The 72,089-nt window shown below is 31.7% G+C and overlaps 4 protein-coding genes and 1 non-coding gene across 5 annotated transcripts; 3 read left to right on the top strand and 2 right to left on the bottom strand.

Annotated features, from left to right (window-relative positions):
• Positions 1–23,284: 23,284 nt before the first annotated feature.
• TRNAC-GCA (transfer RNA cysteine (anticodon GCA)) lies at positions 23,285–23,355 on the bottom strand. Its single transcript has one exon. It is a non-coding gene; the product is annotated as a tRNA-Cys (tRNA).
• A 499-nt stretch (positions 23,356–23,854) lies between these two features.
• LOC130968657 (unknown seed protein USP-like) lies at positions 23,855–26,179 on the top strand. Its single transcript, XM_057894048.1, has 3 exons — positions 23,855–24,040; positions 24,770–24,893; positions 25,324–26,179. Exons 1-3 carry the CDS (start codon positions 24,005–24,007, stop codon positions 25,983–25,985), a joined length of 822 nt encoding a protein of 273 aa, XP_057750031.1. The 5' UTR covers positions 23,855–24,004; the 3' UTR covers positions 25,986–26,179.
• Positions 26,180–28,141: 1,962 nt separating this feature from the next.
• LOC130967467 (probable NAD(P)H dehydrogenase (quinone) FQR1-like 1) lies at positions 28,142–29,654 on the bottom strand. The gene is made up of 4 exons (XM_057892332.1): positions 29,543–29,654; positions 29,215–29,308; positions 28,833–29,095; positions 28,142–28,566 (listed from the first exon to the last, which is right to left on the bottom strand). The coding sequence occupies exons 1-4, from the start codon at positions 29,563–29,565 to the stop codon at positions 28,335–28,337; spliced, it is 612 nt and encodes a 203-aa protein (XP_057748315.1). The 5' UTR covers positions 29,566–29,654; the 3' UTR covers positions 28,142–28,334.
• Positions 29,655–64,502: 34,848 nt separating this feature from the next.
• Positions 64,503–66,197, top strand: LOC130965825 (NAD(P)H dehydrogenase (quinone) FQR1-like). Its single transcript, XM_057890582.1, has 4 exons — positions 64,503–64,525; positions 64,738–64,831; positions 65,593–65,858; positions 65,948–66,197. Exons 1-4 carry the CDS (start codon positions 64,503–64,505, stop codon positions 66,195–66,197), a joined length of 633 nt encoding a protein of 210 aa, XP_057746565.1.
• Positions 66,198–67,286: 1,089 nt separating this feature from the next.
• Positions 67,287–69,160, top strand: LOC130970012 (NAD(P)H dehydrogenase (quinone) FQR1-like). The gene is made up of 4 exons (XM_057895950.1): positions 67,287–67,385; positions 68,068–68,161; positions 68,295–68,557; positions 68,634–69,160. The coding sequence occupies exons 1-4, from the start codon at positions 67,363–67,365 to the stop codon at positions 68,863–68,865; spliced, it is 612 nt and encodes a 203-aa protein (XP_057751933.1). The 5' UTR covers positions 67,287–67,362; the 3' UTR covers positions 68,866–69,160.
• Positions 69,161–72,089: the final 2,929 nt, after the last annotated feature.

The raw sequence follows: 72,089 nt of genomic DNA, 5'->3' as shown, positions 1-72,089 counted from the left end.
CTTGGTCTACTAGGGTTCTATGGAGATGGGCATTTGCTAGGATCATAGTTATTACCACTGGATCATCATGTCCAGGGATTATTCCTTGCCCATCTTCTTTTGTGAATGAAATGGTAGGGAAGTCGGGTGATTCTCCTCCGACCTGGTAGACTCTCTTGAGATGCCTTTTACGAGAGGATTTGGTGAGTCCCCCTCCCACGAACCCTCCTGAGATCATATGGATATGTCTCTCTGGAGTCTGCGGTGGTGGGTCTCTTCTATCCATATCGTCTCACTTTCTCTTTCCATGACTGTCCGACCTTTCTAAGAGATATCTGTCAAGCCGACCTTCTCTAGCCAGTTTTTCTATCACATTTTTGAGGTCGTAACAGTCGTTTGTGGAGTGACCATGTATTTTATGGTACTCATAGTAGTCGCTACGGCTCCCCCCTTTTTATTTTTAATGGGTCTGGGAGGTGGCAGCCTTTCAGTATTGCAAATTTCTCTGTATACATCCACTATAGAAACCTTTAGAGGAGTATAAGAGTGATATTTCCTTGGTCTATCGAGATCGAGTTCTTCCTTTTTCTTGGTTTCCCTCTCCCTTTCTTTTGTTGAGGGGAGGTGCCCAGGTCGCCAACTCAGATCTCTCAGCTTAGCATTTTCCTCCATGTTGATGTACTTTTCAGCTCTTTCCTGCACATCACTTAAGGATATGGGGTGTCTTTTGGATATGGACTGTGAGAAGGGACCTTCTCTAAGCCCATTGACTAACCCCATTATGACTGCCTCGGTGGGCAGGTCTTGGATCTCTAAACATGCTTTGTTGAACCTTTCCATATAGGCTCGTAAGGATTCTCCGACCTCCTGCTTTATTCCCAAAAGGCTCGGCGCATGTTTCACTTTGTCTTTCTGGATAGAGAACCTCATCAAAAACTTTCTTGAGAGGTCTTCAAAACTGGTAACCGACCTCGGAGGGAGGCTGTCGAACCACTTTATCACCGCTTTCGATAGGGTCGTCGGGAAAGCTTTGCATCGCGTAGCGTCGGAAGCATCAGCCAGGTACATCCGACTTTTGAAATTGCTTAAGTGATGCTTCGGATCCGTGGTTCTGTCATAGAGGTCCATATCGGGGCTTTTGAAGTTCTTCGGAACTTTTGCCCTCATTATGTCCTCGCTGAAAGGATCCTCCCCTCCTAAGGGCGGTTCTTCTCGTTCGTCATGGGAGTTCCGACCTTTGAGGAAGGATTCTAACTTCAAGAGTTTCCTTTCTAACTCTTCTCGTCGTTCCATCTCCTCTTTTAGGTTCTTCTCAGTCTCCCTTTGTCGCTCCCGTTCTTGTTCTAACTGTTCCAGGCGACTTTGGTGGACGTGGACTAATCCCATGAGTTCAGTTGCATGGGATGGTCCATCTTTCTCCGATTCGCGCCCTTCTAAAGAATTCACCTTCGGATTTTTAACTCTGGAGGTACCTTCTCTGTGCTGATCGTTGGTTCCCTGGTGAAGGGTCAAGTCTGCGTCATTATTTCCGGTGTCCAGATTCTCTTGTTCAGAATCTGATTCTACATGACCCTCTTCGGGGGATCTGTCCGCCATCACTGGTTGATCTCTCGGGTCCCCGGCAACGGCGCCAATGTTACGGTGGGTAACCGGAGATTAATGGATTGGATGACGTTGGTTGGCCCAATCGTTGGAAAGAGGAGGCCTTCGTGTGGATCGGCACCTGGAGGGCCTCCGTCCGACTTGTGCGCGTGAAAGAATAGGGGGTGGTACCTGCAAAGACACTCCAATGCCTAAGTCAGCAAGGGTATAAGCAAGTCTAAAGAGTATTGGGACTTGGAGATACCTGAGGGGTGTTAGGGTATTTATAGTGGTGAACCAATAACCACCGCTGAAGTAGTTCCACCTTTTAAGGTAGATAACCATTCCTTTATCTTAGGGAGGTTGAGATATGGATACTAGAAGTGGTTAGAGAGATTTTAGGGGCAGTTACTCATCTGAATGAGTGCTTATCTGCCAGCTAACCCCTGTTCCCGACTTCTTTAGAACAAGCCGTGGTGAGCACCGACTTCGTAAGACGAAAGTCGGTGCCGAGTGAGGCTCAATCCATGGGATTAGGCCTTTTGTTTGGACCTGGGTCTTTACTGTTGGGCCAGGGTATGAACAAATAGTAATCTTAAGAATATATGTTAGATAATCTCTAACATATATTAAAAAGAGTAAAAATATTTTATTTTAACTCTATTAACAAATGGCCTTAGTATATTCTTTAACTAAATTCAATTTATTAAATATAAAAATTATGACAAGATAATATTTACATAGATATTTGTTAAAAACAGATTTATTGTTATGGAACGGTAGACAAATAATCCTAATACCAAAGATTTATATTTTTAAGGGCATGTGCTAACAAGCTCAAATCCCAATAAAAATCAATCGTGAATAATGAGCATGTAATTCTTTTTATCTTGGTGCTTACTTAGTACTAACCTACAAATGGCCTTAGTTGTTTATGTTGATCATGTTCATTAAATTATTAATAAAATAATATTTTATTCATTGAAATTCTTTTGTGTATGTAGAATGAAATTAGGGAAGATCACAAAAAAATAGATACTTACCTTAGGCCAAAAAATAAAAGAAAAAAGTCCAAAAAAAAATTCTTTGAGGTTACACAAATGAAGTTAAATGCTGAATTGCTACAACAATATAAAATTATGAGAGAAAAGATTGTGGCTGAAAATAAGAAGGTTAGCTTGCAAACTAAGACCGAAAAACTCCAACAAGAAAACAACCTACTGTAACACTCTAATTACTAAAGCTCACGCTTCTGGCTGCGCGACTCTGATAGCTCGGACATCACGACGACACTTATACTATTTAATACTAAAATATGAGTCTGTTTAAAACTTTTTACTGCAAAACCGCTCCCATGATTCTTCATTCGATAACGTATATCCATAGATACCATACAACTTACAAAAACTCATAAAGAGTACATCCATATATATACATATATATAAGTAATATTACAAGCATTCATCAATATAATTCCTATCCCTCTTACAGAATATATCAAGATAACAGCGAGGGTACAATAAATAATAATCTAAAGCAATACAGAGCATCTCAACAATAATTAAATAAACTCTTTGTGACATCTGCGTCCATATCCTGAAAAGGGAAAAAATGTAGGGGTGAGAACATCATCCTCGAAAGGGTTCTCAGTAGAGGATTTTTTGGGAATTACTGTAATAGAATACGTGAAGATAAACCGTACCAGTGATTAATAACCGTCTTATGCCGCTTTTAAAAAACAACGGTTTATAATAAAAGAAAAATCTGAAATCCTTTTCTGAAAGAGGAAAGTGTTCTTTTAAAGCAATATTCCAAAGCCTTTCAAAAGGTTTACCTATGCTGAACCAAATCAACCTTTCATACTTTTCCAAACTAGGAATACAAAATCGAAATCAACCATCGATCCATCTCATTTCAACCACGGCCGTAGGCCCAAACAATCCATCCAACAACCAATCGCCACAATCCAACAGAGTTCCAATTGCAAACATAGATAGGAAGTTCAAGCACAAACAAACATTTACAGCAAGTAGAACAAGTAGCAGTTAATCTCAAATAGTCACAAAGGCAAACCAAGTACAATATGCACACCCAAACAATGTCACATAGATGCATATGATGCATGCCTGTCCTAGTGGCTGATGATATCATCTATCGGTTATATAGCCAATCCGACACGTCCTGGTAGCTAACCATGGACAGAAACACCCATCGAGGACCAAGTAGGTTTGAGCTACAACCCCCTTGCTACTACCCGCTCAACCCAGAGCCAGTGGAATAACCACTACTGCGGTTACTACCCAGGCGGGTGTTTAAAAGCTCAACCTGGAGCGAGTGGAATCACCACTACTGCCGCTACTACCCAGGCATCATAGTCTCTGACCTGGAGCAAGTGGGACGAACCACAACCCTTGCTACTACCCAGGTATCTCAAGGATATATTCATTCAGTCCCAGCCATGGATCAACATCCATCTCAGCCATTCGACTTAAATTCATAATTCATAGTCAGCCATACGGCCCATAACTCATTCGGCAATCAGCCGTAAATCAATATCATACACAGTCATTCTGGCTCATAACAAAATAGCACCTCCACCATTCAACATCATCAAATTCTTGAATCGGCATTTAAGCCATAAATCACTTTTCTCAATTCATCCACTTTGAAATCAAGTTTCAACTTTTCAGCCTCGAATTTTATAGAAATTCCGATAGCATCTCCCCTAAAACTTGGACTTTGCCACCCGATTCGAGTCCCAACTAAACCGTTCCTCAATCCCTTTCAACAGTCTAGAATCCAAAATCAATTCAAAATCAAACTAAATCCAACAGTCGCCTCATTGGCATATCTCAAAGAAACCGTTTCAAAATCAAATCAATATCAACTGATTTAACTCATTTCCAAAGCTTTAAAGAAACGGCTCAGTAACAAATCATTTGTCAAAACCAAGTTAATTAAAGTAAACCAGGCTGAATTCAAAAGTGTGTTCGACTTTTTACATCATCAAAATAATTAACTCAATTCAAATCAATCCTCAACAGATTAAACTCAGATTTTAAATCTTTAAAGAATCAACTTCGAAACATTCCATTTCACAAAGCCGCACAACAATTCAGCCAAACAAACATTCATAATCATTCGAGACAATCAAATATTACATAAGGCCGATACAATCACCAAATACACATTTTCTCACATCAGTATTCATATGTAATAATTCCAATATATAAGAATATAGTTTTCGGAAAGCGCCCCTACCTCAAAATGCAAATTCCATAATCTAAACGCCTCATAAGTTCTTTTCGCCACAACTTGAAATCACCGGCAACTAAAACCTCGGCTCCAAGCCACTTTCGCAATAGTCTCAACAACTCTAATCGCAACATACAACAACCGAAACTCAATCTTATAGCAATTAACGCCACAAACCTCAGCGTGAGATAACAGAATAGTAACAAAAGGGCTTTCAAATCGAAACGCTTACCGAACCGAAGAAGGAACGGCTGAACCGAAACAGCGGCGGTCTCCGAACCGGTTCGGCAAGAGCCCGACAGCCACCTCAAGCAGCAGCGATGACCTGAACCATATGCAATGACAATGAGGTTCCCAGAAACTCAACAGAAAGGAGAACTAACATAAAACCCTTACCGATAGAATTTTTCGACGACGGCAAAAGAAGCCAGAAGCTCCGGCGGTGCTCCCGGAAGTCACAGAACCACTCCCGGCGGTCAGAATCACAGAGACGCAGCTCCTTTTTCCTGCAGCGACTCATGCGGCGGTCGAAACCCCTTTCTCACAGCGACAGCTCCGGCGGAGGCAGTGCCGACGACGCAAGCACGGCTGGGTATGGTGGCTGAACCCCAGCTCAGCCTCAGGCCTCTCTGTCTCTCCTCGGGTCTTCTCTAATTTCTCTCTCCCTCTATGCTTGCCGGCAGTGGTAAGGTGGCGGCGGCAAGCCCTAGCAGTGGCGATCAGTGGCGCGACGGCGGTGTTACGGCTCAACCTCGGTGGCACGAACGGTAACTCGAACAGCCCACCTCCTTCATTGCGCCACACCACCTCTACCTCTCTCTTAATCCCAACATCGTCCTTCCTTCTCATTCGAGCTCGACGATAATTGGCGGTGGCGCGAGCTAGTGACTCCATGGACGGCGCCGCAAAGCAGCTCGATGGCGAACTCTAGCGTGGTGGATTGACAGTGGCAAGGCCTCCCCTACCTTCCTTCTTCTGTTTCTTTCTTCCGTGATGAAGGAAGCTGGGATGCGTTGCGGCTGCGCATGATTGAGAAAGTGGGAAGAGTGGGTTCGTGCTGCTGGGTTCAGAGAGGGGAAACATTGTGGGTATGCTGAGGGAAACATTGCTGCTGCTGTGCATCGAATTGGAGAAAGCGGGGAAAGTGTGTTGCTGATGGGGAAACCGGGTAACCGGGTTAGGGTTTTAGGTTTTATTTTGAAAATTAGGGTTAAGGGTATTATGGTAATTTTACATAAAATTGGGAATAATATAGTAATTGAAATCCAATGTAAATCCAATACTAATTGTATATAGAAAAGATTACTTGCTCCCCAATTTTACAAATTATTTTTAATAAGGTGCCCAAAACCAAAAATTATAAATAACATAATTAATTTCTCTATTTTCCAAAACAGCAGTATTAATATATTAAAATATTAACTATTTAATCCAAATCATATAGAAATCTCTATTATTTCACAACTACCAACTTTGTAATTTAAATATAGAAAATAATCCAATAACTATAAAATTAGATAATAATCATAACTTATTTCAAATTCAATAAATCAAAACTTGCTTTAATTGTCTTTAATAAAATAATTTCTGAAATTAAGGCTATAAATAACTATATGATTTGAGACTTGATCATAAAAAGACTTTTCAAAGATTCTGGATCTTACACCTACCACAATAGTGGAAGATACATTTGAAGAGCAAGCTAGGACTCTGAAAAAGAAAAAGAAGGTCCAACCAACATCACCTTTTCAAGAATGCGAGCATATTGGGAAGAATGCGAGCATAATGGGGATGGGACAATGTTTCAAGCTGAAAAGGCAAACTCCAAAACTGAGAATCAAAGGATTGTTGAAGCTGATACAATGAAAAAATTGATATAAGTCCTGATGATAAGGGAAAAAATACAAGCGAGTTGAGTGCAAGTTCAAAGAAAAAGGAATGAGTCTTGATATGTATTTTAAGGTACATGGGATAAATTTAAAAGATGAAGGAAATGAGGAAGATGGAGAATATGAGCTTGATGATACTGCAAATGATGAGAGTAGTAGAGGACAAACTAGTAATTAAGGTACTTTTTTATTTATTTTATTGTCTAATTATAGCTTCTATTACTTCTCAAATGGTTTGACTTAAAATTTTGTTATTTTAATCGGACTTATATTAGGCACAATAAAGAAAAAAACTCGTGGAAAGACTATGTGAAAAAAGTTTCATGTCACTAATTTTAACGATCTTCAGGAGATGAAATTTTTTCAACGGCAGCCTATAGGTCCAACCAAAGAGGTCCTATCTGACTTCAACCAACTTTTGGACACAATAGTTAAAAATCCTCGTTTTATGACTTTGCTATATACGAGTTAGCATAATGTGCCTAAAAAACTCAAAGAGGACATGTGAGAGTATGCCAATGTATGTAAATATGGTATATATTATAGATAATTTTTTTAATTTATTTGTTACTTTATTTATGTAAACCTTTGACATTCTAATGTGTTGTGTTGCATAACAAAAATTTGTTCTTTCAATAAGTTCAAAGTCATGGATAATCCGAGGATTGTGTCATGCATGGAAAAAATATAAGGACGAAATCAAAAGGAACATTTCTTGAAGTATAATACAAAGAAAAAAATGATAAAGAACCGATCATTAGAGATTTCTGAGGTTCAATTTCGCAAAATGATTTGGTATTAAAGTATTCCAGCTATCAAGATAATATTGTCTTTTATTTCTTCTTATGTACCATCATGCATACTGTCATTGGTTCTTTATGTGATTAAACTTGGTATTTCGAAAAAAGGTAATTTGATTTTGAAAGAGTAAAAAAATATGTCTGTTAAGAATAATAATATCTCTTTTTCATGTTTATATTTAGGTTATGTCTGCTAAGAATATTGAAAATAGGTCAAAGTAAATATGTCCTCACTGAATAGGATCCACAAATTTTGGAATAGTTCGCGCAAGCAGTTGGTATTATAACTTTTTTCTTGTGATTTCTCCTTTACATACGTGTTGTAGTTGTCTAGTTAGTATCCTTCATGTAAATTTTTCTCTATGTACTCTAGCACGACTTTAAAGAAAACAGTGAAGAACCATCAAGAGCTAAAATTTTCATAGCAACTCGCACAAGTAAACAAGGAAAAAAATTGATGCTAAAACACAAATCACAATTGTGAGTTATTTGTATTTGTATTTGGATTTGTACAATATAAATTCTAAAGTGATTTTTATTTATATTGAGTTAATGCAACTTTATATTTTATTGGTTGTCACTTTTGATAAACTAAACTTCAGAACCGCATAGAGGCAGAAAAAAATGATGAGGATACATTTGTAGGAGTGTTAGAAAAGGACCAATCAGGTCAAGTTTGTTGTTATGGGGATTCGATTACAAAAAGATCTCTTAAAAAGGATGAGGAGATTCGCAAGTCAAAGTTGAATACAACGACAATGTCTCATCATTAGAGAAGAAGATGGACAATGTATGTGGTTTATTAAAGGTATTGATGCACCAAATCAACCTTGGAATGAGTGACAAAGAGGTAACAGCTTTAGTACAAGTTGTCCAAAATTCTCCTTTGGATGCCTCAAATAGCAAACTAAGAAATACTCATCTCTCTTCCGAATCAACTTACATTCCATCCAAAGATGATGTAAGTAACTATTTTTCTATATTATTGTCATGGAGAGATACTGATAAAAAGAAAAGCAGAAGTGGTCACTTTCTTGTTGCTCTAGACTATAGAATTTTATTTTTCATGTTGAATTTTTTGTTTGTAGTTTATGTTACTGTTGTTGGATGACTATACATTGTTGGTTGTTGAATTTTCTGATTGTGTACTATTGATTGTTCTTTATTTTGAAAAGATATTCTTACTTTTTAAAAGAAGGTTAAGAGTGAATAAGACTTATGCATAAATTTGAACGTAAAACATTCAATACTTGATGGTAGTAGCATTTGGCTTTCATTATATTTGAAAACATGTAAGAATACTACTTTGGAATAATATTTTTATTGCCAGTTTAACAAAGTATAGTATTGACTATTGTTCTTTGTCATAGAGAGATATTGAAAAGAGTAATTGTGTAGTATTTATTCATGAAAAAATGATAAATATTGTGAAGACATCATGGTTTTTAATATATGTCCTCTCATTTTTTGTTAAGATATAAAAGGCACTAACACAACAATATTTAAAATTATGCAGGGCGGTGGTAAAAACAATTTCACTCACAATGGATAATCAGTAATCACGAAGTTTTATATTTTGTAGTGAAGTATGTAAAGGAAGTATAATTCATGTATTAAAAATTCATGGGTAATTGTTATGACTTTGATTTTTGGTATTTTGTTAGAACATGTCATGTGATCAAACACACTTTTTTTTGTGATAAGTTTATGAAGGTTGGATTAATTGATTTAAAAATTACTAGTCACTTTTTAAATTTTAAAATTATATATGAATTTTGTAAGGTTTTATTATGAAGATTAAAAAAAAACACTAGGTTCGTTACTGATCAAACTTATACCCACACATTAAAAGAGTCTTTAAAAGTGTAGACATATCTTTCGTTATTGGCACACTTTAAAAGTGTAGTCATATCTGGCACATATGACCACGCTTTTCAGTGTGACAATCTATAAAAGCGTGAAAAAAATAAAGCGTGGCAATAGATCACTAAAAACATGGTGATAGAGCTACCGGCACGCTTGCAGATGTGACATTTTCAAAAGCGTGCCGATAACTCAAAAAGTGTGGCAAAAAATTATCGCTACGATTTTTCCAACTTTTTGCGACACTTTAAAAGCATAGCGAAATCGATGTTTTCTTGTAGTGAAGTAATTTAGTAAATTTATTAGTAATAGATAATTAACTTTGAATGGTTCTCCCTTGGTACAACCTAGCATCTTAAGCATGATTAAGAATTTATGAATTTTAACAATACTTGAGACTCATGCTATTACATGATAAATTGAAAATATTTACTTGTTTATAATTAAAACTTGAATTGTTTTGATTATTAAGTTATTTGTTATTGTTCTTGTTTTGATTCATGATGAAATTTATACCTGTTAGCTTTTGAGCCGAAAGTGGTACATTCATACACCACTTATATATTCTCTTCAAGTCTGATTTTAGTATCTTCTTGCTTTTGTAACCCTAACTTGTCTCATCATTTAATTTTATTTCTTATTGCATGGATATATTTAATATGATTGAGACTTTTTTTATTTTGGAGTCACTAGTCATATAGCCTACCCATTACATCACTTCCTACTTAGCCATTTTAAGCTTCCTATATTTTTTTGTTGAAAAATAGCATATTACAAACCTAAGACAAAAAACTAATAAATTATACTGAGCCTAACTCTCTAGGTAACTTAGAATATTATCTGTAATTAAACTGTCAGGCATGAGGTAGGAGTGTTGTATCAAGACATGCAATAGTCAAAGGGTTGGGAAGGATTGTATTTTAAGAAAGAAGAAAAATTAATAAAAAATTAGTATTTTGAAAAAAAAAAAGAGAAAATAAAAAGAAAAAAAGAGAGCATGTATATATTCATATAAGGTATAAATAATTTGAAAAACAGAAAGAATAAAAAAATTTAGGTAATTATAAAGTTATATGGTTGTGAATAGAATAATTCAAGATTGGTTTAGGCTTAGACACGCATGACGCATACCTAATTTTTTTTTTAACATTGATAAAGATCTCTTTATTGTATATAAATATAATTACTTTCTTTGTGAAAAATCTTAGGAAGGACAAGCTTAAGGAGAACAAATTATTGAGGACGAGTAGGATGAGTGTGTGCTTAACCCTACACACTTGAAAGAATGAGTGATATACACTACTATCTCTATGAGATTTCATGTCGATCAATGCATGAAAAACTAAATAGCAATTCAATAGATTCTAATTTTGTGAAAACATTGAATATTTCTCAATTGTATATACTAAAGTCTTAGGGAGTTTTAAAATCCTAAAAGCCTAAGTCCTTAGATTGCATGAGGCTTAGGAATTTAGTTAAGATATCAAGGAGTTACTTTTTCTCCTTTTATCTTTCATCTTTTTTATATTATTGCATGACAACATATATACAATGGTTTAAGTATGGTAGAATTGATAGAACTCAATTTATTTACTAGAAAATGCATATATTTACTTGGATTTAAATCAAATTTTTTATTTTTCATATTCATGATCATTCAAAATTGTATGGATTTTGTATTCTGTTTGAATATGATTAGTTTCATATCCAATTAATGCACAAGAAGACAAGGTTTATTTGAGTTTTTTGTGTTGAAATATAGGATATTTTTTAAGAAAAAAGTATCACAAGAAACTATAGTAATCAGATTGGAGCAAATTTAGAGTAGTTGAAAAGAAGAACTCTAGCTTAACAATTTTTATGTTGAACATTTTTTTCAATTCTCAATGATTCTACGTATAATTCATAATTCAAGATTAGTGCCAAAGATATTTTGAATGTTGTCAATTCTATCCTTTTTGCACTAATTTGCTTATAACATGGGTCAGAGATCCAAATGAGGTACTAGTAGTATTATAAAGCTAATATTCAAGACTTCAAAATGATGCATATGTCTATATTGAAAAGAGAGATAATGTTACGCGTGGAAAAAGCCTCACATGTTATGTTTAATGAAGTACGTGGCTCACGTTTTGGATCCCAAAAAAGTCTCAATGCACTAGAATTTCAAGGATAAACTAAGAAAAATCAAAGAGGCTTAAGAGAAAATATTAGTATTAAGCTATTTATGTTTTTAGGTTAGTTTTTTAGAGAGAAGAAGGTCTCTCGGCAGTTTATGTTAATTTTATTTTAATTTTATTAAGCACTTTGAAGATTGAATTCCAATGTCATCTTTTTCAAGCTCTTTTGATTTAGATTCTCTTTTCATACTCTTTTTAGTTTATGTAATGAATACTTTTTCTCTTGGATTTTGAATTTGATGTTTAATGAATGAGTTTTTTATGTGTATTGTTTATTTATTTTTTATGTTGATTTTATGTTTCTTGTAAATTTGGTGATCTTATATTATTTTTATTACTTGCAAATTTATGTTTTATGATCATACTAATTGTTTGATAAAATGCCTAACTTAAAATAAGAGTAGTTTAGTTTATTGGCTTGGACTTATAACCTAGGTTAGTCTTCAGATATATATATATCTATTATATATTTTTAATTTTACAACCAAAATATGCTACATGTCACTCTCTCATTGTAACTGGAATTAAATCTTTTCCTCCAAAATTAAGGAATTCTTTCCTTCTCTATACTAATTTTATAACCAAAATGTGTCACATGTCACTTCCTCATTGCAATTGAAATTAAATCTTTCCCTCCAAAATTAAAGAGTTCTCCCCTTCTCTATACTAATTTTACAACCAAAATGTGCCACATATCACTCCCTCATTGTAATTGAAATAAAATCTTTCACTCCAAAATTAAAAAGTTCTCTCCCCTTTCCTCTTCCTTTCTCTATCTCTCTTATTCCTTCAACTGCTCTATCTATTTTATATATCATTATTAATATTAATATCAATGACTAATTACTAATTTGACAATCAAAATATGCAACATGACATTCTTTAATTGCATTAAAATTAAAATTAAAATATTAAAATAGAAATTGAAATATACCTATATTATGTATCATATATTAATATATAATTTAATAATCAAATGTGTCACATGATACTCTCTTATTAAAATTGAGCGAAAATATTTTTTGCCAAAATCAATAAACTCCCTTTCTAAATTCTCTCATCTACCTCTCTCCATTTTTCTATTTCTCTCTACCATTTTTACTCTATATAACTTATATTTTATATTAGTAATTTTGACAAATTAAAATATGTAATCCGATATTTTTTTATTATAATTAAAATAAAATTTTTCTTCCAAAATTAACAAACTCTCACTTTCACTCTCATTCTTCATCTTTATCTTTGTCTCTCTTTTATTTCATTCTCTATTTTTTCTACCTTTCTATTCTATAGAAAACAAAATTAACAAAATAATATAATTCAAATAAAAATTATTATTATTATTATTATTATATACATATTTTTTTAGTTTTAAATATTCACTACTTATCTTTCTAATCTATATTTTCATTTCGCTTCTTTCAAATATTTATTACATATAATTTGGAAAGAATACTAATGTTATAATTAAAAGTTAGAATCAAAATTCAATTGTTTTTAAAAAATTAATTTTGAATTAATTTTATAATAACTATCAATATAATTTTTTTATACTAATATCTAATTATATTTTTATATACAAAGAGAGAAAAAATATTATTTTTAAATAACAAATATAAATATTAATTATTTCTATTTGTACAATAGACTTAACACCTAATTAAATATAAAAGTATACACGTTAAATTGTTTCAAATTTTAGATAACGAATATTAAAATTAATTGTTAATAAAAAATTAGACATTTTCATATAAAAATAATAACTAAAAATCTTATTATTTAATTTTTTATCTTGGTCTTTTTAGTCAGAGACTTTTGTCAACCTACGATTTTTTTTTTGTAAAAGTAGTTTAATTTTATAAATCTTTTGTATTATACGTAATCTATACTATCAGAACAAAGTAAACTGTAATTTTAAAAAATGTATATTTTCGTAATGTTATTACGGGTAAAAATACTAGTATATATATATATATATGGATTTAATTAATTGCAATTAAAATGGTTGAATTGCCGTAATTGACATAGCTCTAACTCACTTTCCATAAAATTCATGGATGATGAACGGTTAAGACTTTGTGAATTAGGTTAAAAAACTTAGTAAACTTTGTTAGTTAGTACAGGTTAACCTACTTGAACATTTTTACTTTGATTTTATGTATGTTTGATTGGATTGGGTGAATTGAATTAGTTAGATTTACTTGACTCCAATTGATTCATTGTTGTTAACTAATTGGAACTTCGTTGATTAATCAAGAACCCCAACCATTGCTATTACCTCTTTGTGATTGACTTGTTGGAAAAATTCACTTTAATTCATCAGCATAGGTAAAGTAGTAATGAAAAATGACTTTAGGCAATATCCCTAAGCCAAGTCTAGTTAATTGCATTTACTTTGTTACTTTAATTGCCTTAAATTGTCTCTTTTATTTCCATTGCTATGTTGCTTTTTAAAGAACCTTCGTCGAAACTAAATTTAGTTGTGAGAGTTTGGCGTTGGGAGGTTCTACAATGAACACAAACCGAATTTGATAATTAAACTTCGAACGTCAATTTTTCACACTAGATTGACTGAGTCCAAATGTGGGATATTACACATAAGAAGGATGGAAGTTATATTAACGAAAAGATTAAAAAAATACCAGTAAGAAACATTTAGATTTTTTATTATTTAATACTATGTTTGATTCATCTTATTTTGTTTTGTATATACGAAGGAAAAAATGGAAGCGCATAGCATTCAACGTCAGTGAATTCAACTATTGATTCTCCTCTTGATGCTTTTGGAGTAGCTCTTAAGAAAGCGCACTCTAATTTTGTTCATGATTCAGGTATGGGGTTATTCCAACTATTACTTTCAAGAATATAGTACTACTCATATGAACTTGTGGTTTTCTAATGCTGGCATATTATTGTCTACTTCTGGTTTAAATTTGCAAAAAGAATTGGCTATTGTCAAGACAGAATTTCAAGTATCGGAATCCATTATAGCTTCTATGAAAAGAGGCAGGCTCACTGGTAAAATACTATTTATGTTCTTATTTTAAATTTATTTGGATTTTATAATGAAAAATAAGATATTTATTAATTATCAAGAAGATTTGAACTATAAAATATTCAACTTATAGTCAAAGGGCATAAGATATTTTGAGATTCAAAAGATAATTTGTTGTGACTATTAAAAATAAAAAAAAATTATAGATAAAGACACTTTTGACTAAGATGCCAACCAACAAGAAATGTCTGAATATGAATGATATTTTTTAACATTTTGTATTTTGCTAAGTACTTATTTTATTCTTGTATTAATGTGTCGTTGATATGCTAGTCTGGTTGTGGCCACTAGCTCTTTCTGGTTGTTTCTTCATCGTCATGAACAAAACCACTCCTATGAGAAAAACTAAAATTATTCATTTTTTAATTCTCTAAATGTTGAAAATTCCTCTAAAAATTATAATGAAATATGACATTAACCAATGAATTTGAAACGAATTGAAATAAAAGATCATATGACATTACCAATTGAATTTGAAATGAATGAAAGCTGAGAAACGTTCTTAAATTTATATTTTTTTATTGTGTTAACAAATTATATTTTTGTTATAGGAATTGAATTAAGAAAATCAAATTTCATTGTCAAACGAGCTAAGAAGTAGGCCCTTTAAAGCGAAAAAAATAAGGTAGTAGATCTAGAAAATTTATGTTTGAGGACAAAAATAATATATATTATTATTAAAAGATATATTAATCAAAGTTTAAAAAAATAAAAGTGCACATTAATTATTCAAATAAAAAAAACAAAAAATTATATATAATCAAACAGAACGAAAAATATTTTTTGAAATATTTTTTTATTATTATTTCCAAAAATAATATATATATATTATAAATTAGTAAATTAATCAATTAATTTTAAATATTTATATGCAACATATTCACCTCTATATTTGCTTTCGTTGCAATCTCCGTATGATTTTAATCTCTAAAATAAAAACGATTTTAAAATCAAGTTAAACTTTAAAAATAATTTTATATACAAAAAAAAGTTCAAAACGAAAAAATTTTCGACCTATACCTTAAAAATCAAAATCGTACTTAACCTTTTTAAAAACTATCTCATAGTATACTAATAAAACGGTATCATAAGATAATAGCGTTTTTTAGAACTGTCGTAATAAAAAAAATGCCATGTTAACCAAAACACTTTGTCTGCCACTAACATACCTACCCCAACATAGTGTCACTACAATAATTCGTAATAAGGCTTAACGTAGTATTGTACTCTAAAAATAGCTAATTTTTACATATTAAATCATCCTAAGACACAATAAAGCATGATCAAAAGAGGTAAAAGAGAGAAAAGAAAAGAAATATCATCTTCAAAAGGATTGAAGGCGTCGTCTTGTTACAATGGGGACAAGAAGGCCATGAAGTTTGCTTTTTTTTTTTTTTGCTTTACTTTAAATATGTATAGCTAGATTGAGGATGTAGATTGACTACCACGATGCTACTTTGATATTCTTTCTTGAAAAAGTTTATGAGCTACCACTTTTCTTAAAATCTTGCCAGCAGCACTTAATTAACAAAAGATAAATGAATAATCTCACTCATGAAATCTTACGTCATTAAAAATATTAATAATAACTAATTAATAACTACAAATTACAAAATTTACTAATTTCTAGCACTTCTATTTTTTCTTAATACAAGTTTCTATTTCTATTAATTGAGTTTTACCATAATTTTTCCTTAATTGAAGATGCAGATTGTCTACAATTTAAGATTTATGAAAATTCACATGTAAGTTTTTTTAAGTGATAAACACCATAGTTTAATTAGCATTTATCTAGAGATATATAGATGATTTGATTGTGTAGTTGTATAATTTTTTTAGTCTTACTAAAAATTTTTTCTAGATGGAATTTGTCCAAGAAATTAGAAAATATTTCATTTGCTTAAAGAGAATTAACATATCAAGGAACTAAGTGCTAGGTATATTTTTTATTCTTAATATTTTTAAAAAATATTAAAAATATCTCTAACTAAAAATATCTCTAATATTTATTTTTTTTCCTAACGTTTTTCGTAAGTTTCAAATTTACTCCTAATTTAAAACTTTTTATGATCAACTTATGGTTAATATTTTTTCTCTCTAATTTTACTCATTTCTCTCTATGATCATCATCTCTCTCTCCCTCTCTGATCTACTCTCAATCCCAACTCATTCTCATCCCCACAATTCTAACAGTAGCCACCCCTCACCTTTCCTCTTCATCCCCACTCTCATTTCTTCCACTGCCAATGCAACCTCCAATTCCAATCATCTCTCACCGCACCATAGCCTTTGTCACGGTCACCAATTGAAGGAGATAGTGATGCTAATATATCTGAAATTTTTATTATCTACTTATATACCAAGATGAATATTTATTATTTTTTAGAAGATAGAAAAAATTATTAATATATAATTTCTTCTAACTTTAAAAGTTTTATGATTATCATTTATAATCTGAGGGATAACTCTTGCAAGTTGAAAAAAAATAATCAACCTTCCATTTTTTTATTTTTTTTAAAATAAATACAAATAAAAAAAAGAGAAAATGATGATGGCGATCATGGTAGATTTGAAAAGGAGTGTGTTTAGAAGAGAGAAAAAAAAAAGATTTTGGAGATTTATGGTAATGATTAAGAAAAAAATTGTTTTTAGAGAATAAAATCGAAAAAAAAATATTGACCATAAAAATTTGATATTAACAGTAAAATTAAAATTTATCGTAAATATTAAGGATAAATTAAGACGAATTAAACATTAAAAATAATTTTAAAATTTTTTAAAAATATTAAGAATATAAAATATATTTTACTCTTAAAAAAATTAACTATCAATTAAGGAATAGAAATTGGTTAGGCAGGGATTCATAAGTTTATCCGAAGGTTAGTAGTGTAATTGGAATCCTACTAACCCTGTTAAAGATTTTTTTAATCTAGTTCACAGCTTTTCATGCATACAAGAATAATGGTATTATTTGAAGTTTTCATATTTAAATAGTACTATTTGATAATTGACATCCAAAATTCTAGCGAGAATAATACTCTATTTATACTTAATAATTACTCCTGTGACGAGTATATTGACTAGAGAAAATCTCAAGTTTGCGCTACAGTTGGTATTGTCTTGTTCCACTCTCTATGTAAGCGATTTTTCGTATTAATTAAATATAAGAGGGGTTTTATTTTTTCTGTTACTTAATTTTGATATTTTCTAATGGAATCAATTTAAAATATATAAATGTTGCGTAGCGTGGGTCTCGTGGAACGGGATCACGAACCATTACCAACACGGACGGACCCACTCGCATAAAAATATTGATGTTTGCTACCGATAATAAATTTATGGAAAAGTATTTTTACCAATATATTATTTGTTAATTTATTATCAATAATAATTAATTATTATATTTTAAACACATATATAAAGAGATATATCCAAAAATATATTAATAAAGACACTTTTATTAAACACAATTATAAAAAAGGCATTTTTATTAGACACATCCACAAAAACACTTCTATTAGATATAATTATAAATAAGAGTTGGCAGATGTTGGCAGAAATGTTATTGGTAACGTAGCGGGATTGTAAATTTATATTTATCGATACATTTAAAATATGGATAAATAATAACAATCTATGTGAAATTTATTTTTCACATTAACATTTAATTTTTGTTTTTTTAAATATATATTATATCACCATTTTTATTAATACACCTCTTTAATTAAATAAAAATAAAAAAATATTTTTTATTTAATTTTATTAAAAATCTTAAACATCTTTCTTTTATTTGATTAGACAAAAATATCTTTTTAAATTAACGAAATTTTAGAATTCAATTAATCTTAATTTTATAGTTTCAAATAATTTAAACAACTTAAAAAACAAAAAATTAAAATTTCTTATTTAAACAATAAAATAAAAACATATTAAAAAAACAAAAAATTAAAATTTCTTCATCTTCTCCAATTTCTCTAATAATTCGTGTCCCCCTCTAAATAAAACATATCAAAGAAATAAAAAATCAATCCTTTTTCATCTTCTCCAATTACCCCTCTAAATCAAAACAGTAAAAATCCCAAATCAAAACTCTAGGTTCTTCGCCAGTGCCTGCATCACAAGTTTTATCATCGCCTAAAGTGTTTGATCTAACATAGCCCCTCACATCTTGCATCTTTGATTTAAGAGCTGGTGTGGAGCTCAAATGCGACATGTGCCCAGCCTCTTTAGAGGTAGAACCTTTGCTTGTATAGCCAATGTTAAGGCTTAATCGACAAAAAGGTGAAGAGCTTCTTGATTTTTCAGGCATTATTTTCGGGTCTGATCCCCGGTGAGGCTCATTTGCAGATGAAGTGGAGTCTATGGGACGGCAGCGGTAAAGAATTTAGGATTTTGGTTTGGAACTTTCGCTGCTTTATTTTAGAGGGGTAATTGGAGAAGACAAGAATGATCTATTTTTTATTTTTTTTATATGTTTTGTTTAGAGGGGCACAAATAATTAGAGAAATTGGAGAAGATGAAGAAATTTTGATTTTTTGTTTTTTTAATATATTTTTGTTTTATTGTTTAAATTATTTGAAACTATAAAATTAGGATTAATTGATTTTTAAAATTTTATTAATTTAAAAAGATATTTTTGTCTAATTAAATAAAAGAAAGATGTTTAAAATTTTTTATAAAATTAAATAAAAAATATTTTTTTATTTTTATTTAATTAAATTGGTATATTAGTAAAAATGGTGATATAATATATATTTAAAAAAACAAAAATTAAATGTTGATGTAGAAAATAAATTCAACGTGGCTTGTTATTATTTATCTATATTTTAAATGTATCGGTACGTATGAATTTATCATCGTACCATAACAAACACAAAAAATATTTGCTCCAGTGATATTTCAAAAAATATTTATTATTATGTATGAAGTTGGTTTGTGTAAATGTTTTACATCATTTTAAGAGTAATGATTGCTTCCCCTAGTAATATAACGCATACATTATTATATGAACTTTTAAAAGATTAGTTAAAAGTACAATTTATTAAAAGTTAATCATTTCTATGTTCCTTCCAAAAATTATAATACTTTTATCATAAAGTTAAAAAAAATCAGTATTTTAAATATGGAATTATTTCTAAATGTGAAATTTGGATTACCTCTTGTAATAGTAGTAGTAGAACATGAATTTATAAAATCGGAACAAGAAGTTGTATGAGATCTTCTTGCTTGGACTTACATCTATATAGAAATAAAAGTGTACTTATAAGAGATTTTAATGTTCAAGTCAGAAACAATTTAAGAGATATAAAGATTAAGGATAGTCAAATAAATATAACAAACTTTGAGCATATGTTAAGTTATTTATAGTGTTTATGAAAGTGAATCTGCTAAAATCCTTATAAATTTGTGTGGGATATATGATAAGGATTTTTTTTCTTAACTAAAATAAAAAAAATTACTTTCTAAAACAAAACAAAAAAAGACATTATTTACTAGAATATAATTTTTTTTAGACTTGTTATATATACAAGTTTTTTTGGCATACAAGTCTATACAAGTCAACTACCCAAGTCTAACAAAAACAGCTCTCAATTTAATTAAAGAGTGTGTAAACACGCGCTTCCTCAATTTTGAATAACGCGAAATGAGAAACGGTTTTTCTTCAACGTTTATATTTCATGTTCTTCCTCCTGCTCCTTCTCCTTCTTCTTTGCATTCCTCCTCATTTTTCTTCGCATTGGTTCCTCTTCTTTGCGTTTTCAACTTCATCATAGTTTTTTTTATTATTGTTATTATTGCTGCATTTTTTTCCTTCTCCTCTTTCTATTGATATGTATTTTTTCTTTTTTTATTTGATTTTTTCTCTCAAAAAGAATTATAAGAAAACGAAATAAGAAGATAAGGAAGAAGAAGCAGTAGAAAATGAGAATGAGAAAGAGAAAGAGTTTTGAATTATGCAGAATTTATCAGAATAAAAATACACCTAAATATCTTTGTGTTACACCTAAATATCTTTGTGTTACATCAAAATTAGCTACAAATACAGAAAAATGTTTCCTCTAATGCTGCATTTTTTTTCTTTTTTTCCCCTTATTTCTTTCTTTCTTTTAGTTAAATGAATGTAAATTCATCCTCTTCCAAGTAATTTTGCAGCATTATGTGTTTCTTCTTCTTCTTTGTTTGATTTTTTTTGTTTTTATTCTTGTTAAGAGAGTAAAACAAGAAAAAAAATTGAGAAGGTAAAACAAAAAGAAAAAGAAGATGGTGATGATGATGATGATAAAAAAAAGCAGTAAAAAATGAGGAACAAGAAGAGGAAGAGTTTTGAATTATGCAGAGCTTATCAGAATAAAAATACACCCAAATATATTCGTGTTACACGCAAAAATCTGTGTTACACGCAAAAATCTGTGTTACACCCAAATATCTTTGTGTTACACCCAAATTTGCTATAAATACAGAAAATATTTCCTCTAATACTGCATTTTTTTCTTCTTTTTTTCCTTATTTCTTTCTTTCTTTTAGTTAAATGAATATAAATTCATCCTCTTCCAAGTAATTTTGCAGCTTTATGTATTTCTTCTTCTTCTTTATTTGATTTTTTTGTTTTTATTCTTATTAAGAGAGTAAAACAAGAAAAAACTTGAGAAGGTAAAACAAAAAGGAAAAGATGAATAAGAAAAAAAAGAAGAAGATAGTGATGATGACAAAAAAAGAAGCAGTAGAAGATGGGGAGGAGGAAGAGAAAGAGTTTTGAATTATGCAAAACTTATCAGAATAAAAATACACCCAAAATTATTAAAATACACCCAAATTTGCTACAAATACAGAAAAATATTTCTTTTAATGCTAGATTTTTTCTTCTGAATTGAACCACACCTCAGCCACTTGATTAGATTAAAAGCAATAAAAGGAGGAGAAGAAATTTCAATGAAAAAAGAAGGAAGAAGAGGAGGAGGAGGAAGAGGTGATGTTGATGACGACGACAACGAAAAAAACAACGCGCAAGACGTGCAGCAACAACAAAAAGAAAAACATGCAGTAATGGTACCTCTCCCTAACATGACGCATTTTGACGAGTGAGTATAGGGGGTTTCGGCTATCATCCCTATTGTCAAAGGCAAAACCGTGAGGCCTTGTGTGCCAAAGCAGACAATATCGTGCTAGCGGGTGGTCTGGGCTGTTATAGGATAGTATTAGAGCCGGAACCCAGATCGATGTACCAGCAAGGGCGCTGGGCTCCCTTAGTGGGGTGGATTGTAAGGCCCACATCGGTTGGGGAGGGGAATGAAGCATGCCTTATAAGGGTGTGGATATCTCTCCCTAGTATGACGCGTTTTGACGAGTGAGTGTGGGGGGTTTCGGCTATCATCCCTATCGTCAAAGGCAAAATCGTGAGGCCTTGTGTGACAAAGCAGACAATATCGTGCTAGCGGGTGATCTGGGCTATTACACGCGTGAATATAAATGACTTGTAAAGACTTGTATGAAAAAAACGCTTGTATGTGGAGAATAATTCTTTTTTTTTCTAGGGTTTGCATGTAGATTATCTAGGGGGAGGCAATCTGGTCCAACTCGCTTAGGGCTTAAACAGTTTAGGTGGTTGATCATGTTATTCGCCTATGGTCTAAAAGTTGATATCTATATTTGAACTTGAATTTGTCTATAAATTCTAATTCGATACTTCTTTGATCTATTTTTTAATTTAATAAGTGTGATTAAAAATAAAACAATAAGATTATAATTAATATAACATACTATTAAAATTAATTTAAATATATATATCATTTTTAGTTCCTTAAAGTGCACATGAGTCGGGTGAAAACCATGTTCATTTTGACTCGGACCCGACCTGAAATAATGATCGAGTCTATTTTTGAGATCCTTACCCGACCTTAGACCTAATGAAATCACACCAAATTAATCCAAAAAATGTTCGAGATTGGGACGGACCATGTGCACCCTTAAATACTACACAAATCATCAATTTTTAAATATTATATAATTAATAAATACTACTTATCCTTTAAAATTTTGGTTTTTAGTCAATTTTTTCATTTAAATAATATTATTTAATTAATTTAAATATCTATTTTTATAAAAAAATATTTATTTTTTATGAGAAATTAAATAATAAACAATTTTTAAAAATACCTAATTTCACTGTATATAATTATTGCAAGGACATCAATAATTCTCTTGTAAGGAGGGACAACAAATCCCTAGCTTTATTAAAATATTTTCCAATATAACCACACTAGTGCCGGGATAGAGAATAATACAAAAGATACAAATAAAAAATATATGTCTAAAATTAAAATTACTCATTAAAATCATATAAAGTTATACATCTAAAATGCCAAAAAAATAATTTTAGATGTGTGATTTTTAAATTTTGAATGTAAAAAATATGTAACTTTAAGATTTTAAATGTGTTGTTTTTGGATTTTGAATTTATAATTTTACATAATTTTTACACGATCTAATTAACTTAGTTCTATGAAGTATAGATACTTTACTGAGTTGTCATATTCGTGTATCGAATACATTTTAAATACGATACTCATTGATATTCGTCTGACATGTGTATTTTTGGTGACCAACTATATCTTAATAAAAATAATTTTTTTTCGAACATTTTGGATACATTTAAATACTCAAAATTCAATTCTCTTATCGATCAGGCGACACCCGGATTTGAACTGGGGAAAAAGGATTTGCAGTCTTCCGCCTTACCGCTCGGCCATGCCGCCAAAACGATATATATATGAGAATACCCTTTTTTTATTGAAAAAGAGATATGCACTTTGATCGACAAACGTAATAATGGAAGGACAAAACGGAACCGTTAACTATACAATTCCTGAACAATTCTTGAAATCGAAATGAGAAGATGGTTTTGTCGTTATGAGATAAAAAAATGCAATTTGATACAAAATTTATCAATATTGCTTTTTTTATTCAAAAAACCTTCTCCATTTTAATTATAACAGTAACTGTCAGTATATTACGTATTCACGTGTCAGTGTCCAATTTTATTCTTAATCTATATTTTTAAAATAAATTTAAAAATAGTATATATTATTATTTATTAAAATAAATATTTTATATAATTAAAAATATTAAAAATAAATAAAATTAATTTATATTTTAATATTAATAAAATATTAAAATATTATTATAATTTATTTAAAAAATATTTTATATTGTATATATATACTAGCTAGCTCTTATAAAAATTTAAAATTCATATATCACTCCACGTCTTGTGTTACATAACCGTGTCCAAATATGTACCGTACACCTCTAATAATGAACTGGTATCACTATAAATAAGTGAGTTCATTGCAAGCATCGATCACTCCCACATCTATTCTCTTGCTTATTATATTATATATAAAAATGGAGTTCCGATGTGCTGTTGCTATGCTTTTCTGTGTAAGTTTTCGTATTCTTTTGCTTTTTAATTTGGCTTATATATTCGTCAAAAAGAGTATATATAATAGTCCTTCATTCACTCATATTTTACCCTCACTGCGGGAAAATATCTATATATTTCACTTTCTATATCTCTTACCACAACTTTAGACCAACTTTCTTCATCCAAAACATTTATTTAATTTGGCTTTCACTGTTAACAATATTATAGTCAAGATTAAATAAAATCAAGTAAAATATTAAGGCAGTGATGAGGTAACAAGAACTGTAGCAGGCTGATTCCTTAAACAAGGAGTATATATGTATGCGTATATAAGTAATTGGCTTTTCCAAAAATACAGTTTAAGAGAGTTACGTTTACATGCACATGCTATCTTGCATGTAATGATGGTGATTATAATATGTTAATGTTGTAAGTGTGAAGAGTGTTGAAATTAGTCTCATATAAAAGAAAGTAAGAAAGAGTGAGTAATTTATAAGACGAGAAACTCATTAACTGATTACATGGTAGCTATATAGTTTTAGCAACATTTAAAGTGTTATTAAAATAAATAATATTTTAATTTAAAAGATAAAAATCAGAAAGTTATCAAAATGTAAAAAATTATAACTTTAATTTTAAAATAATTTTTAAATATTACTTATGTTGTTTAACCATCATAGCCATTATAATTATAGCCACCATAATAATTATGATATCTTATGTTTGGAAGAAATGATACGGTGCAGCTTGCTTTTGCAATAGGAAGCCGTGGGCGAGAATTGATACCTGACGAAGATTACTGGCAAGCAGTTTGGCCAAACACTCCAATTCCTAACACTCTCAAGGAGCTTTTAAAGCCTGGAGCCCAAGGTCCATATAACTCCTCAATTATACAGTCACATATTAGAGTTAGTTATGGATTATGGTTATGAGAACCAATCTTAGTCGACTGATCCAATTTGATTAATTAAAAATTGTTTGTCAAATTAGTCGGATTCAAAATAAAAGAATAAACTAATTGATGAAACAGGTATGATTTTTTAATTGTTAACCAACTAAAAATAATAAATTTATTATTTTATTATATTTAATTTAAATATAGGTAAATTTTAATTAAATCTTAAACCTTTAATTATATGGATTCGGTGATACCACAGATGTGGTTTTTAGAACTTGGTATAGATCTAACAAATTTCCACCTAATCTGCTCCACATGCACACCCCTGTCAATTCTTTTATGAATGATTAATAGGGTAGAATTATCCTAAAATAAGAGTTTTTTGTATGATAATGCGTGCAGATTCTGAAATAAATGATGTTCCGATGAAAGTGGACGACACACAGTACCCAAAAACGTTCTTCTTCGAATATGAGCTATTTCCTGGGAAAAAGATGAACATGAAGTTCAGCAAAATCCCGTTTGCTCAACCATACGGAGTATATACATGGGGCAAAGTAATTAAAGACCTCGAAAAAGAGTCCTTCACCTTTGAGGATGCTTGCGTAAGAGAAGCCGGCAAGGGCGAGGACAAGTACTGTGCAAAATCCTTATCAACTTTGATCGGTTTCGCCGTTTCCAAGTTGGGAAAGAACATTCAACCGTTTTCAAGTTCTTTCTTGGACAAGCAGAGTGACTACACCATAGAGGGAGTGCACAATCTTGGAGACAAGGCTGTTATGTGTCACAGGCTCAATTTTCAAAGCACCGTCTTTTATTGTCACGAAATCCATGGAACCACCGCATACATGGTTCCAATGGTGGCAGCCGACGGCAGGAGAACTCAGGCGTTAGCGGTTTGCCACCACGACACTTCCGGCATGAATGCGGAGGTTCTTTATGAAATGCTGAAAATCAAGCCTGGAACAGAGACTGCTTGCCACTTCCTTGGAAACAAGGCAGTTATGTGGGTTCCCAACATGGCTGTCAATAGTGTCTACAATAATGCCAATATGGCAAGTTAATTAACTATGCCTTTCTTGAAGCCTTTTGGGTTTTACTATAATTAAATAATAAACCCAAGTAATGTTGAACTCTCTACTTGTACTGTTGAAGCTCTAAACTACATGTGCGCCCATAATTAGATGTAATGGAATTGTGCAGTATATATGATTATATGCTGCTCAATTTTAATGTCTATCTTCTTGTTTGATATGAACTTTCAATATCATATCTACATGGTAAGTAGTCGACATCCAGAAACAACTCTTTTAAATGTTCATAATGGATAAAAACCTGGTTTAATAGTTTGATCAACAAAAAAAAAAAAATATTCTATAAAAGTTATAAAAGTTAGAAGCAAAAATAGTGGACCAAGTTTAACAAGACCCTGGTTGTTAAAAATTCCTTTGTTAAGAATATTGCGTCATATAAGCCTAACGAAATACCCTCCACGTACTATTCTTATGTAGCCGCTTCCCTAACGTGAATGCCATCTCCTCGCGTCACCGTTTCCTGAAGTTCCACGTCGAGGTACCACATAAGAGTTGCGGCGGAGGGTATAGCGGCAGCGTGATAAACAATTGATGACGAAGTACCGACGATATAATAAGAGGGGATAAAATGGGGCTTCACGTTAATGAAGTGGTTATAAATTAAAAATTCTGTTTTTAAAATTTTAAAATTTTATTTTTAATGATTTTGAAAAGTTTTTCAAATAAATTAGCTAGTATTCTAGTTGCCCATCCAGCGAAATTATTTATAAAAAATAAGTTTTGATTAATTATTAATTGTGAAAAAATTAAAAAACAATACTAGGGACAGTAACATTTGTGATTGGTAGCCATCAATTAGCCATCAATGATAATTTGATGGTGTGAGATTGGTGTGAAATTTTATCCAATAGCTCACCTTTCTCTATTGGTTACATGCTAGCCAAAATACAATAAAATTACTGGTTCCTAAACTTTTCCAAAATGAAGAACAAAAATAGAATTGAATCTTATTTCAAATATTAAGTGTAAATTTAAATTAAAATAAATATTAAAAATAATTTTTAAAAATTTCAAAAATATCAAAAACGAAAAAACATACTTAACTCATTAAAATAAAAAGGACTAGTATTAAAACAAGTTAACCACAAATCATATAAAGTACTGTTGTTTAAAATGTATTACTACTCTACCTATGATAGCCTGAACGAAAATTCTTCAAAATTTGACGTAGATCATCATAAATGAAATTTATATTGATATTCTCGATATATTGCAGCAGCAGGATATTAGTCTTACCGCTGAAAATTACGGGCAAGAGCTATGGAAGATGTTCAACAAACTATGGATATTGCCTTGTATTTTTGAGACAGAAAAACGTGTCAGAAAGGAAGAGAAAATGACTAAACGAGAACTGGAGAGAAAGAAAAGAGTGCTAGGTTACTATTACAAATGTTGCTCAGTTCCAATCACACTAACCCAATTTCATGTTCAACCGCTCGTTTTTGTGGTTAGCCCAACTTTTAAAAACAACAGTTTCTGAGCCCAATTTCAATGCTTATGTTTTTTTTATATTCATGGGCTCTTGAAAAATTATGTACCCTTTTAATATTTCACATTATCTATCGCTTCTTGTTTCGATATACAAAGTCAGAGGGTTAATACCCAAAAAAAAAAGGCAGAGGTTAATGTATAGGACTGGAAACTGTTCAATTCAGTACATGAAACTGTTTAATTCATCTAAAAAACGCCGAAAATTTTATTGTTCATTCAATCTGAGATTTTCTTATTTTATTTCACAATACACGTATAAATACTAGATTTGATTAACGTCTGAACAAAATTATACAAACATAATGGATTAAGGGCTACAAATCAAAGCCCGAACATGTTTTATGTGAGTCTATTTTCCATTTGTTCCAATACATAAAGGCTTTTAGATATTCACCGTTCCTTCAACAAGGGACTTAAAAATTGAATTGTATTTAATAAATAAATTTTATTAATTTATATGTATAAATTTTAAAAAATGTGGTACAAATTATATTGATTTATGTGTATCAATTTTAATAAATATAGGTATAAAATATTTTTTTTGTATAAATTTTCTGTAAATATAAGTATAAATTATTGTTAATTAAGTGCAAGTAAAAAATAATAATATTTGTTGGTCATTTAATATTGTTCCATTTACTTATTCAGCTAATCAAATCAATAAACAAAATATTGATTGTACAAATAGAAAAACACGAGTGAGTACAAAGCGCTTCCTTTATAATAAGAAGCAATTATTTTCATGCAATAATATAAACTCAATACATTACATGACAAGTAACTACTAGTGAACTCATCAGGATTTAATATCCTAATTTATGAATAACTTCATTCTTTCTTGAGCTTCTTAGTGATGGTGGCAATATACTTGCCTTGGTAGAATGCTTGCTCTAACTCAAGTTTAGTTGGTTGTCTTGATCCATCACCACCAGCATAAGTTCCGGCACCGTACGGACTGCCACCCTTCACTTCATTCATCTCGAACATGCCGCTACCGAATGTATATCCGATCGGGATAAACAGCATTCCATGATGAACTAACTGAGTGATAGCAGTGAGCCTGCCATAGATTCCACAATTTTCATATCATTATTAGTACTTCATTCATGAGTCCTATTAATTACGAAATAATCGATAATAATTTCAAAAATACTATGTGCACATCAAAATTATTTATCAAATTAGTCATTATGTATTTATAAATGAATATATATGTTTAATATGTATTTTATATTTAGACAAATATTTTTTATATATAGTTGATTTAGTAGCTGATTTTTTATACACATGTAACATGATTGTAATAGTTGAGAGTGAAATTCTTACGCTGTAGTCTCCTGTCCGCCACCTTGAGAACCGGTGCTATAGAAGATTCCAGCTGGCCTGCCAGCGAGCTGTTGTGTCTGCCATAAACTTCCAGTTGCATCTAGAAAAGATTTGAACTGAGCAGCCATCATTCCGAATCTTGTTGGGAAGCCAAACACGAAACCATCACCCTCCGGCAGCTCTTTCGGGTTAATGAGCGGTACATCGCTCTTTGGTGGTGCTCTCATTTTACCAAGTACCTCTTCCGACAAAATTTCCGGTACCTATTCGTTCATTAAAACAAATGAATATCAAACACTCTTCCATTACTAATAATGAGGTAATACTCCTGAGAATGAATTAACTTGAATATATAATATAAAATACTTAATCAAGAACATACCTGCCATAGAGTGGCCTCAACATCATCTACAGAATCAGCACCTTTTTTTATTTCTTCTGCTAATCTCTCTACATGTCCGTATAGCGAGTAATACCTGCCAATGAAATCATATAAAAAATTATTTAATTTATAACATAACAAAATGAATATTGTATTTCATCAAAGAAGATAATAATAACAATAATACAAAACTGATCCAGTAGAGAAACAAATCTAGAAAGAGGGACATAGCCCAAACATGATTAGAATTTTACAAAGCAAGTGAATTATTATAAGATATGGTAGATAAACTTTGGCAATGACATTATATGTATTGAAGAGTGCTTACACAATATAAACTTTTACAGCCATCAGGTCGTTGATCTTCAAAGGAAGTATTTATATTTATGTGTCTCTCTCTGTTTTTCTATTTATGTTATAGAAGAATGAGTTGTTGATGAATGAATGAAAGATGGGGAAGCGAAAGCCATATATATAGTTGCGTATGGGAGAGGATTATTTGATATTGATATGGTAGTTGACTAATGTATATAATTTTAAATTGCTCTAACTTCCTGATTGACGACCCTTTTTGTTTCCTTCCTTTATTTTATATTTCATGACTCCCAAAAACCACTGCTGCAAAATAAAATTGATGATGATAACATGGTGCCACGCTTACGTCGCACTAGCCTTGAACTATTTCAAAATGCAGTAGAAGTTGACAATTTTATTAGAGAAAAAATTGAATGTTTTTAAATCTATTTATTTATTGTGTGAGTTTAAAAGTAATGTGTAATTTTGATGCACTATCAAATAATTTTTTAGATAATAAATAAAATAATAATGAGGTTTTTTTATTTTGTCTTTGAACTAATCAATTTTTTTTGTAAAAAAATACCAATTATATTCTTCAGAATAATAGACATTATTGAATTCGTTACATCCTTCTGTCGATTTTCTTTTAATACATAAATTTTTGTGTGTTTCATATGTTTGAGATAGATTATATAAGGATAAAGTATATTTTTCGTCCTTGAAGTTTCACAAAAGTTTCAAAAATACCCCTAAGTTTTAATTTGTTTCGATTTTGTCCCAAAAGTTTTCGACTTGCATCAAATATATCCCTAACGGCTAATTTTTAAAAAAATTTAAGGCTAATTCAACAACAATTTCATAAGAACAACCCTCAACACAAGTAAATTAAGTATCATTTTCATGCATTATTGTTAGATTGGTCTTAAAATTTTTGAAAATTTAGCCTTAGGGGTATATTTGATGCAAATCGAAAACTTTTGGGACAAAATTGAAACAAAATAAAATTTAGGGGTATTTTTGAAATTTTCGTCAAACTTCAGAGATAAAAAATATACTTTACCCATTATATAATTTTTCTTTTAATACATAAACTTTGATTTTGAGCATATAACTTTATTTAGGTCAATAAATACATACATTTCAATTTTGAGTATATATATATATATATATATATATATATATATATATATATATATATATATATATATATATATTACAGCAAAATGTGATAATGTAAGAAAAATATTTTAGAATAGGAAAGAATAAGAGAGATTTTGAGAAGAATTAAAGGAGAGAGATAATTTTATTGACAAAATTTTTAAAAAGAAAAGATACAATTATTAATTTTTTGTTTGTCAATTACATTTTTATTAATTAAAATTAGTAGTATCAAAAAATATTTCAAATTTAATATTATCAAGAAAAATAAAAAAATTATATAATGACTAATTTGATTAATTTTTAAAATTTTAGGAATGAAAATGACTTACGTCTGAATTTTCAAAGACTATTTTGATTAAAAATAATTGTTTTACATGTCAAATGACACGTGGCACACGTGGTGTGTCACGTGTCACTGACCTGACACGTCAACTAATCATTTTGTGATACGTGACATCAATCCACTACGTCATCATCTAACTGACATAAGGACTAACGTAACTAAATTTTGTATCTTTCGAAAATAATTTTGATTAATTTTATTTTTTGATGACCAAAATAAAAATTAAAATATATTTCAAAAACGATTTTAACTATTAACTCGTATTTTGTAAGAAGACTCGGAGAAGAATATTGCAGTTAGTTTGTGAAGATTACAAACTTTTATAATTGGTTCTCATTGTCTTGTATTATTTCGGCAAACGTGGAAAAACGTAACGAAGAGAGGTGACAAACATGACTCTTGAATTGTTGACCAAGAAACTCTGGCTAACAGCAACGTAAAATAAAGATTATGGGTTTATTAATTGGTTGCAATTATTTTATATAGTAAAAAACTATCTCACACTGATACGGATACTATATGACACGAAATATGAAAATACATTAATTTTAAATTTTTATAAGATATCTAAACATATTATATATATAATAATATTTTAATATTTTATTAATATTAAAATATAAATTATTTTTTTAAATTTTATCAATATTTTTTTAAATATTTTTTATTTTAATAAATAATAATATATATTATTTTTAAAATTATTTTAAAAATATATATTAAAAATAAAATTAAATACATTGAGATAGTATTTAACTGTGTCTAAATATATTTTAAAAAATTTATTTTTTGTTAAGATACAGTTAAATATAAAAAATAAATATATTAGACTAATATCAATAAATATCGTATACAAAATGTATTTGACAATTCACCTAAAGCTTCATAAGTAAAAAAAATTGAAAATTAATCTTCATCAAAATTTAGTGTGTGCAGTATATTGTGAAATTTTGGTTTAATCCCTAAGAATTATCTAAACCAGTATTGTTAAAAAATTTATATTTTATATAGGTATTAAAACAAAAAATCACAATATGCATATTTCTTTATATCGCTATGTTAACCTTTCATATTTTGACAATATTTCTTTCTATCTTTACGTTAATAATTTTAACTTCTTTTAAATACTATGCATAATCATTTTTTTTACAAAAAAAAATAATTACTACTAAATCACTCAATATTTTATATTTATTTTTTTTTAAAGTGGCGATAATAAAAGTTCAATTTAAAAAGGTAAGTATACTACTTGTTAGAATATAATGAGGATCAATTAGGATCAATTAGTATATCTTAATATTTATTATAGGAGATTACGTTTTTATTATTACGATTCTCTTAGTACATATAAACACCCTTTTATATTGTATCATTTTAGACAACATTTTTTATAAATATTTTTTATTATAAACACTCTTTATTATACTCAATAATACACACATTATTCTTTCAGTTTAATCTCTTGTTTCTAACACTATTCAAATATTTCATACAAAAATACTATATACATAATAAAAATCAGTTATTAATATATATATATATATATATATATATATATATATATATATATTGTTTAACTTATTTTTAGTTTATATTTTAAAATTTTTATTTTCATCTAATATTATCATATCTCATGCATGATGTATACTAGTTTTTTTTTTAATTGTTTTTTGTTTTCATATGTAACAATAGTTATAGATTAAGATGCATTTGATATAACCAATAATCTCGTCCATATTATTATTATTATTTTCAATTATTATTATTCGGATCCATTCAGCAATCAGCAATCAGTACCAACATGATGGCCGTTCATCTGTCTGACTTTTGAATTTGTACTCTATAGAATATAATATTGGGAACAAGACGGCTACACGTGGAAAAAGTCCAACATGCCCAAAGGAGCGAGGGGCTGCTTAGATTTTTGGTTTGCCTCCTAACCAATACACCAGTGAACATAAGATATTAGTTAACAAACACCCAAAGGAAAGAGGCAATAATTTTCCCAAAAAGTGTATGTTTCTTCCTCCACCCTACTTTTTAACCATAAAGAACTTGATGGGGGGATATATTATGATACGAAATCCGAAAATAATGATGAAAATGAATATAGGGCCGTGGATTTTTATTTCTGCGTTCATGGTCGGATTCGTATTTGCATATTCGCAGTAAATATTTGCATTCGATCAAAAAATTGCGGATTCGATTTGATCCGCACTCTTTACGGATCGGATTGCGGATATTTGCTCTATATCCGTAGATCTGCACAATAATAATTATATATATATATGGTATTATATTTACTTGTTTGTATATTTTAGTTAATAATTATTATTCATATATTGTATTATTTTATTTTTGTTATTTAAGAAAAATTTGGTTAAAAATATTTTAGGAATAAATAAGTTTAAAAGTGTGAAAAAAATATTTTTATTGAATTTTTTACATAGAAATATGATTAAAAAGAGAAAGTTCAACTATGCGAATATATCCGATATCCGATATCCGATATCCGATCCGATCTGCATATTTGTGAATCAGATTGGATCCGACACAAAAAACGCAGATATTATATCCGATCTAGTTCGATGAAAATTATACAAATCGAATCGAATTTTCAACCATATCCAATCGAATCCGATCCACGTACATCCCTATTTCTACTTAAATGTGAGAATGTGAGATCACTACTATTTAATATTTGTTTTGGTATAACAGTAAATTAATATGTATTGGTACGGAAAAAAATGGACACACAAAAATGAACACGTGAATATTATTTTGATTAATTGTATAAAATGACTGTAGTATCATTTTTAATTTTCTCACAAAATATTCTTTTAGTTCATTTAAAAAAAAAATTGTCGTTTTAGTTCATTTTTAAAGGACAAAATAAAATTTGAGTTAATTTTGTTTAATAATATTATTCCAAATAATAAAATTTGATTTTAAAGTAACAAAAATACACTTTTAGTTAATTCTTATTCTAAAATACACCATTAAGAATTAATTTAAAAAGCCACTACATACCCTTTTGAGGATTAAATTTAAAAACGCTAAATTCAGAATTAATTTTGTTTACTTGTATATAAAACTTGAAAATTTGATTTAAAAAAAACTAATACAACTTTTTTGTTAATTTTAAAAGGTCTAAAATACCCTTTTCAGCATTAAGGTTCTTTGATTATGTTAGAAACTAAATATACATTAGATTTTGATTATAAAAGGACTAAAATGACCATTTTGTTAATAAAAAAAAACAAAACAAAAATCCCTTTTATAGTTATTTTATAAACACTAAAATACTCCTTTAGAATTAAGGTGGTTTGATTTGTACTACAAATTACAGATTGAATTTAGTTTTGAAAAGACTAAAATACCCTTTCTTGTTTAATTGTATTGAAATTTTAAATTTTATTTTAAAATGACTATTAACAATTTGGTCAATTTTCAAAGACACAAATATTCTTTTCGTCAAAAATCATTTTAGAAAACTAAAATATTGTTGCAAACTTTGTTTAAATGAATTAGAAATTAGAAATTTGAATTTTGATTTTAAAATACTAAAATATCCTTCCATCAAATTTTACAATACTGAAATATCCCGTTTAGGATTATTTTTAAAGACTAAAAATTCCTTTTTAGATTAATGTTATTTTTAGAAAGTAAAAGTTAGAATTTTAAAAGACTAAAGCACTCTTTTGGTTAATTTTAAATAGACTAAAATACTCCTTTTAAACTCAAGGTTGTTTAGTTTATTTAGAAACTATAAATTTGAACTTAAATTTAAAATGATTAAAATACTCTCTTTGTATTAAATTTAAAAAAGAGTATAATACCCTTTTAGGATTAAGGTTGTTTAATTGTGTTAAAAATTAGAAAGACTTAAATAAATTTTTTCTCCTATATACTCAAGAGAACAATTTGGACATTCAAACACAAATATATATATAAATTTTATAATGCCTAACGATGTTATTACTAAAGCATGCACAAAGAAGATCAAGAAGAATTTTAAAAACTTTGCAATACTCATACAAAAATATTAATTGCTAGCCCCAAAAAAAAAAAAAAAGAATTAAGTCCATTGGGCTAAATTTAGAGAACAAGAAACTCAAGAATTCATCTCAAGTTCAGTGGGCTAAATTGAGATGCAAGTTCAAAATTAAAATTAAAATTAAAATTGATTTTGATTCTTATTTTTTGTTCAAATTTCAAGTAGAATATATAGTTTAGATTTAATTTTATTTTCTTTTGGCCTTATCAAAATATTTTATTTAGTTTTAATTTTTTTTAGCATGTATATCTTTAGAAATTTAAAATTTAAATCAAATCAAACCAAATCTAATTTAAACAAATTAGCATATCTTTAGAAGGATTTACAATATTGATGTTCTTGAATGAAGCTTTAGTCCGTTTTTTCATTATCACAATAATGAATAATCACATGTGAAATTTTTTTCATAAGAGATTTTGAAAACACCTTTCACATGCCTTTTTTGAGATAACTCATAAATAATGAATTTCATATGAGCATGACTAAACTTCTTGTGCCACAACTATTTGTTGTTAACAATTGAGGACAGACATCTTACATTTAGATATAATAGGTCTTCAAGGTATAATTGAAAGAGTCTAGCAGCGGAAACGACACAAATGTCCAACACAAGAACAATATGGAAGCACTCACAACACAATATGACAGCAACTATAACAAGCAAATATAGCAAGTAAAGTAATAACAAGAACACACCAAGATTTTAACGTGGAAAACCCCCCTCAATGTGAGAGGTAAAAACTACGGGTCGTCCAGACCAATGAAATAGCTCTACTATAATCAAATGAGGTACAAGAGAGTCTCAAACAAAGCACAAAAATGTGCAAATAACCAGCCAAAACATCAATGCACCAAAGCTTACAAATAATAGGCAAGAAGATGAAATATACCCAAAAAACAGAGCTGATGTCGAAGCCAATTTCTCCCTCTGTAGACCTCCAATTAAAATCTCCACCGTTCAAAATAAAGAACAAGATATGAAGAATCTATAGTTTAAATTTCACGTCGATCCAACGGTGAAATAATGAGAAACTGCCGTTCCAAAATTTTTGCTCTGTGTAAAAACGGGAAACCTAATTTCTCTCTTGCGAAACCAATTTCTTCTACTGCAAATCTCCAATCAACATCTTCACCGATCAGAATGAAGAACAAGATGATAGAAACATTTAGTTTAAATTACAAGCCGATCCAACGGTGAACAACTGAGAAACTTCTATTTGAAATTTACTGCTTTGGGCAAAAATGGAAATTCTATTTTTTCCTCTTCTCTCTCACTTGGTGGCTATTCTCTCTCTCTCAAAAAACCTCAAAAAACTGAATTAGGGTTGTGACACTAGGGTGCAAGAATACACCCCCAAAATGTTGGGCTTGGGCCTCACAAAGGAGAGAAAAACCCAACAAATCTCCCCCTTCTCGACTAGGTGGAGGCCCTCGCCATTCCGGCGATCAAACAACATGTTTCAAATTTTTCTCTTGACAATGCTTTTGTCATCATATCAACACCATTGTCATCAGTGTGAACTTTCTCAAGTTCTAACAACTTGGAATCTAACACATCCCGTATCCAGTGATACCTAATATCGATATGTTTAGATCTTAGATGAAAAGTAGAATTCTTGGCAAGATGAATAGCACTTTGGCTATCACACAACAAGACATAACGGTATTGCTTAAAACCAAGTGCTGCAAGAAACTTCTTCATCCACAACAACTCTTTATATGCTTCAGTTGCTGTAATAAACTCTGCATCTGTGGTAGAAAGTGCAACACACTTCTATAGCCTTGATTGCCATGAAATAGCTCCCCCTGCAAACTTGACCAAATAACCTGAAGTAGACTTTCGAAAATCAATATTTTCTGCCATGTCTGCATCAGTAAAGCCAACTAGCAAAGGTTTCTCACCACCAAAACTCAAACTCAAGTTAGTTGTACCTTTGAGATATCTCATAATCCATTTAACAGCATTCCAATGTTCTTTACCTGGATTAGAGAGAAAACGACTCACTGTACCAACTGCATGAGCAATGTCTGGTCTAGTACACACCATAGCATACATCAAGCTTCCAACAGCTGAGGCATAAGGAATTTCATCCATTGCTTATTTCTCCTCATCAGTGGTTGGACACTGCTTGGTACTCAACTTAAAATGAGGAGCAAAAGAACTAGCAACACATTTTGCATCATTCATGCCAAACCTTTGAAGCACCTTCTTTATGTACTTCTCCTGTGACAAATAAAGCTTCTTGGAATCTCTATAACGAGTAATAGTCATGCCCAAAATCTGTTTGGCAGGACCCAAGTCCTTCATAGTAAAGAACCTGCTCAACTGTTTCTTCAACTCATTAATCCTCAAAGCATTCTTGCCCACAATCAAAATATCATCCACATAAAGCAAAAGAATGATAAAATCATCATCAGAAAATTTTTGCACAAATATACAATGATCTGAAGTTGTCTTACGGTAACCATGCTCCCACATAACAGATTCAAACTTCTTGTACCACTGTCTTGGAGCTTGCTTCAACCCATAAAGACTCTTCTTAAGCTTGCACACAAAATCTTTCTTTCCTTTAACAACAAAGCCCTCCGGTTGCTCCATGTAGATCTCCTTATCTAAATCACCATGAAGAAAAGCTGTCTTCACATCCGTTTGCTCAATCTCCAAATCAAGAGACGCTGCTAATCCAAGCACAGCACGAATGGATGACATCCTCACAATAGGAGAAAAGATCTCTTTATAATCAATACCTTTTCTCTGGCTAAAACCTCTAACAACCAATCTAGCCTTATACCGAGGCTTAGAATTGTGTTCTTCATTCTTGATTCTGAATACCCATTTGTTCTTCAAAACTCGCATACCCTTCGGTAGCTTCACCAACTCATAGGTATCATTCTCAAGCAAGGACTTCATTTCTTCTTGCATAGCTTCAAGCCATTGAGCTTTGCTTTCATCTTCAACAGCCTCTCCAAAGCATTCAGGTTCTCCCCCATCAGTCAACAAAACAAACTCATGTGGAGAATACCTTGATGAAGGCTTCCTCTCTCTTGTAGACTTTCTGAGTGAATTTGCAGGAATTTCCAAAGCTGGTTCTTCATCTTGATCATCATCACCAACTTCATCAAGTATCGGATCAACTGTTCCATCTTCACCTGCACTTGTATCATGCTCATTATTTTGAGCTTCAACTCTACCATCTTCTACCATAGGCATAGAGGGAGTAATATCCAAGTCAGAAAAATCATCACTAGGCTGAACCATTGGCTTCTCCGCATGATCAACATCCTTCAATGTTTGGTCTTCAACAAAGACAACATCTCTACTCCGAATCACCTTCTTGTTAATAGGATCATAAAATCTGTAACCAAACTCATCTATGCCATAGCCAATAAAAATACACTGCCTAGTCTTTACATCAAGTTTAGATCTCTCATCTTTAGGAATATGAACAAAAGCTTTACATCCAAAGACTCTTAAATGATCATAAGAAACATCTTTACCCGACCATACCTTCTCTGGCACTTCAAATTGCAAGGGAACACATGGTGTCCGGTTCAAGACATGAACAACAGTGCTCAAAGCTTCACCCCAAAAGGATTTTGCCAATCCAGATTGTGACAACAAGTACCTAACTCTTTCAACCAGTGTTCTGTTCATCCTTTCAGCCAAGCCATTCAACTGAGGAGTCTTTGGAGGAGTCTTCTGATGTCTTATACCATGCTCTTTACAATAAGCATCAAATGGACCTGAGTACTCACCACCATTGTTAGTACGAATGCATTTCAACTTCTTCCCAGTTTCTCTTTCAATAGAAGCTTGAAATTGCTTGAACACATTCAAAACTTGATCTTTGGTCTTCAAAGTGTAAACCCATAATTTCCTAGAATGATCATCAATAAAGGTTACAAAATAGATAGACCCTCCAAGTGTTTTTGTCTTCATCGGCCCACATACATCAGAATGCACCAAGTTAAGTATCTCTGGCTTCCTTGAAGGTGGATGGCTCTTGAAAGAAACCCTGTTTTGTTTCCCAGCAAAGCAATTATTGCACTTTTGCAAAGCAACCTTACAACCAGATAAAAGATTCCTCTTGGATAACATATTCATACCTTTCTCACTCATATGACATAATCTCTTATGCCATAAATCAGTTTCATCAACAAACTCAGCAGCATTAACAACATCTTTCATAATCTTTGCTTGAGTTAAATAAAGAGTAGAGTGTCTTGTACCTCTAGCAACAACCATGGAACCCTTGGTGAGCTTCCAGCTATCACGAGAAAATGAGCTATCCAAGTCTTCATCACACAACTTACCAACAGGAAGTAAGTTCAACCAAATATCTGGAACATGTTTCACACGCTTCAAAGTCAATTTGGTACTGTTGGAGGTTTCTAAGTAAACCTGTCCAACACCAGCACATTTTGTAACACCTTGATGAGCCATTTTCACATCACCAAAATCACCAGGAGTATAGGACGTAAACAAATCCCTTCTAGATGTAACATGAATAGAAGCACCGCTATCAATCACCCAACTAGTGCTATTATCAACAAGGTTAACAGATTCAAACTCCTCAACAACAAGAAAATCATCATGAGTTACATTAACCTTGTCTTCCTTGTTACCATCATCTTTATTTGTGCTCTTGTCTTTACTTGCCTTGACTTTCTCCTTCTTTAGCTGCCAACAAAATCTCTTCACATGTCCCTTTTGACCACAATGATGACACTCAATATTCTTATACTTTCCTCGAGACTTGCTTCTGCTTTGATCTCTACCTTTAGGACCTCGACTTTTGCTTCTCCCCCTAGACTCAGAAACAAGAACATCTGAATGTGTAGTCGATGTACCTTGTGACTTTCTTCTCATCTCTTCATTCAAAATACTGCTCTTGGCAAGATCCATAGAGATTACATCATCAGGAGCAGAATTGGACAATGACATTCTGAGAATTTTCCACGAGTCTGGTAAGGAGCCAAGAAGTAACAATCCTTGAACCTCTTCATCAAACTTGATGCCCATGGAAGATAACTGATTCATAATTCCTTGGAAATTGTTCAAATGATCTGTCATTGATGTCCCATATGTATACTTCAAAGCCAACAACTGCTTGATCAAAAACATCTTGTTATTCCCAGTTTTTCGAGCATACAACTGTTCAAGTTTAATCCAAAGGTCCGAGCATGTGTCTCTCCAATAATATGGTTCAACACATTATCGTCAACCCACTGCCTAATATATCCACAGACTTGTCTATGCAACAAAGTCCAATCATCATCAGACTTATCATTAGGCTTCTCTGTACCAAAAACTGGTTGATGAAAATTTTTGACATAAAGCAAATCTTCCGTCTTTGACTTCCACAAATCATAATTAGGACCATTAAGAGTGGTCATCCTACTAGTATTAGTATTAGCTTCCATTGTTCACAGAATCACAAGTCCAGAAAAATACCAACAAGCTCTAATGCCAGTATGAAAGAGCCTAGCAGCGGAAATGACACAAATTTCCAACACAAGAACAATATGGAAGCACTTACAACACAATATGGCAACAACTATAACAAGCAAATATAGCAAGTAAAGCAATAACAAGAACACACCAAGATTTTAACGTGGAAAACCCCCTCAATGTGAGAGGTAAAAACCACGGATCGTCCAGACCAATGAAATAGCTTCACTATAATCAAATGAGGTACAAGAGAGTCTCAAACAAAACACAAAAATGTGCAAATAACCAGCCAAAACATCAATGCACCAAAGTGTTGTTACAAGTGTGAGGAGTGTTGAAGTTAGTCCCACATCAAAGAAAGCATGGAAGAGTGAGGAGTTTATAAGATGAGAGACCCATTAACTTAACACCTTAAGGTTTTGAGTTGGATGTGGTGTCTTCTCATCTTATGTTTTCTCACTTGATTCTTCCCCGAAGTCTCCCCGGTGGTCGAGAGCTCTCCACGTTTGGCCCAACACAAAGATTACAAATAATAGGCAAGAAGATGAAATATACCCAAAAAATAGAGCTGATGTCGAAGCCAATTTCTCCCTCTGCAGACCTCCAATTAAAATCTCCACCGTTCAGAATGAAGAACAAGATGTGAAGAATCTACAGTTTAAATTTCACGTCGATCCAACGGTGAAAGAATGAGAAACTGCCGTTCCAAAATTTTTGCTCTGTGTAAAAACGGGAAACCTAATTTCTCTCTTGCGAAACCAATTTCTCCTACCGCAAATCTTCAATCAACATCTTCACCGCTTTGGGCAAAAACGGAAATTTTATTTTTTCCTCTTCTCTCTCACTTGGTGGCTATTCTCTCTCTCTCTCTCAAAAAACGTCAAAAAACTAAATTAGGGTTGTGACACTAGAGTGCAAGAATACACCCCCAAAATGTTGGGTTTGGGCCTCACAAAGGAGAGAAAAATCCAACAATAATAATACATAAGTAGCGTCCACTCTTTTAGTAGTGAGAATAGTAGAGTTATTTGCTTTGTTAATAACTTCTCATTGATCAATATCAAATACTACTTTGTAACCTTGATCACAGAATTGAATGATACTGAGCAGATTGTAAGTCAAATCATCTACTAAAAGAATATTTGAGATAAGGTGAGAATAACCCAAATTAGCTTGGGTTCCAGTTGACTAGTTTTTAAATTGTTATTGAGGTTTTTGATAATCTATCTTTTCAGGATTCTTACGATTCCTCTTTTAAAGTTTCTTAAATAGCTTCTTCTTGATTTTATAGCCATTTTGTTTCTTGAACTAGGAACACTGATGTGTGTCATGTCCAAGTTTATAGCATATTTGGCGAAATTTCTCATTATTAGTTTCAACATATCGTAGACCAAACTTTTAAAGATATAGTCTTTGACTACCAAGTATTAGATCTATATTCTTGAGACATTTAACCATTTTTCTATGTTAGCAGTGAGAACTTTATTAACTCACCAGCTCATAAATCTCTCTTTTTTTAGCCATACTATCTTTATGTGATAACTTCTGAGATTGTTCTTCCTGAGATTTTTTCTTATGAGTTTCCATTTTAGGAATTCATGTCTTCTGAAGTTTAGAAGCATATATCTAACTTTTAATGGACTCGTTGGTAGCTATAAGTTCTAGATGTCCTTTTCTAAGAACAATTATCTCATAAATTAGTTATGTGTTTTTCTCTTTCAAAAAATCATTTATTTTTTGTAGATCCTCATATTTATATCAGATTTAGTTGATATTAGAAGATTCAATTTTCTAAGTCATTTGAGCTTAAAGTATGCCTTAGATATCTCTTGAAAATTTTTCAAGAGTTCCTCATACAAAATATATAGTTTAGAAAATGAAAGCTCAATATCAAAGATTATTACCATTTGTTCTGACTCACAAGCAGCCTTAAAGTGCATGATGACAATATTGTGCAGATCTCTGTCATTCTCAGCATCATCTTCTAAGACCATTTTCAGTAGGGAACTCATCTCATTCCCTATTTATGGCCCACCTGTCATAAAAAGTAACTCCACGTCAGTTTTTGTGTCATAAACGGTAAATAGGAACTCAAAGTATCTCTCTCTTCTCCATTAGAAGGAACTAACTTTAGTCCTTATTATGGTCTCACTTAATTAATTAATTAAAGTAATTAAAATTAATATATTTACTATTTTTTACAATAATATTTTTTAAATTTATAAATTCAAAAATAATTTATTGTTAAAAATATTAATAATAAAAAATTATATATAAAAATAATACACAATATATAATCAAGATTATATTAATTTATAAAATTACTTAATATAAACAAATATAGTTAAGCTCTATAATTTTGTAATGTGGTTAGTATTCTAAATTTTATAAATAAAAATAAACACACTAAAAAATTATTTTATAATGTGTAAAAAATTAAATTTATTTTTTATGTAAATAAATTTAATTAATTATAATTTAATATAATTTTTTATATTAATTATGATTTAAATAATTAATATAAATTATTAATATAATAAAAATATAATTATTTATTAAAATTAATTATGATTTAATTATTTTAATAATATTAATTATAATTTAATATAATTATTTAAATAATAATTATATTAAATAATTAAATTATAATTAATTAATTATTATATTAGTTAATTTAATTAATTAATTAATTATAATTTAATTATTTAATATAATTATTTAATTAATTATTATTTAAAAATAACTTGCCACATGGCAAGTTATCATTGGTGATATAGAGTCTCTATGAGAAGGAACTTTTTCTTTTTTATCCTTGTGCAAAGACCGATTCACTATTCTCTCCAATGATCTGAGTCCCTCTGTGTCAGAAAAAAGTAAGGAAATGACTCACCATTGGAGTTGCTCTAAGAATAAGTCCAATGCATGAGTCCCAATTCTACTTTTTCTGACACAACGAAACCCTTACTGTTGGAGAAAATGAAGAGAAGGTCCCCACACAGATTTCAAGAGAAACCAGGCCTTCTGAACGGGGACTATGAGATGGCCAATAATAACTTGTCTTTTAAATAAATAATTATATAAAATTTTAATTAATTATATTAAATAATTATATTATAATAAATAATTATATTAAATAATTATATAATAATTAATTATATTTTTATTTAATTAATAATTTATATTAATTATTTAAATAATAATTAAATCGTAATTAATTTATTAATAATTAAAATAATTAATTAGATTAAATAATTAAATTTTTATTTAATTAATAATTTATATTATTATATTAAATTAGCCATTGTAAAACTAGTCGTTGTAAAATTAGCCGTTGGAAATTAGCCGTTATTATATTACTGTTATTATTAATAAATTAATATTTTGTTACTCATATACCACTTAGATACGCTTCTATTTTCACACTTTCTACTACTCTTCTTCATCTTCTTCCAAGTTTACGAAATCAAAGTTCTGTTAATATTATGTTTTGTTCGGAAAAATGGATCCAAACTAACTCAACTCTTTCTTTAATTACTTAAAAAACTTTTCTCAAATTCCAAATACCCAACAATCTCAAATCTCAAACTCTCAAGCCCCAAATCAAAACTTCACACTACCGAATACATTTCAAAATCCAAATCCATAAAAATAGTTCTAATTTCAATTTTTAAGCTCCTTATAATAATCAATTTCTTATATTCCAACCGCAAAATCAAAATTCACAAACACCACATTTTCTATTTTCATCCATATTTAACCCCTCTATCGAAAATGTTACTCCAACTTCTTTGCCGTTTCCAACTCAATTCAATGCATCAAGACATAACTCATTTGGTGTTGGTGGCTCTTCTAACCCATCCTCTCAGACTCCTATACAATCTAGTCCAAATTCGCAATATTCAGATTTTGCAAACCGTCGTGGATTAGATGCTATCGACCTCAATGATGATGATATTGAAGATCGGAGGCAAGATAGTATTCAACACTGGCATTGGAAAGAGGATGAGATGTTGATCAGTGCATAGTTAAATGTTTTAACTGACCCTATAGTTGGTACCGATCAAAAAGAGGAAACATTTTGGAGTCGAATTCATAGCTACTATGTAGAATTTTGCTCCGACATGACAAGGGGGGTAGTTGCATGTAAGAAACGATGGTATAAGATCAACAAGGCTGTTGCACAATTTGCTGGTTGCTACGATCAAGCTAGTCGAAACATAAGGAGTGGTTCGAACGCTGATGATATAAAGGAGTTGGCCTATAAACTTTATTCCACAAATTATGGTCAAAAATTCACTTTTTAGAGGCATTGGAACATGCTTAGGTTGGAGCAAAAATGGAGAAGCCAACTACCTACACAGAGTGGCGGCTCAAAGAGAACCAAGGTTAGTGCAACTGGAGCATACTCATCCTCATCAAACCCATAAACACCATTGGCTGACGAACCCGGTGTGGACCTCCCGTTTGCCCACAAGGATCAAAGAAGAGCAAGCAAAAAGGTAAGAAAAAAACACAAATATCTGAAGATTTTAGAGAAAAAAATCATCGATTGTTAAAAAATTATCTCTCATGGAAGATATTAAGAATGTCAGAGAAAAGGAACTAATGGATAGGGAAAAAGAAAGAGAAGAGGAGAGGGAACATAGAGCAAAGATTATGGCAATCAAAGAGAAGGAGTTACAAATTCAAGCGGCAATGAAAGAACAAGAATTACAAGCTCAAGCGGCAATGAAGGAACAAGAATTACAAACTCAGAGGTATATTAAAGAAATGGAGATAAAAGCAAAAGAAAGGGAAATGGAAAGGATGGCCAAGGAAAGGGAAAGAGAAATGGATATGCAAATACTTACTGTTGACACGCCTATAATGAGTGAAAAACGACGAGCTCTTCATGAGATTGCATGTGAGAAAATAATCGCCAAGTGGTTTACTTAATGGTTCCTTGTATTCGTAGAGTTATGTAGTATGTTCTTATTTTTATTGCGTATTACTGTTATGTGATGTAGTTTCTGGTTCAAATAACGATATCAACGTGTTAGATCGTTCTCCAGTGTTCGATGATATTCTAAATGACCGTGCTCCGGAGGTAAATTATACTATTAATGGTAATAATTATACTATGGGATACTATTTAGCAGATGGTATTTATCCGGAATGAGCCACGTTTGTCAAATCAATCTCAAAGCCACAAGGGGAGAAACGCAAGTTATTTGCACAATACCAAGAAGGGCAAAGAAAAGATGTGGAGCGAGTATTCGGAGTGTTGCAAGCACGCTTTGCAATTATACGTGGTCCAGCTCGTTTTTGGAAAAAGAAGAAGCTTGCCAACATAATGAGAGCTTGTATTATATTGCATAATATGATTGTTGAGGATGAAAGAGACACGAGTTAATACTCAAATTGGCCCCTGATATTTGACCCCCGACTCAATTTAGCCCTCAAGGTTTCAATTGACTCTAACTGTACCCTGAAATTTTGACCCGAGCCTCAAATTGGCCCTTCTGGCGTTTTCCGTCACCGAAAAGCTAACCTATCAATTTTGGTTGACACCTGGCACCCTTGCAGTTAGATGACATGGCAAAATGTTTGAAGGCATCAATTTAACCCCTTAAAATTTTAAATAAAACCTAGAAGTCCCAATTTTTCCAAATCGCAAGAGTGTCTCCAAAAGTTGAGAAGAATGTTGAGAAGCAGCAGCCAAGGCTCAGGTAGCTCTAGTAGAGCTCGTTCGCATGGTGGCTGGGTGAAAAACGCACACCGTGACAGAGGTGACAGAGGTGGAAAGGTTCTGCATTGGTGTGGTTGTGGGTTGCGTCCTATTCTTCGGTGGTCTGGGACGGATTCCAATCCAGAAAGACCATTCTATGGATGCTCTAACTATAATGTGAGTTGGTTGAATTGTTGTAAGTTGATTGTGTGTCTTATTTCTCAAATACTTGTTGGTTTTGTAGTTGTTCTTACTCTCAATTTTTTTTTTGGATTTTTGGTGTTGTAGACTATCGGTAAGAGATAGTGCGGGTTTTTTAAATGGGCAAATGTTGAAGAAGAAGAAGTCATAGTTGGCAGAAATGAAAGTTCAGTTAGTGAAGATCATTGAAAAATATCTCTGGGATGAAAAATTAGTGCAGTTGAAGCTGAAATTAGAATATTAAAATTGTGGAATATTATCTTGTCTGTGTTTGTTATTATTTTTAGAATTGTGATTGTAGCTTATGGATTAGGTGAGATAAAATATATGTAACTGTGATGTCAGTTATGTGAATGAAGCATTGTTATGTATTTAATGACAAAATAGAAATGGAATTTTATGTTCTCTTGGTAATGATATATCTTGTAAAAATTCTTTAAAACTGAGATTATACAAAATAGGAGGTATAACTTATGACCAAATAAGTATCAGAAGAGTATAGTTTGATCAAATCAGTCAAACTGTTATGTGTCTGTATATGAAGATAAGATCAGGAGCTGGCTCTGATAATTATATATGTAGTATACACTTCTATTAATGACAAAAAATATCTAATAGAACCTTTTGTGGTTCTTGCACTTGACAAAGGACCCACAAATAAGTAATTCATAAAATAATTCATAGTCATTAATCATTGTCAATATCACAGCATTAGCAATAGCAGTATCTGTATCATACTTCAAATACCCTAGATAACATAGTTTCAAATATCCTAAACCAAAACAGATTACTCTATATAACATAGTAACAAAATATCAAAAGAGCATAGTTTGATCAAATTCTCTCTACAAAATATATTCTACATAACTTCTAGTCAACATTGCAGCTTGTCAGGCCTTGTGACTTGTTGTGGAGGTGGAGGTGGGTCTGATGGAGGGACCTAGTGAAATTGTTAACAGAATTAGTGACCAATACAACCCAATAAAAATCAAGCAATATATTATCAAATAGTATCAATCAATTGGATCTACCCAACATTTACTCATGTATTATAAACCAATACAAACTAGTTAACATTTAATCAAATATTAGAAACCAATCACTACCTGTTCTTGATTTTCTGGCTGTGAGTAAATGGGTTGGGTGAGTTCAATCTCTGAAGCATTTGCATCATCAACAGCTTGCCCTGGTGCTAATGGAACATTTTCATTAATCTCAGCAGCTTGGGTGTTAGTAGTAGCAGCATTTGCTGGATCTCTAGTCTCTCCAGTCTTAGAACCTTTCTCTTTTGCAACAACAGCTGCTGCTGTATTAACAAGGGCACTAGCAAGGTCATCAGCTTTCCTATGAGCACAACTTCTCTTTGTATGCCCTCTCATAGCAAGTATGAATTGATTATACAAATACATTTACTAATCACAGTCCTCACAGCAAGTATGAATTGATTATACAAATAAATCTTTTTAATCATAGTCATCACAATATATATGAGGTTAATTATACAAATACATTTACTCATTTATCTTTTGCATGTCTGACATAAAAGTCCATTTGTTAGCTATGTAGTCACCCAAGTCATCAAGCAGCAGGTCCAAAGACCACCTCCAATTCTCTTTATTCTCAACATCAACAATTGCCCACACAATTGGATATATATGGTTGTTGGCGTCCTGAGCCACTGCGGAGAGTATTTGTCCACCAAACCGAGTCTTCAAGAAGGCTCCGTCGAGTCCGATCAGTGGGCGGCAACCAGCCTTAAAACCCTTCTTACATCCATCTAGGCATAGGGACTAGGAGACCAGGTATCTTTAACCATAATAATAATAATAATAGTAATAATAATAAACAGGAAAACCTTCAACAAAACATACCAGTTTGATCTGCGTTTTAATTATTATTAAAACCAATGAGTATTATTTTCAATCTTTAAGTAGAAACGCAAACAAGAGTCCTATCTAAAAAAAGAGAATAAAAGGACAAAAATTTTTCACAACTGATTGCTAAAGTAGAACAACGAAGTTAAAATCTTCACACAATCAATTACATAACTAACAGTCATAAGAAGTTGAAATACCTAAACATGAAGGATTATGTTTTCTACAAGGATAATTAATGGCAGGGTAATTCAGACACCAGAAGCAAAAAAAATCTATTTCACTTTCCATTTAACAGTTTATTTGCTATACCACTTAATCCAATAATCTTCACAATAATTATGCATGGAACAACAATATAATGTTCACATCTTAACAAGAACAAGTAATTTGTAATGAATCTCGTAAAAACTTATTAAGGAAGTACGAAAAAGTAAACTATCACATGCATTATCGAAAATATTAAGCATTTAAAAAGATGCTTTTTTGCTTTTTAACAATTGCAGTGTTAAAATACTCATGTAGAAAATTTAAAGGAAGGGTTCTTGAGAAATAAAATAAACTCCACTTTAATCATTAAATCATTCCTTCCCTCAAAGATTCTAACTAGTAATCACACCCTTAAAGTTCATGTATAAAAGTAGGATTTTTTTTATCCAAATTATATTCCTGTTATGATCATTACATAATGCAGTACTCCTTTTCCACTATATCAGTACTCTTGTAAATAATAGTACAAGAAGGAATAAGGAAACACATGAAAATAAAATTGTCAGCTATGTTCATTAAGCAATATTATATTCCAACTAGTAATCATACCCTTAAAGTTCATGTATAAAAGTAGGATTTTTTTTATCAAAATTATATTCCTGTTATGATCATTACATAGTGGAGTACTCTCTTTCCACTATATTAGTACTCTTGTAAATAATAGTACAAGAAGGAATAAGAAAACACATGAAAGCAAAATTGTCAGCTGTATTCATTAAGCAAAATTATATTTCAACTAGTAATCACACCCTTAAAGTTCATGTATAAAAGTAAGATTTTTTTATCAAAATTATATTCCTGTTATGATCATTACATAATGCAGTACTCCCTTTCTACTATATCAGTACTCTTGTAAATAATAGTATAAGAAGGAACAAGAAAACACATGAAAGCAAAATTGTCAGTTGTGTTCATTAAGTAAAATTATATCCCAACTAGTATTCACACCCTTAAAGTTCATGTATAAAAGTAAGATTTTTTTTATCAAAATTATATTCTTATTATGATCATTACAGACAATGTTCAGCACCAAAAATCCTTTATTTTTATAAGAAATTACCTAGTTAACAATTAAATTAAAATGGAATATGAAGGTGTAAAATTGTTATTTTAAAATGGAATATGAAGAATCAAAGATTGTTCAAACGCATAAAGAACTGAACGATTCAGTTGATCACAGTCACACATATGCAAAAAAATTAAACCCTAATAAACAAAAACTCTATCATCATCAACAACCATAATCAATCACATTCTCTCAAAGTTTCACTGATGAAGCAGACTGAAAAAAATGAAAAACAACCCACAACAACATTTTGAGAAAAACAGAGCATGATAGTTGAGAGCAGCGGTTTTGTTACTAACCTGTTTTTCAAAAGATGACTTCCAGGTAATTAATCTTTACAATGGGGAGCAAAACAAGTAAGAAAAGCTTCAAACCTCGATTACTGCGACACTCATGGTGCTTCTCTGACGGGAACATATACGACGGGAAGAGAAGGAAGAGAAATGGTCAATTGGGTTTCACTTTTGAAATGGTTAATGTTTGGATTTCATTTAACCCCTTTTCTCATGTCAACAACGTCGTTTCTAAGGATTTCGGCGCCAATAGTAAAACGGCGTCGTATTGAGACTGGCAGGTGTCATTTAAAATTGCCAGGTTAGCTCTCCGGTGACGAAAAACGCTATAAGGGCCAATTTGAGGCGCGGGTCAAAATTTCAGGGTACAATTAGAGTCAATTGAAACCTTGAGAGCTAAATTGAGTCGGGGTCAAATTTCAGGGGCCAATTTGAGTATTAACTCAAAGAGACATTTATGCTTGAAATTTTGCTCAAGGCATAGAGTATGATGATGTCGAAAATGGCTTATCACAACCTTAGCTGGGAGAAGAAGATTTTGCACCATACCATCAATTTCTCCAAAGAAATGCCAAACTTCGAAATAGGCAGCAACATAGACAATTGAAAGAAGACTTGATTGAATACATATGGCAATTTCACAATGCTTGTGGTCAACTATAGAGCTTAATTATGTTTTTCTTTGTATTAAGTAATTTTACAAATTAATGTAATCCCGAATTATATATTGTGTATTATTGTTATATATGAATTTATTTAATATTAATATCTTTTAATAGTGAATTATTTTTAAATTTATAAATTTAAATTACATTATTCAAAATAATTAATTACATTAATTTCAAGTATTTTAATTAATTAATTAAATGGGACAACAAAAAGGACTAAAGTTAGTTCCTCCTAATGAAAAAGAGAGAGATGTTTTGAGTTCCTATTTACTATTTATGACGCAAAAGTTGAGGTAGAGTTACTTTTTATCACACGTGGGCCATAAACAGCAACGGAGATGAATTTCCTACTGAAGATGGTCTAAGTCTACTTTCATTTTTAAAATCCTTTTTCTCTGTTTAAGAGACTCAGACACCTTATTTGGACACTCTGACTTGATATGACCTTTTTTACCATAGTTTAGCAGATGACACCATAATCTTTTTGCTTCTGCTTTCTACTGTTAAAAAATTATTATTTCCTAATTTTATTGAGAGGACTATTGAGAGAAGTCCTTCAAGGTGATTTGATGTAGGATCTGTCGTGGATCTTTGCTTCTACAACCGTTAAGATGCTCAAAGTCTTTCCTATCTTGGTTGTAGTGGAAATATATGTCATTTGTTTAGATTGCAACCTCATTTTAAATTTGCTTAAAAAGGATTCTGAGATGCAAATATTTGAAAGATATCTTTTAAAGTCTATGGCTGACTATAGACAGCTTTTTAAAACGATTTATAACAATCTCATATGCTTTTAGAAAAGGTTGAACTTTGAATAAACTACTTAGTAAAAGATAAATATAGATGAAAGAAATAGAGTTCAAAGTGATATATATTATTTCAGCTCAAAATGCCTATATCCAGTCCTCAAATGACTTGCTATTAGAATAAGTGTATAAAGATATTATTTGCACAAAACTTTTTCAGGCTACAACTTTGACTCAGATTCCACCACAGTATAACTTAATAACCTTAGATATTATTTTTTGAAGTCTTATTAAGACTATAATTGACTTTATCAGATATTCAGCAGATCATCTCAAGTAAAACTCAAATTGAATACCTTACTAGCTAAGAATGTTAAATAATATTGTTGCTCAAGCCTTCTCTATCTAAAAAGGGACTTAGTTGGATATCCAATTAACCAAGAGTCTTAGATATTTTCCTGCCTTTCTCAAGTAAGACTCATACCAAACCACAGCATGACCTAAGAATGTTATATTCTTTCTTTAATACTTCTCAAGACTAGAATCATTGAATGATTGAGGGTGTCAACACTAAACACTCACTAGGTGAACCAGTAAAAAGACATTTTCAACTTCTACAACTGATTTGATGAATCCTTTATAGATTCTTTGAGACTATATTAAGATGAAACAACTCAATGCAAACATGTCTCAAATTTACAAAAATGTAATATGGTCTATAGATGTGAGTGAAACTCTATTCAAATTATAATTTGAAGAACAAAAATTTCTTCTAAAATGGAAGAACAAGAAGAAAATAAACTAAGAACAAAATATATGAAAATTTTGCTGCACTTCTTTTTCGAATATATTCTTCTTGTTTTCCTGGAGTATGGATCGACTTTATATAGCTAGGGATCAGAGCATTGAAGATTAGTTGAAAACTCTTCTTCTATCTCTGTCTCCATATTCCTTAAAGTAATGTAGAAATCAAATCATTTTTAGCTTATTTCATTACCTTTTGCTAAGAATGATAGTTTCATACTATACTTTATTTTAATCATGAGAGAAAGCTTTTCCAAAGGGCTTAACCTCTTGGGTATGCTTTAAATTTGAACGTTAGAAGCTTATTAGGTTTTTTTTTGAGGTAATGATTTTCTCGCTTTCATCAATTTCGCAAGTGGAAGTGAGACGATCAACAATCTGAGATGCATAGTCTTGCTTTTTAAGGTAGCTAGTTGACTTATGATGTGATCAGTTTTGTGCAAACTTATTTCTATGGTAGTCAGCCCACTCAACTTATTTTCCGACGTTGTTTCTCATTTTTTTTGACTTATTCATATTTCTCATTGACACACTTGAGCAAATATTAGTACATTAATAAATTTATTAAATTATATTTAGATTTATTAATCATCAAAATTCTTTGTAAAATTTCATGGAGCTAACAGTTACAAGACTAACGTGTATGTTACACATTAAATATATTATTTTGCATGTACACACGAGGAAAAAGACCACCTTTAAAAGTGAAGTCACCTAAGTGTATATTATTTGAATTTAATTTCTATATTAAGAACTCTTTTATCAATTCATCTATTTGTTATGATTTATTATTTTCTATATAAAAGATATTTTCTATTTTTTTATACGAGCCTGCTACACATACAAGCAAAAAGGCCCTACAAGTCATACAAGCTCCCAGTCCACACTCCTTGCACACGCGCACTGAATTACTTTGAATGGAGCGTAACATTCACGCGCTCCACTCAACACTCGCGCTTCGCGAAAACCACTCCTTAATGGCGCACTCTTCCACTTCTCCAAGCCATTCGAAGAAAACACAACCGTTCCATTTTCGAGCAACATTACAAACGGCAGAGATAGTCATCGTCGCGAAGATTCGAACTCTCCATCAACACAACATAGAACTCTCGATCAAGAATCTCCAGAAAAAACAAAGTTATAATACTCAAGGTACGTTACGTTACTACTTTACTCATATTCTATATTTTCCAGATTTCGAAAACGAAGAACTAGGTTTTACTGTTCTTTTACATTCTTCTAGGTTTTACTTTTCTTCTACGTTCTTCTAAGTTTTACAGTTTTTAATGTTCTACTTGTTCTAGGTTTTAATGTTATTCGTGGTTCTAGGTTATACTATTCTTCTTAGTTGTTCTAGGTGTTACTGTTCTTGTTGTTCTAGTTCTTCTGGTAATTGATTTTTGGAAGTATATTGCTTGATTTGGTGGGTGTATATGGAGTATTTTGTTCAGTGTATATTTCTGAACTGATATACTGTAATATAGTGATCACTTGCAACTGTTCTAATATTTGCTTATACATGGGTGTATATTGCTTGACCTTGTATATTAATGCATGTTTGAGTAATATCTGACTGATATCTATGGGTGTATCTGACTCATATCTATGGGTGTATCTGAATCATATGTATGGGTGTATCTGAATCATATGTATAGGTGTATCTTACTGATATCTATGGGTGTATCTGACTGATATCTATGGGTGTATCTGACTCATATCCATGGGTGTATCTTACTGATATATATGGGTGTATCTGAATCATATCTATGGGTGTATCTTACTGATATCTATGGGTGTATTTTTCATTTCAAAAACAATGGCAGATAGAAACTAAGCTGCAAAAAATGTAAGAACAAATATATGTCTTAGGCGAAATCAGTTTTATATAATAGAAATATAACTGACTATAATTTTGCTTTGCTTTGTTTACAGCAAACCAAGGACCTTAAGTGTGCAACACATTTGTTAAGTGAGAAATTCAGAAACATGAGTGAGGAGAAGAAAACAATAGTTAGGGATTTGGGATTTGGCGGCCTGATGCACATCCCGCCGCTGAGGGTGCATCACCAAATATTAAGGGAGTTGGCTAACTCCTTCAAACTAGGGAAAAATAGACTGAAAACTGACTACGGTTCATTTAAAATAAGACCAAAAACAATAGGGGCTGCGCTTGGCATCAATGCATCAGGTAACTCGCTACAAACATAGGTGTATATGAGCCATATTCAGGTGTGTTTCAATTGATTCTTGGGTGTATTTGAACTGATTTTCATACTATGTTATTTTCCTTTTTGTAGGAAATCTATTTCCTCAGAAAGTCAATTATAAGGATCTTTCTAAAGATGACAAACAAATTTTTAGAAGATTCCAGGGTAAGACGCTCAAAAATCTGACAGATGAGATGATGGCTATTGCCGTTGATAATGAACAGGGGCGCCTCATGTTCAAGAGGATTTTCATCCTCTATATACAGATGGCGTTCCTGTTACCAACGACAATAAACAAAACCTCACATGTGCACCTGGCCCCAATTTTCAAGATGGACACAATAACAGAGCAGAACTAGGGAGGACATATTTTGAATTTTATCATCAAGGGCATAACAGATTACAAGGTGAAAAAGAAAAAGGCAATTGATGGCTGCCTCTTTGCCCTGATGATAATTTACTTTCATTTATCAAAAAATAAATACAAGAAGAGGGCAGAAAGACCTCCAGAACCCTGGATTGCCAACTGGAGTAAGGAGCAGTTGGTTGAAAGAATGAGTGCAGAAATGGAGGATCATATGGTAAGTGAACAAAATATCTTGGGTGTATTTTATTTACCTAAATGCTACTAAATAAAATTTCTAATGTTTCAGGGGATTGTAAAAATGGCCGACACAAAGGAAAAAATGAAAGAAATAAAGAAAAAAGAAAAAAAAGAAGAAACCAAAAAAACAAATAAAGGAAGACAAGTTCAACATCATCATCTGAGACTGAAACAACTAAAAGTGACTATTCTACCTCTGAGTCTGAGACTGAAGAAGACTTAGAGAATTCAACAAGAAAACAACCCAACCGGAAAGCCAAAAAGTAAGTAACACACTTGGGTGTATTTTGTTTATCAAGTTGGGTGTATTTTGTTTATCAAGTTGGGTGTATTTTGTGCATTCATTTGGGTGTATTTTATCCCTTTTATTATGTTTTTAAATAATGATTATTTGCCTTCCAGAATAGACTCCAAAAAAAGAAAGAAGATTCAGGAGGATTCTGATTCAGAATCTGAATCAACTGATGAGTAATGTTCTGAAATTATTACTCCTTTTCTTTGGGTTTATTATTAAGATTTCATGTATTAACAGAGTGTCTCTGATTAACTTATAAAAGTGAAGAATCATCACCAGTGAAAAAAGTAAAAAACAAAGAAAAAGACTCAGAGAACACCAAAAAAGTAAGCACATCTTTGGATAGTGTTCTGTGATCAGATTAATTTTGTATTTCTGATTCATACTTATTTTTTTCCCCAGGACACAATCCAAAAAGAAAAAGGTCATTGTGCAGGATTCATCTCCTGAGCAAACTCAATCCTATCATGGGTACAGTACTTTCTAAGCTATATTACCGTCTATCATCAAAATTATATTTGTTAACATGTTCTTTTATGCATGTACTGTCAGATCTGAAATTGAAACTCAAGAATTAGATGAATTCTTAAGGGAAAACAATGAAAAATATGCTGCACAGGGGTATGTCTTGTTGGGGGTGTATATTTTAGATTTTAGGGGTGTTTTATTTGCTAATAATTGTTTCTTGTTTCGCAGGGAGAAACAAGCTGACCTGCGATCGACCGAAGGTCATTATGTCTCATCTGAAACGTAAGAATCTTTATTTGATTAAATCTTGTTATCATGATTTAACAGTATGGTATTTTTTGTGAATAACATGTACTCTATTATATTTAGAATACCGAACGTAAACTTGGGAAGTGATGATCCTTCCTCTCAAGGACACACAGAACAAAGTAGCGTAAACAAACTGGCAGAGAGCATGTAATTTCTCTTTCAAATAACTGTTATTTTTATTATTTTATTACCTTCTACTTCTAATTCTATATATATATTTTTTAGAAAAAAAGCCCTTTATTGTTTTATTCGAGAAAAAAAAAGGGAGAAAAAAAAGTAAAAACTACAAGTATGTAGGTTCTCAAAAAACAAAGCCTATCTTTCTTTTGAATTATTTGGGTGTATTTTTGACTTTCTTGGGGTATATTTTAGGTTGAGTCTGTTTGAAGAGAATATGATGGTTGTGAGAGAAGAGACACAATCTGAAGGGCTTGCAATGTGAGTTTTTCAAAAATATTTCAACCTTATAACATTTTTATTTTCAAATTCATTCTTAACCTTTTATTTTTCTTCTTGTTTAGAGTTCCAATTCAAGTTTGTCTACCACTGTCCCAAACAACCTCTATGCCGAAAAATGAAAAAACACCTGAGATAGAAAATAAACCAACCCCTCTGCTACAAATTGAAGGAACTAAAAAAAGGTAATAAATAATGTTAGGTGTATATTTGGTTATAGTTTGGGTGTATATTGCCCCTGTTGGGGTGTATATTTTAACGATTGATCCATGACTAGTTTTTTTACATCATGATTAAATTTATGTATCGTGCAGCACTCCTGAACCCCCCAACAACTTGAAGAAAGCACATCCACGCTTCCCCCAGCTCCATCTAAAATGTAAGTTCATCAAAGTAAAATCAATGTTTGGTTATCATCCGTATATTCTTATTCTTATAATACGTTATACATGATCACGCAGTAATCCAGTCCTAGAAGATGCTGCTGCAGTGATGATAATGGCACGGACAGCATCGTATGTTCCTAAAGTAGATCCGTTGCCATCATTCAACTTTGGCTTGACTGATTCAAGCCAAGAAGAAGCAGCAACGCAGGAGGGGGCATCAACGCAAGAAGGAGAGATGGAAAAAACTCCAGAAACTCCAAAGCTGCTATAACAATTAGGGGATTTAGTGGAAAAAATAGTAAATAGTGGGTTGAAAGCAGAAAGTAAAATTCACAAATTCAAAAGGAGAGTGGCGGAGAAAGTTTTGGGAAGTTTGAAACTCCTGCGAGAATAAATCAGAATACGGCTAAGATGAAAGAGAAGTGCTACATTTGGGGGACGCGATTGAAGAAATACGCAGATGGCAAAACTAATGAGTTTGACAACGTGTGCACTCTGATTGCCCAAGATAATATATTTTGACAAGAATGCACTTTGCATCACTCAAAGCAGAAAGTTATATAGAAGCTGAGGTAATATTAGAATAATATTAATGTTTTTACACCAAAGTTAAATGCAATGTTTATTAATGTAAATTGATTTCAGCATATTTTTCTAGATTGTATCTGCCATGTGCCTCATCCTCAACCAGAAAAATGATAAAAGGTTTCAAGAAGAAGTATACTATCTCCCCCTGATATTGTGGTAATTTTACTTCTACTAATTTTGGGTGTATTTTCTGTATTCCTTAGGGTGTATTTTCTCTGATCAACTTGGTCTGTTTTGTATTCATTTGGGTGTATTTTTTACGTTCAATTGGGTGTAAGTTGTGTATTCATTTGGGTGTAAGTTGTGTATTCATTTGGGTTTATTTAAAGTATTCAGTTGGGTGTATTTTCAGTATTTCATTTGTTGTTTCACAATTATTGCAGAACATGGCCATTGCGAAGCATCCAAAGGGAGAATTCATATCACCTAAAACCAATAAAGAATTCAGGGTGGAAGACTACCCAATGTTTATTCTCTTCATAGATGCAAAAAATTAACATCACATCGATATATAAATTTTCATTTATAAAATTTGTCAGTACCATTCTTTACTTATATGCCAAATAAAATAAAAATTGTTGAAATGTCGCCATGTTTAAGATTTTTGCACCTGTTTGCCACTCAAACCATTGGTGGTTATGGCTGATTGATACAAGGAAGCAAAGATTTTATATACTTGACCCGGTACACACGAAATGTCCAACCGATGATAGAAAGGAGCTTAATAAATTCATTATAAGTTGGCTCTGTGTTCTTTATTTTAATAGTTAGGTGTATTTCAATTCAATATAAGGTATATGTATGTTTTTCTTTGGGTGTAAGTATGTTCTCCTTTGGGTGTATTTCCTTCGGGTGTAATATTGATTTGTTTTGTTTTTTAAGGGATATGTAATTTCAAGAATGAGAGTATATGCTAGCGGGGAACCTCTGAAGAGAAAGGAAAAGGAGAAGGAAATTAGAGCACCATACGTTAACATCTCAGGCCAAAAGACAATGTATAAATATGTGACCCTGAACATTAAACTTTCCTAAATGAGATTTGTAATTTATTTTCTCCGTTTTCAGCTATGACTGTGCTATTTACGTTATAAAGTGGCTTGAGTTAATTGATCCCGAAAATATTAAAAGGGCGAAGTATGAGTCGGATAATTGGACACAGGTAAATGTCTTTAAAATTATATAACTCTGTATTACTTTACTGAATTAATATTGTTATTTAAATAGAATATACTTTTTAATTGTAGGACGAAGTGGACCACTATAGAGTAGAATATGCTTTTCGGATACTATTCAGTGAAATGAATAAAGACAGAGCTGAAGCAATTAGAGGGAGTAATGCAATAAGACTGTCCAAGCCATCCTCAGTATTATTGAGTCCATTTTGTCAGATAGATTCTAATGATATAGAAACTAAGTAATGTAACTGCTAGCTAGTTTGTAAATTGAACACATGGTGTAAAAATTTGCCAATTATAAACAACTTCTATTCAATGAAATTTTTTTCCATAGTTAAACTGTCTGTGCTGTATTTAAAAGCTCTGTATTACAGGTGGTAAAACATGAAGGAAAACATCAAGCCAGATATAAACACAAATTATAAAATTTTACACCCAAGGAAAGTTTAATATACACCCAAGATTGCCTAATATACACCCAAACTTCTATCCCCCTAAACCCTAAACTCAAAACCCTAAAAATCCTAAAAACCATAAAACCCTAAACCCTAAAACCCTAAATCCTAAAAACCAAAATCCTAAACCCTAAACCCTAAAACCATAAACCCTAAACCCTAAAGCCTAAACCCTAAAGACCTAAACCCTAAAACGCTAAACCCTAAACCATAAACCCTAAACCCTAAATCCTAAACCTTAAAACCCTAAAACCCTAAACCCTAAAATCCTAACACCCTAAAATCCTAATCCCTAAACCCTAAACGAACGAAACTACTATACACCCAAATCAGTAATTTTTTTAACATAAATAGTAGATTCTGAAGTGTATATATCTATATATAAGTAAAATCTAAAATACAAGAAAATTCAGAAATACACCCAAAATAACAATTCTTTTAAACCCATATTCTGTTATTATACACCCAAAGAATTATTTGCTGCTGCTGGTACTCTGAACTGATAATTCATAACACGTCCTTGATATTGGCTAGAATTTGAATGCACCATTGATCCAGCATCAAAGAGGTTTAACTGAATATAACAAACTCACATATTAGCTAAATTATTAACGACAAAATTAAACTCAATTACCACATATTTAAAAACATCACTTTTACCTAATTTAAAGCTTTCATTTTCTTCTTCTTTGAGGAATTTTTAATCTGTTAGTCCAACTTTGAACCTAGCCTATTTTTTGGACGTCCTCTTGTTCGAATCCTTGGAGGGATCTGAAGCTCGTTAACAGATTCCAAGTTGGCGTCTTTGTGAGATAAAGAAGATGTCCCCTTCCTTTTGGCTTTCAATTCTTCCATCTCAACCATGACGGTATCGTACGCACGGTGCAGAATTGCAGTCATCTCCTCCGATTCTGATGTAAATTCACAAATATTTTGCGAACAAAAAACCAATTCGTCAAACCTCTTGCTTCTTAGCTTCAACAGTGGCTCGTCATGGCTGCTCTTGATGTGTGTGTGTCACCTCTTTACCTTCTTGCTCCATTGTTCCAGTATATATCTAGGTGACACTTGGTTTACTTGTTCAAAGCTTAACACGCTTAGTGCATGATGGCACAATATCCCTCTTGACTCGAATAATAAGCATTGACATTTTATCTCCGCTGCTACTGAGTCATAAGTAACCACAAACTTGTCGAATATTGAGCTGGAAACTTGTTCTCCAACTTCGTATACTAAATAGCCTAGAGCAGAATTTGTTAATCTAGTTATGCAATTCGCCTTTCCTCTGAATTGTGCTTGGACTTCCCTAAACTTTTGATGAGTGTACACATCTTGAAACTGAGCTTCAATGGAGGATTTGGTTGCACACAGTATCACCGTATGAAAATCTGCAGCATCTGATTCTCTCTCTGCTTGCTCCCTGCTTCCAAGGCAATTATCGTATTGTTTGACAAATTGAATAAGCGAGCTATTTCGGGTAATAAACTTGTTAAAAATGAATGCATGCTCTCGCTCCTTTGCGTGCTTCTCATCCCTGCCCAGAAATGGTGATCCAAATAGATTGGAACCCATATATGACGGTCTTCATAGAGATCTGCAGAATACACCCAAAAACATACTATAAATACACCCGACATAAATTTAAATTACACCTCTGCTGCAGATTTTAAACAAACATTACCTGAAAGTCACTTGTTGTCCACAAGACCAAAATTCAGCAGAAAATAATTCCAATTCCTATCAAATGAGTCTTTACTATGAGAGTTCCAAACAACTTGGCTCATTTCTTGTTCAATTTTTGCATGTCCTTTGTACCCGTTTAATTTGCTTGGAATCTTCTTCATGATGTGTCAAATACACCAACGGTGAATTGTTGTTGGCATACAGGCCTCTAAAGCCCTTTTCATTGATGCGCATTGATCGGTGAGGAACCCTTTCGGAGCATTTCCTCCCATGCAACGAAGCCAACATTGAAATAACCATTTGAATGATTTAATTTCTTCGTTTTTCATCAAAGAGCATCCAAGAAGTGTTGACTGACCGTGGTGATTCACCCCGACAAAAGAACCACAAACCAAATTATACTTGAAACAAATTACCATAGTGTAGAATGGAAAATCATTAGGTACACCTAACAAATGCTTTTTATACACCCAAAAAATAACCAATATACACCTTTGTCGCAGATTAATAAAATTACATTAATTTAGCATCATAAACAGGGACAGTTTGTTACCTGTTTGTATTGTAAGTGGTGTCAAATGAAATAACATCTCCGAAATACTCAAAGACAGCTCTAGTTCTTGCATCATCCCAAAAAGCCAGCTTAATTGATTGATCCTTCTCGAATTCAAGCTCAAAAAAGAAATTCTGATTCTTCTCTTTCATTCGTAACAAATATTTCCCGAATTCCTTTGCATCTTCTTGTTCAGAAACATTACGCACTTCTCTCGTAATGTAATTCCTCACATCCTTTTCAATAAAATTTAACTCGCGATGACCATCAACAGCCGCAACAAATGATTGGTAAGTTTTGCTTGGTCTAATACCAGCCTCCTCGTTATTCTCTATTGTACGACGAATGGACATGCTTAGTTCCCTGTGCTGTTTGAGCATCTCTGCTTTACTTGGACAGCAAGGGTGTGAATGATCCAGCACAACCTTTGAAATGATCTAAGCACCAACATCCTTCAATGTGTGTATATAAATTCTTGCAGGACAGTTTAAACCGGCTGTCGGATTCGTCTTCTCGGTCGGAGATATTTTAGATTTCCATTTTTCCTCTCTGCTACATGTAATCAATTGATTCTTAATCTCATTTTCCTTTCTATTTGTGCTCCGAACTCTTGTAGAAAAATCTGCAGCTTTGGCGTAGTTCCTGTAAAATTTTCCAGCATCTTCAAGGGTGATAAAGGTCATTTCAACCTTCGGAACAAACTAGTCATCAACAACAGAGAGAGACTGTAGAATACACCATGTCAAAACTAAAAATACACCCAATTATTGCTGATATAATACACTCGAACGGCAACAACTCAACTAAAATGACAATAAAAGCCATAAACTGTAAATACACAGGCTGCAGAATATGCCATGGCAAAAAATAAAAATACACCCAATCATGTCTAATATAATACACCCGAACGACAACAACTCAGCTAAAATAACAAAAAAACAATAAGGTGTAAATACACATGCTGCAGAATACACTATGTCAAAAACTAAAAACACACCCAATCATGTCTGATATAATACACCCAAACGACAACAACTCAGCTAAAATAACAGAAAAAGCCATAAACTATAAATACACCCACATTTCTCACAAAAATACACCCAAAAAGTTCTGATATACACCCAAGCGTCTGCTATAAATTCCAGATAATCAATCAAAACTAATACATTAGATTCAATCCACAGATTTATGTTCACGCGTTAGTTTCACAGTCAATGTTCACGAATTATTCAACTACACAATGCTATACAAATTACTGCAACAAAATTTAGAGTAATCGTATGTAAATCAAACCTCAAAAACTTCGTTAGATTCAAATTCATAATCCACTTCGTCCTAATTCAGCTGACAATCTGAGATTGAATCATCCATTATCTTCAAAACGAGTTCAAACTTTGATTTCAGAAAACAAAAAATCGAATAGAAAATGAAGCTGGAGTTACAGAGAGAGAAGAACGAGAAGAACGAAGAAGGAAATAAGGAGAACGAGCAAACCTAGAAATAAGGAGAACGAAGAAGGAAACAAATCTTTTAAATTTGGTAGTTATATATACGCGGGATCTTTATATAGCATGTGTATGGGACGTAACCCTTGCAGCGCGTTTTGGGTTTTTATTCATTAATTAACTTGTAGAGCATATAAGTCCTAATAGTTTGTATGCAGAACTTTTCTGTTTTTTATATTATATCGTGTAAGATATATAGATATCTTCTAATTGGTAAGCACAAGACACTTTAAGAGGACACTTTAAGAGGGAGAGAATTGAGTATATGAAAACAACGATAATTTTTCAAAATTGCATAAGCATGCTTAAATTAAATGAAAAAATGAATTAGTACTTGTACTTTTTCAAGAGGTTCCAAGACAACTTCAAGCATTTATAAAGAGTTATACTTTATGCACCACTTTGTTTAAACAAATTAAAAAGCAAATGGTAACGCTCTACTACTTTTCCAAGGAATTGACTAAATCCCAAGCACTTAAAAGAGCTATATTTTTCACACACTTCGTAATATAAATAACAATTAAATGTAAAGTATTTAAGAGAAGAGAACAATGTAAACTCGATATATTATACTTATCATCAAACTATTTTTTTATGAAAAAGAATAATACATGGAAATTTTAATTCCTTAAGTAATTAAGATGCCTTCTTTTTTCTAATAATTTTATTTTTGCTAAAAATATCTAAGTCATTTGTACTTGTTAAAAAGAATAAATGAAGGAACAAACGAATTACTCATTGTATTGGCCTGTTGGGTCATAAAAATTAAAGAAAAGGTATAGATAGACAATAAAAATATTAAACAATGTGAACAATAGATATATCGGATATTCAATTTAATAGATATACAGATGATTAGAGTTAGGATTAACATTTAGTGTTACGGTTAGGATTAGGGTTAGGGTTAGCATTTAGAGTTAGGGTTAGGATTAACCGGTTAGGATTGTTCATTATTTTTAATTGGATGGTTATTTCTTTTGATTCGATTTACTCATGCACTGTTAATAATGACTGGATGTTGAATTCACTAGGTGTGCGGATGGTTATCCTAATGTTAAGGTTTAGGAGATAATTTATAGATGGAGTATTTTTTTACTTTATTAGGTTAATTGTAGAGTCTATTATTCACATTGTTTATAAAAATCATTATCTACCTAACAAAACCCCTAAACTAAATATTTCTGACAAAGTGAACAATAATTAAGAAGTTACTTTTTAGCCAAAGAAAAAAAAAGTTAAACAATTTTATTAGGTAAACAAATAATGTGACCATTAGACTCTAGAATTAATTCAATAAAATAAAAAAAACACTTCATAAACACACTTCATTCCCAAATTACTATCCAATAGAAAATAACGAACATAATCACCTGTATACTTATCGAATTGAACATCATACATATTCATTGTTCATATTGTTTAGTATTTTCATTATCTATGTATAATTTTCCAAAGTTAAGCACTAGAAAGACAATTTCACTTATTTTCACGTTTAAATGCTACACAATATATAATAAAAGGCTAACGACTCCAGTCCAAAAAAAAGACTTCCCGCCATTTTCACAATCATTAACCTCAAGGGTTTTCGTTTTCATTTAGCCTACGAAAGAAAGAAAGGAGAAGCACAGAGAACTTGAAAGATCATCAATTCATCATCCATCAATAATGGCTGTCAAAATTTACATCGTGTATGAACTTTTTGTTTGTCTTCTGCGTTACGTTATCTGTATCATTGTTAACCCTGTTTCTTGCGTGCCTCATCAAATGGATTGGTTCTAATTTCGATGTTCTTTGAGCTTCTTGAGTGCTAATTGAATTTGGATTTTCATTTCGTTCTTTAATGGATTTCTTAGTATGCTTCTATTCTGCTATATGTATTATTTAATTTTTTTTTTTCCAGGTACTACGCGCGGAGTTCGTGCTTATACAGACTAGCCGAAAAAATAAGAACAGGCGCTGAATCTGTAGAAGGTGTTAAAGCCACACTGTGGAAGGTATGCGTATTCATATATGTTTTCATGTGCCACATTTTCCATAAAATTTGAAAAGAGAAGAAAAGGGAACTAATTTTTAGATCATCAACATCAGCCAATCTTTTCTTTAATTTTAAATTTTTTATTTTTTTTTTGAGAATTTAAAATTAAAGATTTATGATTTAGAGTCTTAAGATAAATAAAATAATTTTTAAAAAATTAGTTAATATTGACCGAAGAAAATTGGCTCTGTCATTATTAGTCAATTAGTAATAGTAATTCTGCTTTATATTACCAATAATTATTGCAGTGTTATCATTATTGTTCATGCCATGATTGTTAACCTGTATTGGATTCATACTTTGTTTTTGTAAAGTTCACTTCATTCTTGCATTGTTAACAAAGTCACTTCTTGTGGTTCCAGTATTTCGTTAAACAAAAATACAATGCACATATTAAAACTCAGCCACTAAATTTGTTATTTATGTATAAATGCATGTGTTTAATTTATTTTCAATATATATTTTATGCCTATGTCTAATTTGGTGATCAATTTTTTTGTGTACACATTTTGTAATCATCTATACAATTCTGCCACACCAACAAACAAAAGGAAATAAGTAAGCAAGATGTTTCTCTCTGGAAATCTAACAATGCTCTGTGACCAAGTTCTCTTCAGCAGGGGGAAACTAATTGCCTTTTGATTTTACCAATAATTTCTAAATGTTGATTTCAATGAGAAAATAAACTCCATAGTTAATTGCTGAATGAGGTATGAGCAGGTACCTGACAAACAGATGATAGATTGGCCAAAAGGTTCATTCAAGACTGAGATGGACATAGACATACCTGTGATTAAGCCTGATGAGCTCCCTAAGGCCGACGGATTCATCTTCGGTTTCCCATCAAGATTCGGAATGATGGCGCCTCAGTTTAAGGCTTTTCTGGATGCGACCGGATGCCTTTGGAAAACACAGGAGCTTGCAGGCAAACCAGCTGGAATCTTCTGCAGCGCGCACCACCAAGGATGTGGCCAAGAGACTTCAGCGTACGAAGCGAAAACTCTTACCTAGAAATAATGCTGTTTCTTTGGCAAATTTGAATGTGGCTGATACATTTCACTACTTCTTTTGACAGGCTTAGTGCTGTCACTCAGCTTGTTCATCATGGAATGTTGTTTGTTCCTATTGGATACACTTTTAGGCCTGGAATGTTTGAGATGGAACAAGTGAAAGGCGGAACACCCTATGGCGCGGCCAGTTATAGTTTTGAAGAGCCAACTTTCCTAGAGTTGGAGCAAGCATTCCACCAGGGGAATTATATTGCAACCATCACAAAGAAGCTTAAGGGATTGCAATATAAACACAGTGGATACAAAATTTGTTAGATTGAACATTTTTATTGGGTTCTAGTACTGTTTCTATAGTAATATAGGTTTAAAAGAACTAGTGCCATGTGCTTACTTCTATTGTTCTGTTACATTGTAAAGGAGTAAATTTATTTTTGACATCAATTTCATACTTATGTTATAATCGTTAGTAATTTCTGCTGGTAATTAAATATCTTTAAGTGGTATGGCTCTTATTCTGAATCAAATATTGGTCCTTTATCATTAGATACTTCCTCTTTCTCATGTTTCCAATCATTCAATTTTAATGTAACAAAACTTAACTGATTCTGTTCTCCTCATCTTTACTGTTGCTTATTGGGAACTTATGAATCATGAATTGGTTTGGTTCTCTTTGTAAAAGGCAGCTTGAATCTGCATAAATTGTTGGAATAGGTCTTCCGAATTCGGCATCCTGTTTGGAGGATTTTGGTTGAATTGTTGTGCAAGAATTCTCTGATTACTCCAAAAAAATATTAGACAGAAAAGAGAAAACCCAAAATAAATAAATAAGAACACTTTACTACTGAAACTAACTCCTACCAAACTCTATAACCATGAAATATACATGCAACTTAATGAATAAATATCATTAGTGCTGATAAATTCTGATGGTTTATACACCTTGCCTTGCTGTCATAGAATCTGAATTCTTGTTGCATTCCATATCTAATTCTCCACTAAATCTTGGGATGAATCAATACTACCCAGTCTACACTTACAATTGTGATTGTTCTTACCACAAAACCCACAACTCACCATACACAGCATTTTTTTATGTACATATAAGGTTTAAACAGTAATTAAATATTTATAAATGTCAAACTATCATATTAATTTGTGTTTGAAGTATCCCTGAAGTAAGAAAACAAAAATTAATTAGTCAAATAAAAAATTATTTACAAACTTTTTTTAACTAATAATTAGCCAATAAGACAGTAATTGAAAAAGGAGTAAAAGTTTGAGTTGATATTATAGAGATAAAAAGAAAAAATTTAAAAGAAAAAGATTAACTAATTATTAGTTAACAAAAATTGGTTCCTAACTATAAGATCTTAATAAATATCTCCCGTGCAGTTGCCACTACTATTCTTCAACCATCAACGACGAAGAAACACATAACAACACACAATCATCAACTGAAAGAGAACATTAAAAATCATCAATGGCAGTCAAAGTTTACATTGTGTATGCCCCTTATTTTTCTTCTTTGTTTCGTAATATCATGTTAATTAATAATTAGGGATTGGTCTTTCTTTTTTGTCAAATTTATCGTTTTCTCATGCATGGTCTTTCATTATGGAAAATTCACAACTGATCTTCTTTCACTTATTCAACGGGTTCTTCTTTGTTTGTGATATTGATTTGTAAAAAGAAAATGGATCTTTCTAAATTTTCTTGGGCTATAATTATCTTCTAGTGAGAGCGCAGTTTTTATGATTGTTTTTACTTGAATTGGCAGCATGATCAAGATATTTAGAGATGAAGATTTTTTGTGCTTGTTTGTGTTAGATTACTACTTTTGCCATTAGAATAGATGCTTCTACATCTGAAATTGATATATAAAAATTTCAAGAATCAAGTATTTTCCATTAAAGGGGTTGATGTCATTTTGTGATCTGTGATGCAACTTTCATCTTCTTTTCAGCTATCTTATATTGCCAAACTTGATTCTGCACTGTTTATATATAAGAAAGTGAAGTCAGTTTTGATCTTATACTTTAAGACAAGATTGATGAAATGGAACTTTCTTTTTCAATACAAGATTGATCTTCTACATCTTCCTTCAGTTTTGCATTTTCACCTTTCTTTTTTAGTTTTACAGCTTTATTTACAAAAAAGAACAACATTATTTCTTTTATTTTGACAGTTACTACTCGATGTATGGGCATGTGGAGCAACTAGCAAGACAAATAAAGAGAGGTGCAGAATCTGTACAAGGTGTTGAGGCCAAACTATGGCAGGCATGTATTAATTAACTAACTAATATTTCTGACTTACCATATAAATATATGATATCATTCCTAAGCATATGGATTTCCATTTCCAGTATATCCAAAATATCCATTTGAAAAAAAATGATATTAATATGAGCAGGTACCTGAGACACTACCAAATGGAGTGCTTCATAAGCTGAATGCACCACCAAAGAGTGATGTACCAATCATTGAACCTGATATGCTCAATGAAGCTGATGGCCTTATCTTCGGCTTCCCCACGCGGTTCGGAATGATGGCTGCCCAGTTCATGGATTTTCTTGACAAAACCGGACCTCTTTGGTTGCAACAAGACCTTGTAGGCAAGCCTGCTGGACTCTTCTACAGCACCGGTTCGCAAGGCGGTGGACAAGAAACAACACCGTAAGAAAACAAGCTTCTATATCTTAACTCTGTTCCTTATTAGTTGCTGATCAAACTTGTCATGATTTATGTATAGCCTTACTGCTATAACAATGCTGGCACATCATGGAATGATTTATGTTCCAATCGGATACACGTTCGGCCATTGCATGTTCGAGATGGAAGAAGTGAAAGGTGGAAGCCCCTATGGAGCAGGGACTTATGCTGGTGATGGAACAAGACAGGTTTCTGAGATTGAATTGCTGCAAGCATTCCACCAGGGGAATATTCTTGCCAGCATCACCAAGAAGCTCAAGGATTCTGCATAAAGCATATAATGTTTTTGGCAATTTTTTCTTTTCAAGGTGATATTGATTTGTATGGAGTTCAATTCTAGTACTTCTTGTCTTCCTTTGGATTCTGTGTTTATCAAGCACACAAATAGATTAAAGTTTTATTTTAGTCCTTTAAGCTTTATGAATTAGTCATTTTGAGTCCCTAGCATTCAAATATTAACTTTAGTCTCTCAAGTTGAAAAGTATAAGTCATATTAGTGGTTTTGCCTCAGAAAGCACACTATTAAAATGTATACCAGAGTTGGGAATTTCTTTGATGAAGAGTTGAATTGGGTGAAAAGAATTTTTTTTACCAAATTTATAAAAAAGTGATAAGATGCAAATAATTTGTATTGAATTTTATTTGTCTGCTATAGAGTGTAGTTGTTAGTGGTACATTCACTGAAATGAAGGAAGTTTGTTTTAATTAATTATTTCTTCTTAGGCATTGAAGATACTTGTTACCTTCTTTTGTATCTTACTCTTAACATGTATCTTAGTAAAAAAAAAGTTGTCGTATCTGATTTAGGTGATATATCAAATACATAGTTATGGATATTTTTAAATACACTTGGCCATAATATATCAAATACATACTGTATGCCAATGTATGTATGTAAAATATAAAAGTTTGAACTACAATTTATCAAAATAAGATACATGCATTCTAACTTACAACAAATCGAAGAAACTAGGGAAACGAATGACACACAAACAGTCCCAAAGAGAAGTATAATCATTTCATCCTCACCATCCACAGAGCACCACATAAAAAAAACAGCCGGAAGAAAATTTACGATTTTAGTCTCTAAAGTTGAGATCAAAATTTTTTTTTGTCTTTAACGTTTTTTGCATACAAAATAGCCCTTTAAATTTAACTTGATTTTAAAATTGTATTTTTTATTTAAATTTTAAAAATTTGGATCAAATTATCCCTAACAAAAAAATTATAAAAAATAAGAGAAAAAGAGTGTTTAAAATTGAGAGAGAAAACGAGAACCACGGAAAAGCAGAAGAAGGGGGAAAAGGGAATAAGAAGAAGAAAGGAGAAGGGAAGAAGGGGGAAGAGGAAGGTGGTGACGACGCCAACGAGGGAGAACGAACGTCGCATGCCGCGTCGCTGTTTCTGCTCCTCCTCCTTGCTCGCTTGCTGCTCACCGCTGCTTTGCACCGCTGGTGCTGCTCTTCGCATGCTAGTCGTTATTCTGTAGGGTTTTGATTCTATTTTTTGTTTATTTTTTTGATTCTTTGATATTTAAAATGTAGATTTATTGATTTTTTTGTACTGATTTTTGCTTCTGTTTTTTTTGTATATTATATTGTTGATTCTTTGTTTTTGATATTTGTTGATTTGTTAATTGCTTGATTCTTTTGCTTTTATTTTTTTATTTATTATATTATTATTTCTATTTTTGATTTCATTATCATTGTTGCTGATGCTGTGATGAAAAAAAAAGAAAAAAAACTAAGTATTTTAGTAAAAAAGAATTGTTGAAAAAAGATATTTTAATCCAAAAAAAATTTTAAAATTAAACTAAATCTTAAGAATAATTTTATATGTAAAAAAAATTAAAAATTTTTTTAATCTGTCCTTTAAAAACTAAAATTATACTTAACCTACAATTTTGCCAAACGTTGATACAGACCAACAAATTTTGACAAATACTCTCATCATAGAATATAATACTTCTTGACCCAAAAAATATATATATAATAAGTGAAGGTCAATCTAAAATCAGCTCAAGTCTTTTGAGTTTATTTGATGCACCATTTAATTTAAAGCATTGGATTAAATTAATAAACGATTTAACGGTTTATATTTAATTTATTTAAATTTATTAAAAATTACATCAAAAGATACAAATTTTTTGATATTTTAAAATTGTCTCCATGTAAAATTGGAGAACTAAACCCTAATTTTAACTGCTTGTTGCCTTCTTCCCCCTGACAATAACGCTCCGCTTCTTCCCCTACCCTTTTCTTCATCAGATACCTTCATGTTTCAACTCAAATTCTCGATTTCATTTAAATTTCTTTGAATTCGTTTCAGACGCAGTGCCTCACCACAACAACGACCACCTCTCATCCTTCAAATCCTTCTTCCTCCCCTCCTCCTTCGCTCAAAACCATCGATAATGTCTGAAAAGACATGATCCTAACCCACTGTGACAGAGACTCACCTCAACCTAATCACCACCCATTCGAAGAAATGACCCTTGAGACTTTCCTCTCAAAAAATGTTGCCGTCACTAGTGACGATGTCACCGTTGTTTCTCCTCTTCATAATCATCATCATGTTCCTCGTCAGTTCTCGCAGGTTCCCGCCGTTTAAGGCTCATCCTCCTCTGCGACTGAGTCTTTTGCCAATGGAATGCTGCGGTGGTAAGTGAAGTCCCAGCACCCTCGTCAGCATCAGGAGGAGGCGATGATGGTGGAGGAGGAGCTGCAGCTGCAGTGGCAAAGGAAAAGAGAAGGGCGGTGAAGGAAACAGTGGATAAGGCCATTCTTTAATGAGTCTGCTACTAGGTCTAGGAAACACAAACAGGTACTTATCCCCTTTTTTAATCTTTCAAAAACAACTAATTGAATGAAATGAATGACTTCAACGAAACAGATTCATACAGCAGAACATAAAAGGATAAAAAAGGAGCTAAATGAAGCAAATTCATATCCGAGGCTGAGGATCCATTGGAATACTGGAAGTGGAGTGATGAAGGGGGAGACAGAACACCACGGCGCAGACAATGATATTGACTCTCTGAGACCTACGCCACCGCTCTGACGCTGAAGACGAACGACGCGAAGAAAGAAGAGAGATACTGAGAATGAATGAGACAATGAGGTGCTGGGTTGAGAAGAGAGAAAGGATGATAATGACGCCGGGAGACGGCCTGAGACCGGCAACAAATGCTTGATGCACGACGACGACAGAGAACAGATTAATGGTGGAGTAGGTTGTGGTGATTAGTGGATAGAGAGGCAATGAAGGTTACAAGTAAAATAAATTAGGGTTATCTATTATGAATTCTAAAAATATATGTGATCAATATAAAAAAATTGATAATTATTATTAAACCTTCATATGGGTTATATTCATAAATTAATTATTGTGCATTTTCAAAAAACTCAAAAGAGTTAAGCTTACTAAAGACAAACCTGAAATCGGTACCAATATCGATTCTCAAGTGAAAATAATATTATGATCCAGCTTTTAGATT

Source organism: Arachis stenosperma, chromosome 3 (assembly GCF_014773155.1).
Source record: "Arachis stenosperma cultivar V10309 chromosome 3, arast.V10309.gnm1.PFL2, whole genome shotgun sequence".
Lineage (NCBI taxonomy): Eukaryota > Viridiplantae > Streptophyta > Magnoliopsida > Fabales > Fabaceae > Arachis > Arachis stenosperma.
The sequence above is the reverse complement of the archived record's forward strand: the minus strand, read 5'-3'. Positions and strand labels throughout refer to the sequence as shown.

Excerpts from the sequence above, each read along its gene's own strand:
- LOC130968657 (XM_057894048.1), top strand. The coding sequence starts at position 24,005 with ATGGAGTTCCGATGTGCTGTTGCTATGCTTTTCTGT. Across the intron at positions 24,041-24,769 it reads CTGTTGCTATGCTTTTCTGT|CTTGCTTTTGCAATAGGAAG; the intron begins GTAAGTTTTCGT and ends GATACGGTGCAG. Across the intron at positions 24,894-25,323 it reads TTTAAAGCCTGGAGCCCAAG|ATTCTGAAATAAATGATGTT; the intron begins GTCCATATAACT and ends TAATGCGTGCAG.
- LOC130967467 (XM_057892332.1), bottom strand. The coding sequence starts at position 29,565 with ATGGCTGTAAAAGTTTATATTGT. Across the intron at positions 29,309-29,542 it reads GCTGTAAAAGTTTATATTGT|GTATTACTCGCTATACGGAC; the intron begins GTAAGCACTCTT and ends TTTCATTGGCAG. Across the intron at positions 28,567-28,832 it reads GGCGGACAGGAGACTACAGC|GCTCACTGCTATCACTCAGT; the intron begins GTAAGAATTTCA and ends AATCTATGGCAG.
- LOC130965825 (XM_057890582.1), top strand. The coding sequence starts at position 64,503 with ATGGCTGTCAAAATTTACATCGT. Across the intron at positions 64,832-65,592 it reads TTAAAGCCACACTGTGGAAG|GTACCTGACAAACAGATGAT; the intron begins GTATGCGTATTC and ends AGGTATGAGCAG. Across the intron at positions 65,859-65,947 it reads TGTGGCCAAGAGACTTCAGC|GCTTAGTGCTGTCACTCAGC; the intron begins GTACGAAGCGAA and ends TTCTTTTGACAG.
- LOC130970012 (XM_057895950.1), top strand. The coding sequence starts at position 67,363 with ATGGCAGTCAAAGTTTACATTGT. Across the intron at positions 67,386-68,067 it reads GCAGTCAAAGTTTACATTGT|TTACTACTCGATGTATGGGC; the intron begins GTATGCCCCTTA and ends TTATTTTGACAG. Across the intron at positions 68,558-68,633 it reads GGTGGACAAGAAACAACACC|CCTTACTGCTATAACAATGC; the intron begins GTAAGAAAACAA and ends ATTTATGTATAG.